The sequence below is a fragment of the Nyctereutes procyonoides genome, unplaced genomic scaffold (assembly GCF_905146905.1).
Source record: "Nyctereutes procyonoides isolate TBG_1078 unplaced genomic scaffold, NYPRO_anot_genome, whole genome shotgun sequence".
Lineage (NCBI taxonomy): Eukaryota > Metazoa > Chordata > Mammalia > Carnivora > Canidae > Nyctereutes > Nyctereutes procyonoides.
The window spans coordinates 13,538,268-13,610,356 of NW_026575136.1; positions in this window are offsets into that span (position 1 = coordinate 13,538,268).

Sequence of the window (72,089 nt, forward strand, 5' to 3'; positions counted from 1 at the left end):
TCCTAATAATTTAGTATGTTCTGACACCTTAATAACTTATTCATTTGATTTGTCTGGTTTTTTTCCTTATGAGCTAAATACCATGAATATTTAGAATGGTATTTCAAATTTGAAAAGGGAAAATGTTTTTTAAGATATTAGCAATAATAATATAATACCCATTTCACATATAACAGTATATTCTGGAAACTCTTAGATCTATCTTAAAGATAAAGGTTCAAGTGTAGCTATCCAATACCCATTTTTTGAAATCATGATTATTCTGCATTCATTACCTTGATATATCCATTCCAACTCATGAAGATGGTCTTATAGTCTATTTCAGCTAGTAATATTTCAGCTAGTGATATTTTGTAATACCGGGTATATATACAAGTTGTGTTTCATAGCTAGTTTTGCAGGCAGTACAGAACAGTGAAGAAGCACCATCGGAGCAGCCAGGCATCTGAAATGTGGTTTCTTCTACCACTTACGTACTTTAGACAACTCGTGTTGTCTCTCTAGGCCCCAAATGTCTCACAAATAAATTGGGGTTAGCATTTTACCCACCTCAAACCAAGTAGCTGCACTACATGATCCAGTGAAAAGCTCAGCATATGAGCTTTGTAGTGTCAATTAGAGGCTATGTAGCCTTGTGCAAGTCACTTAATCTCTGGATTTCTTATCTTCCCTGAGAGGTGAAGGTTACATTCAAAGATGCCTACCTATAAGCAGCCATAGGGTTTCTAGCATTCCGTAATGAGAGCTTGGTATGTGGGTCAAGTACCATGGTTTTGTTCCTTGACATACCCGAAGGACCTAAAAGACCATCTGACACATTGAAGTTGCTTAGTAAATATTGAATTATTTTTAATCCACATAACAGCTGGGGTCACTCTGATCCTTAAAATCTAAGTAAGAGTGACTGAAAATCCCATTTCACGTTCTTTCGAAAGTTCAATGCCTCATTTATGACTTTTACAAATGTATGGAGTCTCACTATTTTCTCTGTCATATCTGGTTTAGATTTCCATCTTATGCTCTTATGCCTTGTTCTGTTCTCAAATATAGGGCTTGGTTCTATTTCTTGATTTCATGGTTACTCTCCTTCGGTCAGCTCCAACATACATAGACCAACAACATTCAACACGAATAAGCAGATTCCACTCTCAGGATGAAGCTGTATCCGACTCAGAGAGAGGATTTAGGAGTAATGGTAAGATGGGCTCAGTCACAGAGTGATATACAAGACCATTTGCACTTGAATGTTAAGCCTCCCTTTAAGGAAGTCCCTGGGTCATAGAACTTTGCTACCAAAAAACAAACACAAAACAAAACAAAACAAAAACTATTCACAGTAATTATGAAAATGCCTATAGCAACTGTTCTTCTGATAAAAAAATTCTGCCTTCAGAATCTTTCTCAGATGTACGACATCTGTTTATTTACAAATGTTTATTTATTTACCATGATTGGGGACAAAAACAAAAACAAAAAAGCTTCAATATTTTCCAACTCTCCTTTAGTTGATCTCAGAAATACGCATTTTTCCATCAGCCAGGGCATATCAGAACCCATCTGACAATGAGTGTTGGAATCTCTCTTATGTGTATTACAACCTGTGCTAGACATCACAGGTTTCATTTTTGAAGCATTCAGCAGTTTGTTTAGGAAAATCCATTCAGAGAACCAAAAGACTGTCTGGATCCAAAATTAGTCTCTTCCTCTCCATATGTATTGCCACCAGGAAGACAGTCTGGAGGAATGTAGCAGAGTATTTTTCAAAGCCTTCTTTCATAATTTAGAAACTGTTAAGTCTTAAAATGGGACTGTAAGGATATGGAAATGAAGTATTATAGTAAATGTTCTTTTCATCAAAATGGATCATTTACTATAGGAGAAATATTCTATTTCGTGTTATTTCCCCTACTCTCGGGAATATTCATGATCCGTCAGGAGTTCTTACTCCATGTGATGAATAAAAACAATAGCCTCACCCAGGGAGACCCATAGAAGTTACTTAAAGGGGGACTCTTTTAGGGCTAGAGTGTAAGGAGAATGAATGTCAGGAGTGTTTCCAGGCTCACAGACGCAGGTTCAGTAGTGGATGTTCCCTTCTTCTGTTTAGAAAGATCCAGAGACCCAGAGCAGCATTGTTGGGGATGGAAAGACCGCAGAGATCTGACCTACCTTCAGAGATGTAAGACCTGGAATATTGTCCTCGAACACATCTGCCCCAATTCCCAAGAAACAGTCTTTGTTCACAAGAGTAGCATCTTATGTTTAAAAACCATCTTTGTGAGTGAAGCGATTCATTCAACGACCCATGTCTACGGTGCCATGCTAGCAGTCCACAAGAGAGGCGGCAGGCTGTGGTTAGGACTCTGGGCTCTGGAGCTAACCTGCCTGGGCTCCCATCTTGGCTCTGTGCCTGTCAGCTCAGCGACCTTGGACACATAGATTTCTCTGTGTTTCAGTTTCCACTTGTGTCAACTAGGAGTAATAACTTACGTCATAAGGTGAAAAACAAAAACAGAAACCGGAGAGGCTAAAGGGACTTACAGTCTAGCAGAGAAACCAGACAAGTATACCGCCAATCAAGTGACATCCAAACCATGATGTCCTAAAGTAAGTGTACAAAGCAAGTACCTACAAATCCCAAGAAGGTGGAAGTTAAGACCCATTTGCAACTAGAGCGTCAGAGTGATGGTAATAAACCATCCTATGATAATATAGCAAAATGATCATCCAAAAGGACACAGGGACGTATCCTGAAGAGAAAAACAAGAATATTTACAAGTCCATGCAGAGACTCTACTCTGCTTCTCCTCTGAGCCATCTCCAGAAATATTAAATATACACTATATAAAATCAACTTATTACATTCAGTTGGATTCTGAACCCCAGGTAAGCTTATTTTCCTAAACTTCATTAGTCAATCAGTCAATCCATACCACCAAAGACAGATCAAACCATTAGAAAATAATCATTATTTGCAAAGTACATATTCTTCCCCAAGTACCATACAAATCACCTTGAAAACAACTCGTATTCAAAGTCCCCCCAAATCTCTGCGAGATACTGAACTCCCCTCCGTAATAATCACATCAAGCTCCATTAACAATACTGTTTTCATCACATTTCCCTCTCTTAGGGACCTAAAAATTCAACTCTGGACTGTGAGACAACCAATAAAAACTACAGCAATAAAAAGCAAAAAGTGCAGACTTTTAAAACAGGTCTGAGAATGTCATTGTTTCCTGAAAGTAGAAATACAATGATATAAAACCCTGGTTAGAAGCAAGGAAACCGTTAGCAGCTGGCATGGAAATTACCCCATTATTTATTACTGTTATTAAGTGAGATTCTTATGCCACATAACTCAATAGAGAATAACATCTATTTGATTGCATGGGATGGGAGTCTGGTCCATTATTATTAATTTGCCTACTCTCTGGCCATTAAGTGACTGCTCCTTTGGACCATAAAAAGCAGTACATGAATAACGGAAAAAGGTTTTTTACCCTTCTCAATAAGATAATGCCAGCCACTGTACCAATAAAAGGTTCAGCCACCTGCTTGGATAGCTTCTGCAACTGGGCTTAAGAGCAAAAGCATTGGTCCAACTGGTGCCCACTGAGAGAATGTTACTCCTTAACCAGGTTGTTTATCAGTTCAGAACTCTGGATTGCAATTTGTGAGTGTATTACATTTGTTCTTGAAGCTTTTCATATATTTAAGGATGATCAGCCTTTGGCTTAATTTTTTTACCCCTCACTCACCTGCCATTATTGACTCAGGGTATTCACTCTTTAAATAACATTTTAGATAATCAAAGAACTCTTGGCACCAAGGTTTTGGTATTTTAAACATCTCTAAAATCAATCTTTCTATAAGGATAAGCATGCCTTTCCCTCTTCGTTTGTTTTTATTTAATTGAATGTGCTGAATTTAAGTTAACATTTTCTTGATGACTATTCTTTAGATTGGTTGTTTTGTGAGGCCAAAGCTGCAAAGGCAAGGCTTCGGTCCTTGTATTAAAGGGTTCTCCGGAGTAACGGAACCAATAAAAGAGTTAGACAAATAGTTATAAGAGGAGATTTATTATCAGAGATTGGCTCATGCAAATATGGAGAATAAGAAGTCTCATGATCTTCCACCTGGGAACTGAAGGCCTAGGGAAGCCAGTGATATAGTTCAACCCCTGAGGCCTGAGAACCAGGGGGTAAATGGTTTAAGTTCCAATCCAGGTCCAAAAGCTCAAGAACCGAGAGCACCAGTGTCCAAAGACAAAACAGGATGGAGGTACTAGCTCAAGTGCAGAACAAATGTGCCCTCCTCCACCTATTTTATACAAGCCTTTTAGCGTTGAATAATGCATTCGGAAGGGGGATTTTCTTTGCTCAGTCTATATATTTCAATGCTAATCTCTTCCAGAAACACTTTAATACACCGAGATTCAATGTTTTATCAGCCATCTGGTGCCCCCTTAGCCCAGTCAAGTTGACATGTAAAATTAGCCTTCACAGGCCTCAGGATCCAATGCCATTCTTGTGCTCATCTCTAAGTTAGGAACCTACTGAGTCTTCTGTCATAGGCAGCTCTTGAAATCCTCTTATGAGCAACCCCAATACCCAGGGGTCTGGGCAACTCGGATTCACCCTCATGTTCTACAAGCTGCTACCTCAGGACACAGTCTGCTCACCCATACGATGTCTCAAAACCTCTTGGTCATGGACTGCTGGGCATTTCCACACGATTCCACATTCTCCCCATAGACATCAGTGGGATTCTTCACTGCCAGTGCCCAGAACTCCTTACAGACTCCTGGCCAAGCCTGTCCTCAAACCTGACCAGCAAGCAGAAGTGAATTGCTTGGCTCTTCCTCTTCCTTCCAGCTGTAGGCGTCCCCACAGCCCCAGATCCATCCTACCCTGACCCATCTGCCTGGGACAGAACCTACACATTAATAGTATTTGGCCCTGGATATATGTCAGGGAAACTCAACATTCAAGCCAAAGATCCAGGCTCAGATGCCATTACTGACCCCCTTTAAGGCCTCCTGAATCTCTTTCAACTAATTAGACCAGGGATTGATATTCCAGTGAAAGCTTTAGGAGCCTACGCTGGACTGAGATTTCAGACCTCCAAGCTCATTGGCACTCTGTTTCTCTCTCTCTCTCTTTCCCTCTGTGTCTCTCCAGTCTCTGCTCTTATCCCTCATCTCTCTCTCTCTCTCTCCCTCTCTCTCTCCCTCTCTCTCTATCACACACACACACACACACACACACACACACACACACACACACGAAGAAAATCAACCAGATCATCATTAGAATAAGCCTTTATTAGAAAATTCATGGAACAAGACAGTCACAAAGGAGCTCATTATAATGCAGGAAGGGAGAACAGAATATTTTATGGATTTTAGCAGGAGGGATATTGGTCAAACTATAGCTAGTTTTGAGGATTTTTTATTTCATGAGCTCTGCATTTTATCAAGAAGAGTGGAAAGAAACAGAGGTAAGAGAAAAGGACATGTGAAACCCACAGTGAAAAAGTCTCATGTCCTTTGGGACATCTATATATTTTTTTCTGTGATAAATCTATATATTTTTATCATGATAATAATATAAATAACACAAAATTTATCAACTTAACCATTTTTGAGTGTACAAACTCAGTGACATTAAATACATTCACACTGATGCGCAACCATCACCATTATCCATCCTCAGGACTTTTTAGTCATCCCAAACTGAAATGCCATACCCATTAAGCAATAATTCCCCATTCCCCCCCTCCCTTGGTACCTGGCAACCATTATTATTCTTTTTATCTCTATGAATTTGGTTATTCTCAGTATCTCACGTAAGTGGAAGCATATAAGATTTGTCTTTTTGTGACCGGCTTATTTCACTTAGCATAACATCGTCAAGGTTCATTCATTTTGTTGCATGTGCCAAAACTTACTTTATTTTTCAAGGTTGAACTAATATTCCATTGTATGCACACACTAGTAGGCATAACATTCATCCGTCAGTAGACATTTATGTTGCTTCCACCTTTTGGCTATTGTGGATAATGCTACAGGGCATCAATATACTTAATTTCACAGAGTACTTATGATGAGACCAACATCAACTGAGAGCTTTCTACAGGCCGACTCCCAAAAATGTCACCAAAATAATATGTTGACAAGACAAAGTTGAGGTTCTCACTCACTGCTGTAAGGGAGAGCACTACCTTAACAAGGTCTTAGTTATATCTCAGAGAGAGAAAGACAATGTTGGGGTATTACTGAAATTTTGATTTAAGGTAGGTCTTCTAACACAGAGGACTTGATTGGATTGGGTACAGATCATGACATCAGAGTTTAGAATTACTGGGCACAGCTAGGAGAGCAAAGAATCTAAGAGTCCTGGGTGTAAACAATCATCGTTGGGATCCCTGGGTGGCTCAGCGGTTTAGCCGCCTTCGGCCCAGGGCGTGATCCTGGAGACCCAGGATCGAGTTCCATGTCGGGCTCCCTGCATGGAGCCTGCTTCTTCCTCTGCCTGGGTCTCTGCCTCCCTCTCTGTCTGTGTGTCTCTCATGAATAAATAAATAAAATCTTTTTTAAAAAAAAACAATCATCTGATGCTTTCTGTTGAAGAGTTATTTGGTCTCTCAGAAAGTTCTTGGAATAAATAATAAAGTTACCTGCAACTTTTATATTCCAACCAACAGTTTGCTGGAATAGTGACGTTAAGGAAAACAGTGGAATCGTAAAATCTGTCTAATGTAGTAAGCAATAAAGTAAGTAAGTAGATGGTTTTGATTTTCACACCAATAACTTCCTCAACAACACTGGATGGAGGGATAGCGCTCCTTATTCCCCAGCAACCTGCCCAAGGTCATCAAGCTAGAAAGTGCGCTGACGTAGGCAGTCTGACGCCAGAGCCCCTGATCTTACCACTACTCTGGTTCTGCCTCCAGAGCCTGCTTCCCACATTTGGCACACGTGATAAGACTAAGTCATTGCCGGGTGACTTGTCTTTGTTCTGATCAACTAATATAGAGAACCCAGGTCCAAACCTGGTTTTGCAGCCCATGACTGAGAGCTCTAACAACATCCTTTCCATCATCCAGGACTTCACGCTCACCCCCGACCCTATTGATTTCCTACCATGACACAGCAAGTCTCCTGCAGAATAGTTCCTCAACTCCTTGTACTGAACTCTATTTCAGCTCCCCTGCTTTGCCTTGGCTACTGCCAAGATTAGATACCTTCATCATCTCTATTTCCAGAATTGCAGCTGATATTTTTGTGACTCCTTTGACAAAATATACCTGCACCAAACAGTCATCTCTGGACCCAGTTTCTAGAAACGTCCTTCCCTTCCCCTCCTGTTGCTATACGCAGTAGCTTTCTGTTGGTATAAGGTCATAATTCCCAAACAATGGCGCATGGACCAAATTTGGCCCGCTGACTGTTTTTCTATGGCCTACAAGGTAACAATGGCTTTTACATTGTTAAATGATCAGGAGAAAAAGTTAAAAGGAGAATAATCTTTCATAACATATAAACAGTATATTAAATTCAAATTTTGGCGTCCATAAATATTTATTGCTGTACAACCACATTGATTTGCATATTTGCATACTTATTTGCACAATTTGCAAAATGCATGTATCTGCTTTTGAGCCACAGTGGTGGTGTTGAATATTGGAACAAAAAGGCTTAAAATATTTACTACTTGGTTCTTTACAGAAAAAGTCTGCTAATCCCTGGTTTAAGGCCTTTGCTGCCAAAGACCAGAATTCAAGATAACATGAACTCCCAGCTTCTCCACCTTTGCCAGAGCAGAACTGGCTGCAACCTAGGAGTTCCAAGATCACGGACAAGGAGGTAGTCTGCTGCCTAGGGTCCTTTGGAATTTCACCATCACCATAGTATTACCTCTGCTGCTATTTTATGTAGTGAGAAGGTTCCCATGGCAACTTATAACAGCCCTGGTCAAGTCACTCCCATTCCATCCCCTGCTCTAATCCTAGGGTTTGTTTTTGTTTGTTTGTTTGTTTGTTTGTTTGTTTTTGCCATGGTACAACTGCTTCAGAGAAAATGCACTTAAAATAAGAATTGTTCTCATGCTTTGCACCTTAGGGGCTGTCACTCATGCAATAACCAATTTACCTGTAGCTTCCTTGGCTGGGAGTTTGGACCAGATCTCCCCAAGTAAGTGAGAGATTTGGGTGAGAGAATACTGGTGTTACTACAGCATTCTACTTTTTCCAGATTTGCAACCCACTAGTTCAGTGTCTGAATTGCCAAGAGCGACTCTTTTGCATTAAAGCATGAAATAACCCAAGACCAAGTAAATGAGAAAGGCAGAAGCTATTATTCAGAGCTTATGATAGCAAAGGAGTCAGCCACCGTCACTTTTGTGTTGGCAGAGACTCACAGGCATGCAGGAGAGTGGAAGAGCTTTTTAGTGCAAAGAAAAGGGAAGCCTGCAACTATTCCCTGACTAGAGGCTATTGGGTTGGGGGAACAATCGGGGACCCACTAGAAGCAGAGCATCCCGTGTGATTGGTTAGGGGTGCATATTTGGCTTTCTCTGGTTGGTCCTAAGTTTGAAGAGGAACAAAATTCAGAGAAGCTGTCAGTTATTAATCAAGTCTTGACTATTTTTCACTAATTGTTACAAAAGTTATTGTTTAGGTTCTTGGATTACTATTAGAGTTTGCAGTCAGGCTTACTGCAGGTCTGATGTACAGCAGGCTAGCTTTCTAGGTTGTTTTGTGTAAATAAGCGAGTTGCTTTCCTGGACAGCTCATCCTTCTATGTTTATATTTTTATATATGACCTGGCCATTGTCCATTTGTATACTCAATTTCTCAAAGTGAGATCTGTATAGGAGCTTGCTTTGTTTTCTTCTCGGAATTCCATGGCATGGTTCCCAACATAGCGTAGATGCTCAAAAAGTTTACAATAATTAATGACTTCGTGGAGGATACTGGGAGTAGGGGAATCAGACTCAGTTTATTGGATAATCCCGATGTCACCTTGCAGGGAAAAAAAAGCCTGATGGACTTTGAGTTAAAAACAGAAGGCTTGGGGCATAAGAGGAGATACGGCAAGATATTCTGTTACTGCTTCTCCAGTAATACCTTCGATGCCTAAGTTTAGGTTCTGGTTCCAGAAAACTCTTCTTGGTAAAAATTTGCCTCAATTTTTCTGGTCTAATGGGTTTGCCCCAGAAAATGTGCAGCAAAATGAAATCTGAATACTCATTTTAAGGTATATATATATATAGACATAGAACTATGAAGAGGTATGAAGCCTGGACTTCTGAGGAGGTGGACAAGACTATATAGAGGGGCCAAAGACTTGGGTGTGTAGATGATAGGAACACAAAGGGATAGGGTGAAAAGGTGCCCCTAGGGACAGTTTTGAGAATGAACGCTACCCTACTCAACAGCTCCTCTATCTACTACCAAACCCCTCCTCCCCCAGAATCTGGTCTCAATCTTTATTCCTTGCCTCATTTCTTTATCTATATATAGAAAACTAACAGGAAGACAAACTGACAACCAAAATATGCCTTACATTTTTTGTGGGTTTTTTTTTACAAATATTTTATTTATTTGAGAGAGAGAGAGAGAGAGCAAGTGGGGGAAGGAATAAAAGGGGAGGAAGAGGGAAAGAATCCCAAACAGACTCTGTGATGAGCACAGAGCCAGATGGTTGGGGGGTGGGAGACTCGATCTCACGACCTTGAGATCATAACTTGAGCCAAAACCAAGAATCAGTGCCTAACTGACTGAGTCACACAGGCACTGCCCATTTTTTTTTTTTTAAATCTCCCTCACTCTTCTTCAAGTCATCAATGTCTTGTTGGCCTTAAGTTCATCTTTTCTTTTCTTTTCTTTTTTTCTTTTCTTTTCTTTTCTTTTTTTCTGTTCTTTCTTCTTTTCTTTTCTTTTCTTTTTTCTTCTTTCCCACATCTGTTTCTATTCTACTATCTCCCTTGACCCAGTCCAAAGCCAACCTCTAAGATGCTTTCTCTGATGCTGAGCTGAAAAATTATACATGTATCTTCAACATTTTGACAACCCGCATTGCCATTGTCATTTTCACTGCTTACATGAAAGCTTAACTCTATAACTAGACTCATGGATCAAAGGAGTGATGGCTTATAGTTCCTTACACTGCTACAGTCCCTACTTGAGAGTCTCACACATGTGAGGCAGAGAAGAAATGCTGAACGTAACGTGGAAATTATTTAGGGTCCTTGGCACTTGATGGGTGAGTTTTAATGTTAAGGCTTAGCTCAAATTATAAACATACCACGTGGCTTCCCCCAAATAAACACATAACTTGTTTATTACATACTAAATAAATAGTTCCTATTAAAGCAGTATTTATTTTCCTTGTTTGTATCATCTATTATTTCAGTGGTTAACAAAAACAATGTTCTTGGAAGTTCCATTGTTCCTCATCAATCTGGACTATCCAATTCATAGTTACTTACAGAAAAAAAGTAACTGAAATGGGTTACTTAAGTGAATGTTTCCTGAATGTTCACTGATTACAGTAAGACCTTTCATACCCATTAAGTTTCCTATGTTTTGTCCAAATATAGTAGTATTAGTTTCATTTTAACAATAAGTACATTTAGGCAACCATCTGCCAGCATATGTTTTCACATAACCTTTCTCTAATAATTCCAGGGAGTTTTGCCAAACTGTTCCCAAAAGTAGTCTGTTACTATAATTCAGTTTTAACTAGATAGTTGTCATAACTTTGATGTCTTTCTCATTATAACTCTTTTACTAATATAAGGAAAAGTATATTAATTGTTTCAAAAATTCTCATTTCTAATATATAATCATCTTTCCTACCCAAAGGCTGAACCCCACTCTCTGCTTCATGGATGTAAAATTTGGCTCATGATGTCACATTTCTGAAAGTGATTTCCGTAAAATTTAGTCCATTTTTATTATTTTTATATGAACCATTCTCTATGTCTATCTACATGTATATATTTATCATTGAAAGTAAACAATTAAATAAATTGATTGATCTAGTCTACCTAAAAATTTTACTTTAATTGTTGTTAGGCATTTCATAATGGTTGGTTTAATTATTAAGTAAATGAACCAATTATTTTGGTACATGGTTTATGTGTATGAACACTCACACATGATGGTGTTTTAAGGGGTAGGATAAAAATCTAAATCTAAAGATTCTAGCAGTTGGACACCACAGCAAATTATTTCATCGTTTTCCAGCTGAGGAATGGGAGCCAGAGAAGGAAGTGCTCACTCAGCCTTAGGCATCATATAGTCTGGCTGGACCACTGTCATGCCTATAATTAGAAATTTTCTTCATCAGTCAACGATTAGAGCAGATGAGAAGATAAAAGCTAATGAGGCCAGTCCTGGCTATTGCTGAACACATTTAGATGAGGTGCAGCATCTGATTGATGCCAGATAATTCTAAGAATTTTAATAATTTATCTTCTACTTTAAAGATAAAAGTGGAAAGAAATCACTCAAAAACTATCACAAGAGATGTAAATAAACACCTGAAGTACAGTTTTATTATAGGGATCTGTACATAAAGGTTTGTTTTTTGCTTCGTTTTAACTTAAACATACAAACCAAAGCTAGTAGAAGCAAGTGAAAATAATGTGACTACATTATGGAACTTGAATAATGGAGCAAAGGATGGATAGCCAGGAAATTTGCATGGAAAACAAATTTCATTGTCTGAATGAAAAATTAGACCAGCATAACAATGAAAACAGATCCTAGTGGGTAAAACCACAGTAGAATTGTTTTGTGTCAGGTACAGCCGCTGAGCTCAGAAAGCCTGCTGAGGACACTAGTTCCTATTAAACACTATTTTGGTGGGGCTGTCAGGAGGACCACATCAGTGAGTTCCCCTTAACACAATTGGTGACTCCCTTTAAAAAAAGAAAAAGTCATTCAATCATATTTAAATTTCAAAAAGGGAATCAGCTTTTTAAGAGAAACCTACCAAATTCGTATAAATCTAGATTATGACGGATGTCGCAATGGATTCGCTTCAGCTGATGCATGCCTGCACTTAGAATATGTCTCCCAAGTAAAAAATAGCATTCTACGAATATAATAAAAACCAGATATCATCTAGATATGGATTTTTTCAATCTCTGAAGTGACATTTGAAATATATGAAAAGCTGATATAAAAGTAACAGTAATAATAATATGGTGTTACAGCCCCTAACGTTTGTGTACCTGCTGTGTTTCAGTCCCTGAGCTGTGCTCTTTAACATCATTATTGAGTGGGCAATTTACAGTTAGTAAATTCAAGAAGCACTTGCTTGATAGGAAGAAGACAAAAGAAGAGATGGGAGCAAACTCGAGGTCAAACAGAAAGACAAAAGTTGTGATTTCCCTCCAGTCTTATTTAAATAACTGGGAAGGGATTTTAAAAAAAAAAAGAGATAGTAAAGCAAAGTGGAACGGAGTCATCTGGGGCCAGGAATGCTTTAGAAGGAATCTTTCGATATAAGTTTTCATGTAACACTGGTTGCTTAAGCTACGCCAGTCAAGAAAAGTAACTGGGCCCGACGGAGCCCTTTCCTGTGATGTTATCCTCCTGTCATGTAAGGGCCGTGCTCAGCCATCGGGTTGTGGGGCCAACCAGCAACTCTGGTGCCTCCGTGGTGCCACAGAACCCTGAAGTCCAAGAAGGAAGACCAGTAAGACCAAAGCCGGCTTTATTTCTGCACTGGAGACGAACAGGGAGAGGTTCTGTTCCCAACAAGGAATCAGAGCCACATCTTTGGGGCTTTCAAAACTCCATTTGGAAAGCCAGAGCTAAACATCCCCTGAACTCACTTGCTTTACTGAGTCCTCAGCTCTCTTCACTAGGAATCAAGTAACACTGATTTTTATGTCTTTCTTGATCATTTTATGTCTTTCTTGATCGTATATGCCACAAACGGTTACCTCCAGGTTAATTTTGCATCAACTCCTTCCTGTAACTTCCTCACAGTGGAATGTTGGAACTGTGTGTAGGGGGCAGGAGTCAAGAGGGTCAACAGTTGTGTGGGTTTAGACCTGAAGTACCCCAAAGCTAACTGCCAAATCTTGTCTCTGATCTCTCCTCCCTAATAGAAATGAAGGTTTTGTCTGCGGTCTTCTTTTTTCCTCAGTTGTGATTTGTTTCAAATAAAAATTTTAGAAAAAGTTTCGTGTAGAGCTATTCCACCAGAGGGAAAGTTTATTATAAGAATGTAAATGTTTGTTTAGGAGTCCTTACGCAAGTGAGTAGCAACTTACTCACTCAACTAATTCATCAGCTGAGAAACAGAAAAGGGTTTTTAAATTAGCGGTATCAAGTAGAATTATTTTACTTAACAAAAAAAAAACAAATTCATGGGGCGCCCGGGTGGCTCAGTCGGTTAGGCGTCTACCTTCAGCTCAGGTTGTGATCCCAGAGCCCTGGGATAGAGCCCCACGCCACTGGGGAGTCGTCTTCTCCCTCTCCCTCTGCCCCTTCCCTGCCCCCACTCATGTGCTCTCTCTCACTCTTGTTCTCCCTCTCTCTCTCTCTCAAATAAATAACTAAAAAATCTTTTTTAAAACCTCCCAACTCAAACTACTTTTAACAATATAAGAATATATCCTCTTGAGTAATCGAAAACTCCTGAACACTTTGGGTTTTAGGTAAGAGTTGATCCAGCAACCCAGCAAATGTCACAAAGGACCCAATGTCTCTCTATGTCCAGGCTCCACCTTGCATGGTGTCCGCCTCACCCTCCATCCTGCTCCTGATCCAGGAGGCTTCAGTTATCCAGGCATTGTTACAGGCTATATACTCCGGGTTTAACTTTCTTTTCTCAAACATGGAACAAAAGTCTTGAACTTCACAGTGAACAAACTAGTTCAGGTCAGACAACTGCCCTAAACCAATCACTGTGGTCAAGGAGAAGGGATGTGGCCAGAGAACTTACTGTACTCCAGGTTCTGTCCTTGTCATCAGTCAAGACTGCATCAGGGCTCAGTGATGTGTAGCAGTAGTTTTGGAGCAACAAACCGAAATATCAGTTTCTAGCCGTAAATGTCTTCCTTAAGAGATCTGGGTAGGCCATTTTCACTAGATGGATTATCTTTCCATCCCACATGCTTTTTTAGTGTCCAGAAGAATTCAAACTCAATAATACATAGTTGTAAAGGGAAAGGAAGTAATATGACAGGGGCTGAAAGATAAAAGAACCTTTAAGGGGCACCTGGGTGGCTCAGTCAGTTAAGCATCTGCCTTTGGCTCAGATCATGATCCCAGGAGCCTGGGATGGAGCCCCACACTGGGTCCCTGGAGTGCAGAGAATCTGCTCCTCCCTCTCCCTCTGCCGGCTGCTCCCCCTGCTTGTTCTCTCTCTCTCTCTCTCAAATAAATAAATGAAATCTCTAAGGAAAAAGAAAAAAGAACCTTTAGACAGATTAAAATGAAAAGATTGAGAAAGCCTGCTGCATTTTTTTTTTTTTTTTTTTACAAAACCAAGGTATATTTACAATCAGTGCCAGAATATGAATTGATCCTAAGTACTGGCTGTCAGTGTTGGAGTTACACTGCCGTTGGAGCAGCCATCCAGGGCAGGCTGGGTGTGACGAAGGGTCAGGGCAACAGCGCTTTCAGGGGCAGCATTTGGTGGCGTGGACAGGAAATGGCAACGTCTGTTCTCACTGGTGTTTGGAAGCAGGACTGAGTCCTGCCTTTGAGAATAAACTGAGTTAGCTCCAAATTCTTCAAATTTATTCAAGATGAGGGGAGAGACAAGGGGACAAATAGTGCTTTCTGGGGGAGACTATGAAGTCCCCATTAACGGGATATGGGGGGGTGGCAAATAATCAATTAAAAAAAAACAGTAAGTTTTGAGGACCTAACGTACAGCATGGTGACCACAGCTAGTACTACTGTATCGTATACTTAGAATTTGCTAACAGAAGAGATCTTAAATGCTCTCAACACACACAAAAAAGGTAAATGCTCTCAACGATGATGGATGTTTTAATTACCTTGATTGTGGTAATCACTTCACAACGTATACATATATCAAACCATCGCGTTGTATGGCTGTAAATGTATATAATTTTGTCCAATACACCCCAATAAAAATGGGGAAGTGGGGAATCTGAGAAAGACAAAAAATACAGTTATGTTAGCAATAATAAATTAAAACAGATTTCAGGTGTAACAAAGAGAGAGAGAAAAAGAAAAAGAAGCAAAGAAGCAAAGACGCAGCCATAATTATAAGCTGGTTTCCTGAAGCAGGTCGTAGAGGCTGGAAGGCCGACCGCTTACATGTAGCACCAGCCCAGGACCGTGTCCCCTATGCTACATGCAGCGGCCACGGTGCCTAAATACTGTTATTGGAGCAGATGAGGCCTGAATTAGGATGAGAGAGGAAAATGCTGAATTGGAGAAATGCTCAGCTAGACCAAGTGTACGGGGAGAGGAAGGAGGCCTGAAGCTCTTGAAGCCAAGAGCCTGCGGCGGGAGAGAAAAGGACAGGGCATGCGACGGGGAAAGGTTGGGGGCAGCCCAGAGCCCCCCCACCCCTGCTGCTGTCCATCAGGTTAGCTGTGCGGCCCTACTGGCGGCCTCGGCCACCCTGCCCCTGCCATATTGGAGCAGGGGCTCACCCTACTTCAGTACAACTTCTTAACTATACCTACAACAACCCTATTTCCAAATAAGATCATACTCCAACTACTGGGGGTTGGGATTTCAATGGATCTTACTTGGGGGAGAGGGGACACAACTCAACTCATAACAGATGCTAACTAGGATGAGGAAAATTTAGCAAAGCAAAAAAAAAATGCCCATGATACAAAATCAAAAATATATATTTGTTCTCTAAATCTGCAAAGATAAAAAAAATTTGTGTCTGTATCATTTGAAGCTGGATCGTTCAGACAGGTTCAGTCTATCTTAGCTCGATCAATCGCTCTATAGAGAATCCCAAAGGCAATTGTCTCTTGAGAATACAAAGCATAAAGATAAACAAATTTCGCTGCCAGATGTATGAGCCATGTTCAGTTAGTCAAAGAAATGAAAGAATAGCAATAGCAAAATCCAATAGAAAATCACCAGTCATATAGTCTTTCAAGTTTATTAACTATACTATGAAAAAATCAAAATCAAAAGAACAATATTTACTGTTTAAACAGCACAGTTAGCTTTCTAAGGAAAGGAAAGAAATGTGAAAGGAAAACATGCCTAAAAGTCCAGACCAAAATAAATTTTGTGTTTTTGCCTTTATACGTATTTGTATATTTTCTAAACAAAGTTTGTCATCTTCTTCAAAAAAAGCTATATAGTATTATAAATAAATTTATTTAAATCATCTTGGGATGCCTGGGGGGCTCAGCAGTTGAGAGTCTGCCTTTGGCTCAGAGCTTGACCCCGGGGTCCCGGGATCGAGTTCCGCATCGGGCTCCCCGCAGGGATCTGCTTATCCCTCTGCCTGTGTCTCTGCCTCTCTCTTTCTGTGTCTCTCACGAATAAATAAATAAAATCTTTAAAAAATATATTATTTAAATCATCTTATTTAAATAATGAGCAAAGTCTTACATAATGTGTAGACTCATCTTAAGTTTTATTTTCAAAATTAAAATTTTTTAAATATTTATTTATTTATTTATTTATTTATTTATTTATTTATTATGATAGTCACACACACACACAGAGAGAGAGAGAGAGAGGCAGAGACACAGGCAGAGGGAGAAGCAGGCTCCATGCACCGGGAGCCCGACGTGGGATTCGATCCCGGGTCTCCAGGATCGCGCCCTGAGCCAACGGCAGGCGCCAAACCGCTGCGCCACCCAGGGATCCCTCAAAATTAAAATTAATGAGATTTAAAGTTTGCGTGTGTGTGTGCGCATAAATTTTTCAAGAAACGTAAAGAAAGACATTGTGTTCATGAGATTAAACAGAGACAAAAATGTGACAGTAAGAGAGAAGGACCATTAAATTTAGCCTTATTCAAAAGTCCTGCCTAGTTTTCAAAAAAAAAAAAGTCTTTATGAGGATATATAAGATAGTTGATGGTCATATATAACCTATACAAATACCAAAGTATCAGTCACACCGTGTCCTGGCTTTATGCTCTGCTTCCTACAATTCATTAAACTCTGTTTATATCAACGCTGATGTAGACTTGCGCCTAACCTAGATTCTGAAGCTGGTTCCCCTGGTCATCAGCACGTCAGCAATCTGGCCTTGGAAAGGCATAATGGCCTTAATGAGTAGGAGATCAGTTAGGAATTTTGACACACGGCGGCGATAGGCTTAAGCAATTAGGCCTGTCCTTAGCTAGCAAGACAACGAAATGGCCTGTGTCGCTTCAACCTTCCAATGGCTTGGGGCAACACCACGCGTTGCCCATCACCGATCTGAATCTTCCTTTCTAGGGAAAGCACGTGGCTGCCGGCCCACCTGAGTCTGTGCTCCGGATCAGCTGCAATGATATGGGTGTGATTTATTGGTTTTCTATCTGCCGCTTTCTGTTTACACTGGAAATAACGCAATTTGTTTTCCTTCTGAAACTCCCACAGTGAATCGTTCTAAAGTGATGTGTGCTTAACTTGTATGGACGGCTCAAACTGTCAGGGATCAAAAGTCATTTAAATGGGGATCCCTGGGTGGCGCAGCGGTTTGGCGCCTGCCGTTGGCTCAGGGCGCGATCCTGGAGACCCGGGATCGAATCCCACGTCGGGCTCCCGGTGCATGGAGCCTGCTTCTCCCTCTGCCTGTGTCTCTGCCTCTCTCTCTCTCTCTGTGTGTGTGACTATCATAAATAAATAAAAAATTAAAAATTAAAAAAAAGTCACTTAAATGCGTAATGCAAGGCTGACCCTCCCCTCCCTGCCAATTATTGGGTCTAGACTATTATTAACACTGTGCTTCTTCATCTCTGCCCCCACCATCTGATGCCTGAGGAAGAGGCTTAGACATATTATCGGCAAGAGGTAGAGAAAATTGGACTTCAAGTTATTACTGAATAAGTAACCAAGAATGATGTACTGTGGTCAAAGTGGTCAGAATTCTGTGGACATCTTTAGTTTTTAAAATTCCCAAGAAAAACAGTAATGTGGAAAATGGCTTGCCCTCCCTCGAGGTGGAAGCGCTGGCAGCCGACACATGTGATCGGCTCCACCACATATTCCCTATTAACTTGAGTCACAAACATCCACCGAGCACCTGCGCTACGCACCAGCACTGCACTGGGGAGTACCGCACAACACAGAATCCCGTTTCAGGAAGCAAACGATCTACAAGGAATTCTTTAGTTCCTGCCTGCACATCCACCCCCCCCTTCCCTTTTCCCACCCATTGTGTTCTCATTCCATTTTCTAATTTGCCAATCTCCCCCCCTCCCCCCCGCCCCCAGTGTGATTTGCCAGGAAGGTCAATATACATTTTTGGCTTGGAAAGGCTGCTTTGTAGATAAAATTATACCTGTCTCACTCTATCAACATAAAACTATACCATTGAAAAAAATAATAATTTGGAGGAGGTTAAAAAGCAATAGCTAAATTTGGAGGAAAACAGGAAAATACAGAGAACAACAAAAAATAAGATAAAAATACCTGTGATCCCAACTCTGAGAAAATCATAGTTAACCTTTCGGTGTATTTGTTTTTAAATTTTTACTTTGCCACATGTGCTTTTTAAAATTTTTTCTTCTACTTAATGTAGAAGGATTATTTTCTACGTCAAAACTATTTTTAAAAAGTTATCGTAAGGATACCTGGGTGGCTCAGTCAGTTAAGCAGCCAGCTCTTGATTTCAGTTCAGGTTATGATCTCAGGGTCAAGTCCCTTGAGGGATCAAGTCCCATGTTGGGCTCTGCACTCAGTAGGGAGTCTGTTTGAGATTCTTTCTCTCTTTCCCTTTCCCTCTCTTCTAAAATATATAAATGTTTTTTAAAAAGTCATCTTACTGATTGATAATTTCCATTTATAATTTATTTAATCATTCTCCAAAAATTACTCAAATGCAAAATGGTTAACTTTTGCACAGGTCACAGAACTTTTGCACTTTTGAAAAGGTCACAGAAAATGGCTATACTTTTGTGCAATGGTCCTTTGAATGCAAGGACGAAAAATGGAGTAACTCCGTTCTTTTTACAGTGTTTTTAAGCTATCATATAAATCAAGATACAATCTTTTTTTTGCTGTTTTTTTTGTTTTTTTTTTTTTTTTTTTTTTGCTTCTTTTACCTTGGCATCTGTATAATATCTGTGGAGGCCCACCTCTGACATTTATGATTGCAGATATAACACAGATGGCAGGAAAAAGACATGGGGCAGAGAGCTAGGTTCATATCTGCCCTGGGGAGCTAATTTTCTGCCTTCATGAAGGTAGTCCAAAATTGTGCAGGAAACATTTTTTTAAGGTTTAAGGCGTGAACTATGGAAAATGGTAAAATAAATACTAATTACTAGAAAGCGAAAGAAAAGAAAGAAAGAAAGAAAGAAGAAAGAAAGAAAGAAAGAAAGAAAGAAAGAGAAAGAAAGAAAAAAGAAAGAAAGAAAGAAAGAAAGAAAGAAAGAAAGAAAGAAAGAAAGAAAAAAGAAAGAAAGAAAGAAAGAAAGAAAGAAAGAAAGAAAGAAAGAAAGAAAGAAACAGATGGAATTCAGGACACACGACCCCCAAATACGGCACCTTGGCCATATCAAATGTTTTAGGCTGAGAGAATTGGAGAAAACAGCAGAAGCAGGTGGGTCACTCTGACCTCCTTCCCCTCCCTCACCCTTCTTCCCTGAAAACAGTTATAAAACCCTCCCATGAGAGATGCTCTCCCTATACCTCAAGGGAAAAAGCATCCTTACCTCCAAAAACAAAGGGATTCCTAGAAGAATCCCAACAAACAGACCTGCTAAATTTCCCCCAGTTCACTACACTTGCCCCGCACTCCTTAGCCAATCACACCCCTCCACAACTGTCCATTTTTCATCAAACCTAGCATCAAAGACTCAAGTCTAACGGTGTCCTTGGTGTCTTTGGGTCTTCATGTCATTATGAAGTCTCCCTTGTCCCATAAAATTTACATTAAGTAAGTTTGTAGGCTAGGTTCCTGGTAATCTGTCTTTGTCAGTTTAATTTCCAGACCCAGGCAGGGACCCTAATAAGGTACAGGAAAAGTTTTTCCTCCCCTACAGATGAAAGTGAGAGAAAAAGAGAAAGTGGGAATATAAAGGAATGAAGGAAAAGTGGAAGAGGGGAGTCAGGAGATGGGGAGGAGCACAAGGACTCCAGAACTCCCTGCTGTGTGTCCTTCAGTAGGAATTACTCTCAATGATTCTCCACATTCCCCCCACAACCTGCAGTCTCCTCTATAAATTGGATGCAATAAAAAATGAAATTTAAAAAAATGTATGCAATAATAGTTCCTATTGAATAGGGTTATTTTGAGGGTTAAATGAGTAAATTCGAATGCCTGATGCACAATAAAAACAAGATAGATGCTAGTTATTATTGCCACTATGGAAATGTTTATTTTAAAAGGAAACTATGTGAGTAGAATTGGCATTTCCTCTCCAAGATGAACGTATCTGTGCAGTTTATGGATACGTGACCAGATGGCTTTGACCAAACAATTAAGTAAAATCTTTGAATGAACACCTTTCAGTTTCATCCATGGTCCTCTTCAAATACTCACTTAGGTATACGTATGATGAATGATATTTCCTAGGATCTTTCATCTATATTTCCTGGTGCAGAACTGGGAGAAAGACCAGGATGATCCAGAATCACCATTTTTAGACCTATTTCTAGGTGATAGTTATACAAGCTAAAATTAGGGAATTTCTGAGACACCTTTACCTAGAGAAAGTTTAAGCAAAAGTCTTTTGGTGACTATTGCATGAGTTGCTACAGCAGGTTCAGAAGGAGTAGTCAGTGGACAAGGTGCATTCCAAATAGGCCCGGCTACTTATTTACAGAACAGCATAGACTCAAGAGTTTTTATATAAATCTCTATGTTCCAAAAAACTTTCTAAAATTACCAGGGAAGAGTTTCACCAATCATAAAGGAACCACCTACCTCCACAACCACCACCATCCACTACATACACACACATACACACAATCAAGATCAGTTGCCTAAAAAAATACCAATTCATCCATTTTGGTGGAAAAAAAATAATCTGATGATACTGGTTTTAAGGATATAATGAGTTAAAATGTATTAAATGTTTCGACCATTGCTGAAAAACACTATGTACTTAGAGGATGCTTATTATTATCACTTTTCCTATCTAACCTAAAAAAAAAATCTCATTTTATAGCTGAGAACACAAAGGATCAGAGACATGGAACAATTTACTCAGGTCCTACAGAAGAAAGCCCAACATCCTTCCCTAATTCCTTGCTGAATTGTCAGAAGATAGTTCTGTTTTTATTGATTCTTCCTAAACCTCACCCTGTACCCTGAAACCCATAAGCTACCAACCAGTGAAAAGTAATGACGTCGTTTCCCCACTGTATGTTCCAAAATTGTCATCATAGTGACATGAACAAGATGATGATTTCCTCAATAATTTAATCGAGAAAGGAGTTTTCCACTTCTCATATTTATAGCTATGAAAGTACATATCAATATTATTGAAACGTGGAATCTAAGAAATCAATTGTGGAAAATAAATAGTGGTGTTGCCTCACTATTGTCTGCTAGTCCTGTATGCTAGTTGCTTGATCACCTATTGTAGCGTGGCCCTAATTTTATTCATAGTTTTTTTTTTCTTCCTCTGGGAAATGGATCGGTGGTTCTGACATGCATCTTCTTCCCTTTTGAAATCCCCTAGACCAGTAATCCATTTAATTATTTTTGATAATGACTTTGGTGAATGCATTAGGCGTTCTGCTGCTTTACAGCTCACTCCAGATCTGGATGTTTTGCAGGCGCTAAGTTAGGACGCAGTAGCCGGTGGTCTCTTCTGGTTGTACCCGAAAGACACACTAGGGTTGGCTGACAGGCATTTCCCTTCCCTTTCCCTATTGCAAACACTTTGTATGGCTTCTTCTGTTTCAGCCTGGAGGTTACATACAACCTTGGAGAGAACGAGAGGTTGACCTCCCGGAACAAGGTCGTGCAAACAGAACCGGGTTTTAGGCACCTTTCCTCATCCTAATTCTCTCCTCCTCCTCCGTTTTGCTTCCTCCTAGTTCAGTCATCCACACCCCCCACCCCCCGGCCTTTAATCTCAGCAGATAACTATAACTTCTTTATTTCCTAATGCCCACGATAAATTTTTTCCCATCTCTGTAAATTATTCTCTTACAGTTAAAATAGGTAGTAAAGCTAATTGAATAACACTATTATACAGCATTTAGAATAGTCCCTAACACAGAGTAAATGACAAGTAATATTTATTAAATAAAAATAAACCAATTAAGCTAATTTATCTTATACAGACCTTTCTTTAAGAGTATGTTTGTAATAAAACAAAGAGGGTTTTTTTTTCTTTTTTCAAATTTCAGCTTACAAGATGTTTTAATGGCATAGCCTAAAGCATAGGAATTTTTATACTGAGACCATAAACTGGATATTCCAGTAATCCTACAAACACATTTTATAGCAGCTACTTTCTCCACTTATTTTAGTCCCGGGTTACCCCCTCTGAATGTGGGCAGAAAGAATGCACAACCTCATAGAAATCTATTTCTCAATCTGGGCACTCTGCATTTCCACTATCAGAGACTCCACATTCCTCTAGTTTTAATGGAGCCTGATTACTAAATCCTTATGAAGCTTGCCCTCACCCCTCCCCTTGCTCTCTCAAGGACAATAAGGATGAATTCAAATAATTCCAGTTACATTACGATGCTTATCTGTATGTGCACTGGGGCAAACAGTGATGGAATCTTTGCCGTCTAAGAGGGTCATAACTTTTCCATGACGGGATCTACGATCTCAAGGATAGTCATTAAAACGCGTTCTCAAGTGCAGTTTCCTTTTCTTTTTACCTTTTTAAACATTTATTTGCCTATTTGAGGCAGGGGAAGGGCAGAGGGAGAAGGAGAGAGAATCCCAAGCCTTCTCCGGGCTGAGCACAGAGCCCAACCCCGGACTCAATCCCATGACCCTGAGATCACAACCGCAGGCTGAAGCCAAGAGTCAGATGGTTAATCAGCTGCGCCACCTAGGCCCCCCATCCCACCTCCCACCTGTACGGTTTTCTTTCGAGGTTTTAGATGGATTGTCTTATCCCTTCTTCTTTCCCCCATCCCAGTAGCAGAAGTAGAAAGAGTAGCATCACCCATAGCCCTTCTACATGGGAGCTCTGGGAATCTGGGCACCGAAGAGGCTCAGCAGTGAAGATGCCACATCCCCAAGGCTCTTCTTTTAAGGCAAAGCAAGAAAGGAGGAGAAACTATTGCCATAACCTCGTGGAACTTCTCCAACCTCTTCTCTGCCAGTCCGCTTATCTCCCCTCTTCCCTCCAAGCAGGTTGACTTCCCCATCTCTGTGAACCCTTTGATGAAGAGCCTCCCCCCAGCGAGCGCTTCTCTGCTGGCATCAGCGGCTCCGCGAGCTGCCTCCAAGGAGTAGGAGGCCCACAGCAAGGAGGCTGCGGGCTGCCCCTCGCCAGCTGCTCACCGAAGAACACGCAGCCCTTCAGCAACCCCGTGGTTGTTAGTCCTCAACTAAAGGAAGACAAATTTAGTCCCAGGAGTTGTTTGCAGGAAACAGTCAGATGTCAACGCAAGATATCAACGTAGTATTCCTCGACTGCATTGGAATTCAGTTCATTTCTAGTAGGGTCAGTGTGGAATTAAGTCACTGACCATCAGAACTGGCAGGAACCTAAAAGACATCTGGAGAAATGACACCTTCATTTTACGGGTGAGAAATATGAAGCCTAAAAGATAAAATAAACGTCCTTGCATTCCAACACGAGCTAGCGGCCAAAGTGCTTTGGCCAATCTAGAAGGAAGGTGTTAGTCTTGGTGTGTAAGTACACGTGAAGGTGAGAAAAAGGCAGTTTCTCCCTTAAAGAAGCTTTAGGTCTGGAGATATGGGTCTGTCAAGAGTTTAGCTAAGCTACTCCATGGTAGTGTGGCCTTGGCCTTCATGTTACCTGGTCAAGTGGCCCCCATGGACCTTAAACCAACAACAGCTCCTCAGGCAAGCACATGCCCTAGGCAAAACCCCAGAGAGTTGCAAGCAATTGTAAGTCCCCGGTACGACTTTCCCAGCAGCCCTTGTGATCCAGTCTCCCCCACTCCCAGCACCTTCTCCTCCAGCACCCCTTAGGTAAGATCCCTGTGGGGCTCACCAAGCCCTGCTTTTAATATTGAACTGAGCATTGCAAGCCTAGCCCAGGAATCCCAAAGCATCCTATGCCCTGACCCTAACAGAGGCACGTGTCCCGGGTCCTATCAAGCTGTCTGTCTGCACCCCACCTTGACCTCTCTGTGTGGCCCCTCAGGGTGTGCTGGGCCCACGAGGCCCCAGAACCTCCTCCAGGACCTGTGAGTAACAAACTCCTCTATTTCATTCTCTCTGTGGCCTGTCATTGAGCCACAGCGCATCATCTGGTGCCCTGTGCTCCACATCACGGGGCTTAAGGTGACAGATTCATAACGAGGTCTTTGCTGGAATTTCCACTATCATTCAGTCCAAGGAACCCTGATGGATGTTGACCAACCTTCACTTCTTCACCTGTGAGCTCGGGATGCAAACATGATCACGACCACTCCCTTCTCTTAGTCCGTACGTATATTAAGGAAGGAAGGAGAGAACAACCCACAGTATGTTAAGGGTCTACATGTGCGTCTAAGGGCTACTGCAAAGGCATATACGAAATATTGTAGAAAACAGTATTAAGGGAAGAATTATTTCCACTTATGTGGATTCAAGGTAGGGCTTAAACAGGTGATATTTGATTGAACCTTGAAAGAGACGTCAGACCCTGTCAAGGCCAGGGTGGGGATCTTCTAGCTAGAGGACATTTCCAGGCTATACGGTAGAGTTCAGAAAGGACTTAGGGTAAGCAGGGGAATGGCTGCTCCAAAAATGTCTACATCCTAATCCCCAAGAACCCGCAACTACGTTCTGTTACATGGCAAACGGGAATTAAGGTTGTCAATGGAATGAACGTCGCCAACCAAGAGCTCTTTGGATGGGGAGATTACCCCCGGTCACCCTGGTGGGCCCAGCGGAATTACAGGGGTCCTTAAAAATAGAAGAGGGAGGCGGGAGAGGCCGGACCAACGCGATGTGGGATGGACTCGGCGTGTCAGCACCGACCGTGAAGGCGCAAGGAAGCACCCAAACTAAAAGAAGCAGGTATTAGCCCCGAGACGCTGGAAAAGGCGAGAAAACAGTTCTCCCCCAGAGCTTTCAGAAAGGCACGTGGCTCTGCCAAAACCTTCATTTCAGCCAAGCGAGACCTAGGCCAGACCTCTGATCTAGAGAACTCTAAGATAATACACTCACGTTGTTTTTACTCCACCAAGTTCGCAGTGATCTGCTGCAGCCCGGACGGGGAAGGGGCTCAGGACCCGCAGTTGTCTGCTAACCCGGGGAAGAGCCGCATGCCCCCTGCAGTGCCACCAGGGCAGGCTTGTACCTGTGCAGAGAAAACCAGAAGAAAAGCAAAGGTGCTCGCTCACTCACTTTCAAGTGTCCTGTCTTTCGCCCCCAGCATTTATCCCACTCAGGTCGGAAGGCCACGAGCAAACACTGCATTTCCCGTTTCTTTGGCAACAGGAGGCCCGGGCCAGGTGGGTGGACTCCGTAACGCCGCCGTGGAGGTCCAGCCACGGGCTTTGCTCCCACCCAGGCGGCCCTGCGAGGTCTGCAGTGCAGAGGCGGAGAGGACCCTAAGGACCACCCTAGACGTCTCTAGTCCTCGGTCCTTCAGGCTTTGGCCAGCGGCTGCTGGGCCGGCTTCTGTCTCCCGCCACTTCCCAACGTCGGGAGCCCACGATTGCCGGCCTCTCACCCCCGGGTTTTCAGTCATTGCTTTAGCTTGACTTCTGGAAGGAAGTGTCTCGGCCGAGGTTCCCCAGCTTGGGTCGGGAGCGTGAGTGGAGGCCGTGTCCCCGGGATGGGAAGCCCGGGATGTGGGAACGTGGGTGTAAGGGCACAGCGCCAGGCCCGGCTGGTGGCCACTGCGGGAGGCCAGGCCCTGGTCCCCATCCCCAAGGGGATTAAAGACAGAAGCAGGGCCCGGGCCATAGGCCTCCAAGCACTCGCAAGCTTGGGAAGGCTGCCTGGGCCCCGCGGAGGCCCCACAAGGCCCCAGATGCCTGAACAGGACAGGAGCTGACCAGTGACCCTGCAGAGGCCAGGCCCCGGGCACCACGGCCACAGCAAGGCTGGAACCAAGAGGAAGGCGGGATGACAGTGGGTGCGTGTGTGGGTGCGGGTACGGGTGTGGAGGCCCCCCACTGCTGAGCACCCGCCCGGGGGGCCTGCACCCCACTTGTCACCTTGCCTCATGCCCCAGGCAGGCCGCGGCCCAGTCCTAGCACCAAGGCCCTCCGGCCTCCAGCCTCCTGGGTGCCCTCTCCAATGGGGCTCCTCACAACCAGGCCCCCCAAATGCAAGGAGACATGACAACGGGCTTCTGGCCCTCGAGAACCACGGACGCCATCGGCCGGGTCCCCAGGGCAGGGAGGACTCTGAGAGCTATCTGGCCCGCCTCCAGCCGTGCATTTCCCCACACAGCAAATGGGGAGCAGGGCTGGCCACCCGCAGCACACGTGAGCCTGGCCGCAGGCCCCCCGGTTCTCGGGTGATCTCAAGGAGACCGGGCGCCAGGAGATGCAGAGGCTGGGCATGCTTGCTCGGGCCCCGACATGACCCAACAGGCCCAGCCTGAGGGCTCAACTGTACGCCTGCATCCCAGGACAGTCTTTATCGCTGCCCATCACTCCCGGGTGGGAGCTGAGGCCGCGGCGGCCCTGAGAGGTGTGCGGCCTCGGTGACCCAGCGATCTCCACCTGAGGGGCGCCTGTGACCTGGATTCTAGGACCCTCTCTGACTTGAGAAGTGGGCAGCTTGGTTCCCGGAGTCTCCTCGAGGCCCTCTCTGCACGCACCCTGGGCAGAAGCTGCTGCCCGCCCAGGACAGGCAGGCCGCGGGGCTCCCGGGGCAGGGCCACCACCTGCCACCTGCCCAGGACACACAGGCCGAGGGCCTCTCTCCGTCCTGACTCCTCCCCAGGCAGCAGCCCCCTCACCTGTTTCGACCTTTCTCCCTTCTTCTGCCCCTTCCTTTCGGGCCTGCCCCTCCTCCCGGGCCCCTCGGCCGCCCCCTCATCCTCCTCGCCCCCCTCTGGCACCTCGCCCACACGTACCCAAACCGCTCTCTCCCACTTCCTTGCTCACACACCCGTGAAATCCTTCCCAGTGACTCGGAGAAGCCCGTGTAAAGAGCAGACGTCGCGTTCATCTTACACACTTAAATGTCACTTTTAGAAGTCATCGGGCATTAAACCGGGTTTCGTTTTTAAACACATGTTTTAGAGAGAAGAAAGGATTATTGCTTATCAATTAATTAGCTGCCTGGTGTGTTCGCGGAGAGTGGTGGGACATTCATGTGTAAATCCGTAAAGGAAAAAGCCTTGGAGAAGCTCATGTGCTATGTAATTAGAGTTAATTAACACATTTGCTAATTGACTATTATTTAGCACTCCAGCTGCTGAGGAAAAATCCATAGGCCCATTAAATATTAATTAGCAAAAGTCTATTGTCTGATCCCGTCAGTCCCATATTGATGAGCTTTCCTACAAGCCCAGCTCCGGCCGGGGTGGTACCAAGCCAGGGCTCTGGGTGGGGGAGCTTGGAGAGGCCAGCTCTGCCCCAGATACTAAAAGTAAAGGCTTCTCCGGGTTCCCATAGGTTTGGGCAGCTCCGGGCCTCGGCCAGCGGCCTCGGGGACAAAGCCCTTGGAAAACGGCAGGAGGGGACGCCCGGGGCTCAGCGGTGCAGCGGCTGCCTGCGACCCAGGGCGTGACCCAGGGCCCGGGATCGAGTCCTGCTCGGGCCCCTGCAGGAGCCTGCGTCTCCCTCGGCCTGCATCTCCACCTCCCTGTGTCTCTTAGGAGTAAATACATAAAATCTTAAAAAAAAAAAAAAAAAAACAAAGAAAAAGAAAAGAAAACTGCAGGAAGACGAAGGCTACGTGCAGCAGCCACGTGCTGTCTCTGGCTTTTCTTAAGCAGCGTGACTGGGCCTCTGCGCTTTCCCGTGATTAGAGGTCTCTAATGTTCGGGAGCTCCTCAGGCCGCCCGCCCTGCCCCTGCACCTGCCCCAGGGTGCTCCTGCCCCCGCGGCCCCCACCGGGCTCCGTCCCATGCCCCTGGCTCAGGGCACCTGCTGCACACAGGCCCCCCCCGCCCCCCTGCAGCCCAGCAGCCCCGGGCACCCTCCCCAGGGGTCCCCCCCACAGCCCCAGCAGCCCCGGACACCCTCCCCAGGGGTCCTCCTCCCTGCAGCCCAGAAGCCCCCAGGGCACCCTCCCCAGGGGTCCCACCAAGCTTCCCCGAGGGAAGACTGCTCTGTCTGCCCTTAGCCATCCTGTGAACACCAAGAACAGGGCGCAGGGCAGCTGACTCTTTCCATAGGATCCCAGTAACACGTTTCTCTTGTAAGAACACCGCATACCTTCCTGCGGCATCAGCTCGTAGCCCTAAGGTGAGCCCAACTCCGCGACTACAGCTGAGCCGTGAACAGTGGTGGGACTTTCCCGACACCCCTGCATGCCGCACACCCATGATAGCCCACGACACCCTCAAAACATAAGGACAGAGAGCCTGCTCTGGGCCAGAAACCTTTCTGATAACATGAAGGCCAAGTAATAAACATTCTCTGTGTTATGTGTATTTTTATAATAAACTATGCGAGACAAAACAAAGTTTCATTCAGGAGATTGTAAAGAAGAGAAAATACATTTACGATACTGTATTGATCGAAAAGAATAATCCACCTTATGTAAGTGGCCCCATGCTGTGTTCTCAGATCAACTGTCGTAGTTATTTTTTAAATCATGAAAAATTTCTGCCAAGGGCTCAGCGAAGTGCTTCTCGGTCATCCCTCTTGGCCCAAAACAGCTCTAGAGGTCAGGGATTAAGGCACAGCTGCTGACGTCGGTGCCACATGGACCTGGTCTGATCTCTGGTTCCCCAGGAGAAATAAAGCCATCGCCCTACAAAGGTTTCCCAGGTGACTTGGTGTCACCCAGGAATTACAGGCAGAGCATGCGGAGGCGCCGAGGCCCTGCTCCCGCAGCAGTCAAGGGAGGCGGTGGGCAACCACCGGGCCGCGCGATGCCAGCGGGATCCCCGGGGCACCACGAGTCACCTCGCGTGGGAGAACAAACACGTGGGTCTAGCCCAGATACTCTGAGCCTTAGGCCATCTGTTCAGAGCAGCGCCAGGTCATGCCAGCTGCACTGGCCTGGGCCCCGGGGGTCCTGGCCCGCTGGGGATCGAGTCTGTGGGCCACTCCCCATCCCGGGGGAAGCAGCGCCTGGTCCAGCCAGCTGCTGGGAAACCGACCAGCACAAAGGGCTCCCGGGTAAGCCCTCAGACACCCTGTCTGTCGCCACAGCCCGGGGACCCCGAGTCACACCTCGGTCGGCCCAGCTTCACACGGACGTAGTCGTCATTCGCTACAAGCGTTCTTGTCCAATAAAGTCACGTAGTCACGCGCTTAGGCGTGCGCTGGGTGTGCTCTGAAGAGGAGATATGTGCTGGTCGCTGTATAATTCCCACCTGACTGGCGAGGACGGGAGGCTCTGGGCACGTGAGCTCGGTGACCTGGGCACACAACCAGTCAGCAGGGCCAACCCACGGCCGGCCAACGCTGGCTCTTCTCTCTACGCTTGGATCTCTTATCGCTCACCCTTCCCACCAAGCTGCCGGGTCCCATGTGGCCCCATTCATGACCCCAACGCATGAGGACTCCTCCCCTGGTCACCCTCGGGGCTCTGGGTGGGCTTCCCCACAGCGACCCTTCCCAGACGATGCCCTTGTGCTCCTGAACCAGACCAGTAGACCAGTTGGTGACTCCTCGACACCCCGGCAGCCCCCATCTAGACCATACCCTGTTTTATTTTTATCCAGGGCTTCGGACATCATGCTCTTTACATTTTATTACAGTCTGTCCCACAGGCCATGAACCCCTGAGACCTCCACCCTACGTTGGGTGCCTAGAACCGGGCACACGGTGAGCACAGAACAAATCCCTGTCTAACGGATACATAAATTCTATGTCCCCCATACTGAGGAGTTGAAATTGTGAAATTATTTACCCTGTCATTATGGAAATGTTTTCTAAATCGAATGCTGGTTTTCCCTTAATTTTGTCGGCCAAGATCTGATGGTGATAGCAGGAAGGGAGACAACGATAAATTTATTCTGCATTCTGGCTACTTAGCCGTCCTCCGTCAGTTCTGTTGGTGGGTAAGGTAAACTGAGGCAGGTGAGTTCCATGTGGCAAGTTAGGGGTGAGTTCCAATTAGAAAGGGCTTAAGACCCCTAGTAAAATTTCTGCAGGGCAATTTAAAAGGGTACCTGGGTGACTCAGGTAGTTAAGCATCTGATTTCAGCCCAGGTAATGACCTCAGGATCCTGGGGTCGGGGCCGCTTCGGGCTCCCGTGCAGCACGGACTCTTGTACCTCTGGCAGTCCGCCGCCCTGAGCATGCTCTCTCTCTCCGTCTTTCTCAAATAAATAAATAAGAGATTAAAAAAAAAAAAAGAACAGAGCTGGGCATCTCTGTTTGGGGCCCAATGGTGTAAGCTCATCGTTGACTCAAAAGTGCGTGATACACGCATAATAAGGAAAATAATATTGAGAACCCAGAGCTTCATATCCCATAGGTCACTTGATTGACTATTAAATGGGAACTCTAGGGGACAGATGTGGCAAAAAATTTTTTTTGAAAATTGGTTATGAAACTGGCTAGTGCGTAGGCTTGCAAAAAAAGAATAATGAGAAAAAGAAAAAGAAAAAAAAGCCAAAGACAGCGTTGGTTCTACCCTTCGGGAAAGAGTAAGACTGATCAGAAGTATAGGCGAAGTGAAAATGTTCATCTAAGATGAATTTTGGAAAATCAGAAGGGACCGCTGGCTCATCGGGCTCATTGGGACCCCTCTAGTCCCACTGGTTTATGCGCCAGCTTCTACTGCAGGAAGCGTCATTATAATCCCTAGGTAACCGTGCATATGATGGTTAATCAGCAAGACATCAAGAAGAACGTCCGAAATCTCAGATTCCACTTGAGTTGGGGACACGGAGGCCCGGTACGCGGGTGGAACACGGCGCAGAGTTGTTCTGGGGATGAGGCTCACGCACAAGACCCCTCTCTCCCCTTAGCTACCCATCAGGTGCTTCAGTGGCTTCATACCCGGTTCAGAGCCGCTGCGGAAAGAAGAAACGTGAGCACACGCCTCTGGGTCGGAGCACCGTATCCCTTTATTCATCAAAATCACCTATGATGAAACTATAAATCCCCACCAAACTGATCTAGAATAGGCAAAAAAGCAAAATCAGCTAAAAATGCGAGACGGGAAGTAGAAGGCTTGTGCCCAGAGGAACAATACCTTCCACACTAAGATGTAAGCCTCAAATTAGGATGCGACACAGCAGAGAAGGTGAGTGAGGCACCTCCAGGGCGCCGACTCGGCCCGGACATGTCAGCCTGGGCCAGGGCCTGACGCCGGGACCCCACGGCCGGCTTCTGCTGCCATGTCTCATCGCGGGTGAGAAACGCCCACGGAAGCTGCCCAGGCGGGGACAGCGACCCACACCACTCTCCATGCCGCAAGGTCCCGCCGGGGTGGCTCGGCCCTGCTGGCCCTCCCAGCCTGCATTCGCTGGGGTGCCGCGTGCTACGCAGAGGGCCCTCGTGTGCGAGTCCGAGGACCTAGAATGGGAGGAAGCCGTCCCAGCCGCCCCTCCTGCCCTCGCCCTGCCCTCCCTGGAGTCTGGGGCCCACGGAAGAGGAGGCCACCGTCCAGCGCCCATGGGAGCAGCTACATGCCGCTGTTTCTATTTGCTTTGCACTTCATCTCGGAGAAACGTGGATAAAAATGACCCCAGACAAAAGGAAGTCAAGAAAACGTGCCAACGGCTTGAGTCGGATTCTTTCCATACTCCGTGCCACACTGCTTACACAACGGCCTCGGGCCGCCACAAACAAGACAGACCCGTGTCCTCACGCATTTGTCCAAACCCGAAGGACGACAGCACCAAGCGTGAACCCTGATGTACACTGCAGACTTTGGGTGACAATCATGCATCACTACAGGCCCCTCGATTATAGCAAACGAACCACTGTCGTGAGACATGTTGAAAATCGGGGAGGCATTGGGGGGTATACGGAAAACCTCTGGTCTACCCACTCAATTTGACTGTGAACCTAAAACCGCTATGAAAAAATAAAGTCGAGGGGGATCCCTGGGGGGCTCAGTGGTTGAGCACCTTCCTTCAGCCCAGGGCATGACCCCAGGGTCTCGCGATCGAGTCCCGCGACGGGCTCCCTGCAGGGAGCCTGCTTCTCCCTCTGCCTGGGTCTCTGCTCTCTCTCTCTCTCTCTCTCTCTCGTCTGTGTGTGTCTCAGAAATAAATAAATAAATAAAATCTTTAAAAAAAAATAAAGTCAATTAAAAACTAAAATAAAATAAAAATGAAAACTTCAAATATGTACATCCGTTTGGACACACGGAAGCTCTGGGAGGCAAACATCATCATCCTGCTTCTGTGCACTGAGTAATGTAAGAAGCGATGGTTACAGACCCGGGCTTAGCGAGGACACTACCTCCCGGCCAGTAGACTAAGGCCACGGTCGCCCCTCCATGTGTCGGCTGCCAGACACGGAAGCCAGCGGGCCATGGGCAGGTTCCTGCACAGTTCACGTTGGGGCCTGTACAGGAGCCTCGGAAAGCACTGTAAAGGGGAAGTCGAAGGAGGGAAGCCACGGGGACCCCGAGGGAGGGCTCACCAGAAAGAGAGTGACACCACGGAGTGAATAAAATGCAACAACCAGCTGGTCGGGGGTGATGGGAGCTGCAGACCGAGGCTGCACAGAAGCCGTCCACTTCCCCCCAGGCGTCCACAGCTCGGCAGACGGGGAGTGTGTCCACTGGGAGGACCGTCTCACAAGCCCCGGGATGATTCTGAGCAAAGCTGCCCCTGCTGCGGCCTTTCCTTGCCCTCACTCTCCACTGAGAGGGGGCCCCGGGACGGTCCTTGTCACCGCGCTGGATTTCTGAGGCTGGGTGCTCATGACCCATTCCAACATCCAGACGGCGGTTAGGGCAGCGGAAACAGGTGCGTGTGGCCTTCGCGGAATGAGGGAGGGCATGGCCTGGCCCGGGGACCTGCGCTGGCTCTGGGGTTCACTCCGGGGGCTCCTGGGGGGGGGTCCTCTGCAAGAACTCCTCCACCTCAGCCAGCCGGTGGAAGTCAGAGGCCGGCCGTGGTTGGCTTTTATGCCCCCCGAGCCCTACCAGGGACGCAGGGCCCACCACACACTCTGGGATGGAAGGAAGCAGGTCCGGAGACGACTGCCTTCATGAGTCCACAGCATCGGCAGGGACTCAGCATGACGGCAGGCCTGTACTTAGAATTACTCGAAGGTGGGCAGCCCGGGGGGCTCAGCGAGTGAGCACTTGCCTTCAGCCCAGAGCGTGACCCCGGGGTCCTGGGATCGAGTCCTGCACCGGGCTCCCTCCAGGGAGCCTGCTTCTCCCTCTGCCTAGGTCTCTGCCTCTCTCTCTCTCTGGTCTCTCATGAATAAATAAAATCTTAAAAAAAAAAAAAGAAATACTCAAAGGTGAGGGGAAGAAAGCACTTTGAACTTACTCCTGTCAACCATCACCCCAAGGCCGCGGCCGCTTCGGTTCAGCCTGCGCCCAGTGCGCGGGCGGTGCATAGGCTTGGCCGGGCTGCCCCAGCAGAGCACGAGCCGCGGTGGCCAGCTACTGCCCAAGGCCTCGGTGGCAGTTTGCTCGTCGGACTTCCTTTGTCCCCTTGAAGTCTGGGCACACGCACGGAGAGCTCCCGGTGCTGCAGTCATCTTTTATTCAAATAACCGGATGAATACTTCCATGATGCCGGGTGATGAAGGAAGCACTTCATTACCTTCAGGCCGAAGATTCTCAGAGGGACAAAGGAACCGGGAAGAACACACATGGTGAAGGGAGCTGCTGGGGAAAATCCACCCCCACCCCACCCCCGGGCGGGCCACTCCGCTGCCCAGAGGAAGGGCCTTCTTAGGGAAGGGCCAGTGGGGCTCACTCCCCGCTGGAAGGGAGCCAGGCGTTAGGCTGCGGGCCACCAGATGGGCGGCATCCTCTCTCCTGGTATTTATGGGACTTCGGGGCTCAGGTGACGCGTCCATCCCACTGGTCCAGTTCTCCCCACAGCTGAATCCTTAAAGGCAGCGGAGCAGGTTGCCTTTCCCATCTGCCTCTTCCTCTGATCTCCAGGCTTGGCAAATTAGTTTTCAGACAAACAAAAAATATTTTGATAGTAAGTCCTTGTTTATAATATCCCCCTGGGGACGGAGTAATCAGCCTTGAGATATCAGGCAGGCCATCAGTTTAACCAACAATTTGAGCCCTGCAATCTGGGGACACATAATTTCCTCTCTCTTTGTTGCTGAATATTTTCTTCTTCTTTTTTTTTTCCTGCCCTTTGTTGTTTTAAAAATCCTGTTGTCCAAATAATAGTATTTTGGAGGATTAGTCATCATAAGGTAACCATGACCACTGGAAAGAATCCTGTTTTTGTTTTTTTTCTCACTTATATCAGAAAATGAGTTTGAATTCATGAACCCACAGTGTTATCTCTGCAGCCCTGTTAAAACACTCAGTTTATATATGTGGGTGACCATACCTTTGTGGCTGATGCAAGACATCACTAACACAAAACCAAACTACTTCACTCTTATTAGGAAGAACAACTAGCAAACGTCTAAGAATTATTTTTTTTAAGATTTTATTTATTTATTCATGAGAGACACAGAGAGAGAGGCAGAGACACAGGTAGAGGGAAAAGCGGGGTCCACGCAGGAGCCCAACGTGGGACTCGATCCCGGGACCCCAGGGTCACGCCCTGGACCAAAGGCAGGCACTAAACCACTGAGCCATCTAGGGATCTCCCATCTAAGAATTATTTAAAACCATCCTAAACCAACTTAAGTATCTTTTTTAAAAAATAAAATAATAAAATAAAATAAAATAAAATAAATAATAAAAAATAAAAAAAGGGATTGCAGTAATGTTGACTGACCTCTCACTATAATGAACCAACAAACTGTTCCCAGTATACTAGCAGGTCTTCTACATTTTGGAGGACTTTGCTTTTGGAATTCTGGAAGGTAGATAAAGGCACTGGAAGAAGAACTACTTGCCCAGAGACCCATGAAGGACAGGAATTTATGCATTTGGGAGCAAAGATAGAGGCAGTAAAAAAGAAAAAAAAAAGAAGATGGTAATGAATCAAGCAATGAAAAGAAAGTAAGTGTGTACACTCCCCGCCCCATTCCCCATTCATACTTTTCTCTTCAAAGCAAACCTAGAGGGGTGAGCTGCAGACTCTAAAAGAAATCCAGGGATCCGTGTGAGCAGTGGAGAGCCCAGTGTGCGTGGTGGAGTCACTGAGAAGAGCTGGTGACGATGCCAACAGCTGAAACCAGGAAAGGTGACTCAGGGAAGGTGATCCCTGTAAGAGGGGTATGCAGAGATCAGACTGGGTGGACTTGGAAATCCTGGTTTCCTGTAGAGATACTAACCTATAAAGATCTACTAATCTAAAATGTTGACTTGATTAAATATTCCAATAGCTTGTGACTGAGAAGGAAGCAAAGGAAACAAACAAAAACCCCCACAAAATCTTACCCATGTTTTAAATGTACTATTGTATTTTATGTATGTATTTTTTTAAAGATTTATTTATTTATTTATGATAGACAGAGAGAGGCAGAAACACAGGAGGAGGGAGAAGCAGGCTCCACGGAAGCAGGGAACCCGACGCGGGACTCCATCCCAGGTCTCCAGGATCGCGCCCTGGGCCAAAGGCAGGCGCCAAACTGCTGACCCACCCAGGGATCCCCTTATGTATGTATTTTAAATTAAATTAAAACCATGTTTTAAATGTACTATTGGGAGGAGGGTTGGGCAGGGGGGAGAATAAATAATCAAAAGCCAAATCCCATTAATCACCCACAAAATTATTGAGAAAGCAACAGCAGCAACCAAAAAGAACCGCTGTAGATACTATACAACCGTGGGCTATTTTATTTTTTTTATTATTATTTTTTTTTTTCATGGGCTATTTTAAAGTGGTATCTCAGCAACAGAATGCACTCAGGTTGGACTTAAAAAAGAGATGCAGAGCAACCACGTGCGGAGGATGTAGTGGCTCTTAGGGGAATCACTCTTTCTTCTATCGTTTTTTTTTTTTTTTTTGGAGGGGGGGAGTAGCATTTCTGCAGAGGTCCTGGGTTGCCCTATGGATATATATATAACACGTGGCCCCTTCTTTCCAAATATCTAGGTGGCTTGTATTCACTTACAAATGAAAGCCACTTGCCTTGGCTAAATGAGCTGGAGAGCGAAAAGCTAAATTAGCGACCTTAGGTAGCAAAAAATGACCCGAGTGAGCCCTCAGATTGAGGAGCTTGCCAAAACTGAGGGTGACTCGATTTTTAGGACTTGGCTTTATTTTCATTCTCTGAAAATAAGCAATGAGCATGTATGAAGCAACATATGTAAAGGTTATTTATCCAAAGCACTGTGTGCACGAGCAGAAACTGAAAGTAATCCAGCTTTCCATCATGAGGGAGCTGGTTAGAGGGATTATTGCGCGTGCACGGCACGGGAAAGGACTATGAAAACGTTAGGAAAAAAGGCAAAGCCCTTGAACTAGTGGTAAGGAAAGATCTCCAAGAGGTTTCCAAGGGCGAAAACAGTAAAATACAGAACAGTCTAGATAGTGTGCTACATTTTATGGAAGAAAGAGGGGAAATAACAATACGTATCTGCATAAACAAATTCTAGAAGAATGCTAAGTAATTAATAATATGGTGACCTGCTGGTGACAGAGAAAAATGGGGCTGATGAGGGTAGAGGTGCGAGCTAAACTTTTTACCGTATACCACTTTGTATTGTGTATCAATCATGTAAAAGTATTCCCTATTCAACTGTTTTAAGTACATAAGAAATGAAACAAAAATGAAAAATGAAATACAAACTTCAGTGCACAGAGACTATTCAGGGGTATTATTTTCTCTTAAAGATTTTATTTATTTATTTGACAGAGACAGAGAGAGCAAGCACGAGCGGGAAGGGGGGTGGAGAAGCAGGCTCCCCACCGAGCAGGGGCTCGATCCCAGGACCCTGGGATCATGACCTGAGTCCAGGGCAGAAGCTTAACTGGCTGAGCCACCCAGGGGCCCCCCAAAATGATTAATCAGGGAAAAGAATCCAGTATTTGAGGCCCTTCATTGTGATGTGGGAGGGACCTTTCGCGACATCACTCCACAGCCCCTTGTGCCTCCCCAGCCTTTCTCTTTAGAAATCTTTGCTTAAACGTTTGCAAATAGGCGTAGTTTTGAAAAGTGTAGATTCTTCACTTACCCTTGAAGAAATCATTTGAACTTTATTACTAGGCTAGGAAGCTTACATAGCTCTTATTTGGCACCCACCTACTTTTATACTGAACTTGCCTACTGAGTGGCTCTCTTCCTCTGTCAGTATTGATCTAGCTAGTGATTTTTAGGGCCCTATTATTTAAATTATTTGGGCTGGCTTCAAGGCTATTTCAGATGTCTGGGGCAGGAAAATGAAGTGGAATTTGTGCTACCATACATAAAGAATCGGATTGCTTTGGTCACAAGTAACAGAAAACTGAACTAAAATGACCTTAAGCAAATATATTGATTGACTTAGGAGTACTTGGGTGGCTCAGGTCCTGATCCCAGGGTCCTGGGTCAAGCCCTGCATGGGGCTTCCTGCTTAGTGGGGAGTTTGCTTCTCCTTCTCCTCCTCACCCTTCCCCTCTCCTCATGCTCTCTCACACAAATAAATAATTTTTTTAAAGTTATTGATTCACTTAAATAAAAAATTCAGTTGTAGGGATGATTACAGCCATGAGCCAAGGGTTTGTGACGTCATTAGAATTCCTTCCGTCTTTCTCTATGATTTCCCTACCTCTGCTTCCTTCTTATGCTAGCTTTGTCATTAGACTGACTTCACGAGGCAAAAATGGCTTCAGCTCTTCCAAGGCTCACCTACAGTTTACACTAAGTTATACGGCAGAGAAAACAAAAACTCCCACATTTCAATGGCTCACATCAACAAAAAATTATTTTTCTTTCTTTCTTTCTTTTTTTTTTTACAGATTTATTTATTTACTTGGGGGGGTGGGCAGTATGCGTGCATGCATAGTGGGAGAGGTGGAGGGAGAGAAAATCCTCACACATAATCCCAACTGAGCCAGAAGCCCAAAGTGGGGCTTGATCCCAGGACCCCAAGATCATGACCTGAGCCAAACCAAGAGTCGGATACTTAATGGATTGAGCCATCCAGGCGCCATTCAATATACATTTCTCCTGTAGGTCAACTGTGGTTCTGTTTCACATAGTCCTTATTCCTGGACCCAGGCTGATGGAGCAGCCCCTGGGGAACATTGCCAGAGTTGTGGAGAGGGTGGGGGGAACACAGTGCAAACCACCGTGCGGGTTCTTACAGCTCCAACTCCCACGTGGTGCACGCTACTTCTTAGGTCATTGACCAAAGTCAGTTGTATGCCCTAGTCTGAAGTCAGTGGGGTGGGGAAATTAACTGAACAGCATTCCAAAGTAAGTCTTGAGACTCATACTAATTAGATAAACTAAAGTACCAGGCTGAGTTGTTGAACTAATCATTGGACCAGGGGAAAAGAGAGCTGATTGGCTCAGCCTCGCTCATACGATGCATCGTTTAAACTACAGCTTCCCTGGACCCAAAAGGACCCCCCAAAGAAAACTAGAGGTCTTTGTGGCAAGACAGGGGAAACGGCTGCAGGAGTTGAAACCTGGCATCCAGATTATATTTAACCATGTTTACATCAAATTCCGTGTAGGCAATTTAATGATTGCTGAAAATTAAAACAAAAGAGAATTATGGCATACCATCACTCCACATTTGAAGTCATCTTGGTGGAGTCTGTCTCCCCGAGTTGATGAAAAGAACAAGGGGTTTGGGATTAGAAAGACCCATGTCTCTGTTAGAAAGACCACTATGTCTTTTCTACTGGCTTGCTGATTGTGGATGTGAAAATCCTCTCGTTAGCCTCATCTGTAGAAGAAATTAATAATACTTAATAGTGGGGCACCTGGGTGGCGCAGCAGTTGGGCGGCTGTGCCCAGGTCGTGACCCCGGGGTCCAGGATCAAGTCCCCATTCGGGCTCCTGCAAAGAGCCTGCTTCTCCCTCTGCCTCTGTCTCTGCCTTTCTCTCTCTCTGTCTCTCATGAATAGATAAGTAAATCTTTAAAAATAATAATAGTAATACTTAACAGTGAGCTCAATAAACAACATAATAATATGTAATCGTGTTATATTAAAAAAGACAATATACACAAAGTGAGAGAAAAACCTAACAGGTGCTCCAAAAAATTGTTGCCTTCGCACCGAAGGCCTGATAGAAGCTGCTAACAAACTGCAAATAGTGGTCAAGGGAGCCTTCTTTTAATAAAGGAAAATTAGCTAACTTTCATAAACAGTGCTTCAGCTGCCCCTTATTAGCCAAAACAAAACAAATGAAAAACCACAGAGTATTTTGCTGTTGATAATACCATTCCGTCAAAAAAGAAGGGACAAAACACATTCTCTTCAAAACGGAGATTGGAGACAAGACAGCAGTAGGAATTTAGAGACTTGTTTATCACTGATAATATATATTTATGAAAAGAAATGGAAATAAACTGTAAACCCACTGTTACTGCATTCTTACACACCTGTCACTACAGTTTCACCTAGAGAAGGTCATACATCAATTATATTATGTATAGGATTTCGTTTTAAGTGAAGCCTACTCAACTGCAATTAATATTTTATACATAGCGCTTAAAGATCATTAAATAAATTGTGGAACTTCAAGGCTTCAGAATGATTCTCCAGTTAATTATGCATGGATATCTACTTAAACTTCACCAAGAACATGCTGTTGTGATTTCATCTTAATTGCTATTTTAGAATTGGCGCATATAATGTGTATGGATATGAATCAAGGGTTCTCATATTCTCTTTGTGGTGGATGCAGCAAGGCAGCGAGCTCCCTAATGTCTGTTCAAGCCATGGGACGCATGGTCACAGGGTCCAGGGAAAAATCATAATCATAATCACAGATTCATTCACTCTATGATCTGTCATCCTGATTGTATAAAACTTTGTCCAGCCCCCACCTAACATCGTTCCCAAAGAAAAGTCCTATTTAGGACTGGGTACCATAGATTTAAATGTGGATATTAAAGCAAATGAATTGCAATGCAATGTCAGTTATATAATGAAGCCACTGTCACCTTGAAAGCTTCTCTTCCCACATGAACACAAAGCAGAGAAATCAGCAGCTTTGGTAGCTGTGGCAACCACCCCGCCAAGCCTGGAGAGCAACCGTTTCCTACGCGGGTTTTGTGCCCCTCTGGCGCTTTGTAGATTCTGCTAATGTTAAGGCCTCTCAGATTCTCAACTTGGTGAATTCATCCAGCTGGGAAAATTAGAGTTGTGATCAGGAGACAAAAGGAGACCTGCTTTGTGTCTGACAAAGGTAGGAAAACACCCTCCAGCTGAAGGTCCTAATGACCCTCCGCAACAGCATCACTAACAGCAAATATTTATCATGCATATTCTTTGTTTAAATTCTGAGAAGAATGCAAAGCCAGTTTACTTGGCTGAGACAACCTCGGCATTAATTGCCCCCCAAACCTGGCAAATTTAAGATGAATGTCAAAAGAATCTCATGTGACGTAGTCCCAGAACTGTGTGCCACGCTGAAGAGTATTTACTAGACATTCGTGGAATATGATAACCCAATAGTCTAGTATTAAAATCCAGATACACCTCCATGATTGTCTTCTTCAACAGAACAAAGCAGTGTTCATAAATAAACAAGTTTCACATCTATTTTTGTCTTCTACATCGGTTTTAATTTTTTTTATCTCTGTGTACATATTTCTCTAAGAATATGAGACAAAGTAGAAAGCCTTCCTGACCAAATCTTGATTTGTGAAACATAGTTGACCTATGTGGCCACTGCTTGGGAAAGCAAAGCAGACATCTACTGTGTCCCTGGAACTACAGGGAAGGGGGAGCCTTACATGGATGCGTGTGTCATGTGGACTGGGAGGAGCCCATGGTAACCATCTTGCCTTACTCCCTACTAACAGAATCCCTAGATTTGGCGGAGCAGTGATAGGAATGTCTCAAAGGTTACATTTCCCTTGCAGAAGATGGTGGCCTTTCAATGGACAGCACTTCCAGAAAAGCTCTTCAAAATAGGCTAGTCACGTAGTCCACTTCTTTCTTCTTGTCAAAGTAAGGCAGCATTGCCTTAGTTGTGGACCAGACCTGAGGGGACCAAAGAACAGAGAGCCACAAGGAGCCACTGTGGCAACTATGAGCTCCTTACCTCCTGACATCTCGTTACGTGAGAAACAAGTATCTGTCATATTCAGGCCACTGTATTCAAGTCTCTTCTAAGTGACCAAGTGTCCTTCCTAACAGATACAAAACAAAATAACCAGAAGAAGATAAAAACATTAAATTACGTGTTAGATTTTCAATGCTCTTAGAACTGAGAAGGGAAAGGCTATGGAATGAAGATTTAACTCTCAAAGAAGACTTCACAGAGGAGCTATAGAGTAGGCTAAAACTTGAGTGGAGTGGGACTTACAATTGTCAAATGTAAGATGGCTTAAAGATCCAGGGGTCCAGGGAGAGGCTGGGGTGCACTACATAGCCCAGACTGCCCGGAACACAAAAGTCAGGGCGAGCTTGATGCACAAGAACTTATTTTTTACTTGAAGAGTTACCAAGAACAATCTGGGTCCTTGGAAAGTAACAGAAGGAAAAAAATATTTTAGGAAAAATAATTTGTCAAGGAGATGCAGATAAGAAGAAAGCAAAGAGAAAAGAGGAGAGCGCTCCAAAGGCAGTGGCAACAGTTCTGGAAGGAGGAGCTGAGATCTGGCCTATGGTGGTAGGGCTGGAGGGCAGTATTGCTCAGGGGCCAGGTACACACCCAGAGGAAGTGACGTTGTAAGTAGAGTGGGAGAAGCCAAGGGCTTCAGAGGAATGTGAGCAGGAACTTCACTTAGAATTATGGAAGATTGAGGGAACTGCACCAAGAGATGTTTTCCAAAAGTGAAGTGAACCAACTTTTGTTGGAGTTTGCCCAAAGAGAAGAAAGTCAAAACAGAGACAGCATTGTTCCAGTCCTACTCCCAGAGCTCCCAGCACTGGGATTTCCACAGAGGCTCATAAAAGTAAATAATCCGCATACAAATAAAGCAGATGGTAATTAAAGGTAGAATATCAATCGGCCTAGTGATCTGCAGCTTGGAGAAAAGACAGGGAGAGTTGGGAGGGTTCAGTTAGGCAGGTCGAGAGGTTCTGACCACTGGAAATAATTCTAGCGATGTCTCAAAGTGCTGCCATGAGCCTCCATACTTGAGAGGTTGTCTGGGTCCCACTAATACACGAGGTATCCCGCAACAATGGACAGTCAGTTGAGTAGGAAACCCTACAGCACACGTTCCCACCACCGTGCATGCCTCCAGATAGCCACCTGGGCTGGGAAGAGGCCGGCACAGCACACCCAGGCTGCCCTCTAGAAAGTGGACTGCTCTTCTGTTTCCTGGGAGGAGAGGCCTCACCCAGGAGGCCTTCCTCACCCATGGCTCTAAGAAAGTGTTTAGTACAGGGAGACAAGCAAAGAAACAAAAACTCATGTGGAAAACAGATAGTAACATATCAAAAATTACGTCAAACATTTAGTAGATTTACCACTAAATGGATACTCCATAAATGTAATGGTAGCAATCTGAGACCAGCTCTTGCCCTATGGGATAGATTTTAAATTATCCGCAGTATCCATTAGCAATAGAATAGCTAGATATTGGTTAAATGAAGTAGAAAGAGAAATGATTTCTATAAATATGTACTGGCCAGAGATTGCAGCTTAAAACTTGCAGACTCTTAGTTGGGCAAATATGACAAAAAGAATTTCAGGAGTCATCCCCACTTACTGATAGGTATAGAAAGGATGCTCATCACTGAAGTCAAGAATATTTAAATTATTATATTAACTATTTCTTAAATTTTTACAGAAATTTCTGCTCTTTTTGGCATTATTAACATCCTTTTTTTTTCTCCCTTAAAATTCTTCTACAAATCACATTTTCTAGCTCAATTTTACTAGAGTGAAAAAGTAACTTTTGGTTTGACAAGTGATATTTTCTATGAAGAGCCACAATACGGATCATCTGCTTACCTAAAACTAATATTTACCATATGAAAGGTAGTAGATAGAGCATTATATTATAGCATTATCTTCTATAATTCATATAGAAGAATTATACAATTATATAATAATTATGTAAATTCTTATTCTCAAATAAAAAGTTTATTAAATACAAAACATTATAAAATGGAATATTATGAGCTACACTCAGAATCCAAAGGTGATTCTGAAACTAGGAAATCCACTATTATTCATAATGGCCAAATCCACTGCAAATAGGTAACGATTCTCCAGTCTACATCAATCCATGTGAGAGATTCAAAAGAAAGCAATCTTGGCTCTCAATCTTTTCTCACATTTCAGTCACTGAGTGACTGACTAGTGAGACTCCTCTCCCAGATGGCCCATGTGGGCTGGGTCAAACTTCTTGTAGTCAAATACCAATTCCCTTGAGGCAATATGCAAATGAAACAGCATATATGCAAGCCAAAGCCATAGGGGAGAATTCCAGCAACATTCTGTCTCAACCATGCCAGGCAAACTACCAGAAAAATATTCCACTCCTTTAAAATTAGTTATTAGTGGATGAAACACCAGAAATCTAAACAATGACTTTCGAAAACATAGATTTAACTTTCTACTTTCAAACACAATGTAGTAACATACATTGAGACACACCCACCACCACACACACAGCATTAAAGGAATAATTCTAAAGTAATCAAGGAGAAATTTAAAATAAAAATAAACATTGGGGGGAAACAAACAAACAAAAAAGCAACACCAGAAGTTTGTGTAGTTTTTAGTTTATGATTAGTTTGAATTTTTTAAAGATTTTATTTATTTATTCATGAAAGACACAGAGAGACAGAGAAATAGGCAGAGGAAGAAGCAGGCTCCCTGCAGGGAGCCTGATGTGGGACTCAATCCCAGGACCCCAAGATCATGACCTGAGCCAAAGACAGATGCTCAACCACTGAGCCACTCAGGTGCCCCTAGTTTAATATTTTTAGTTTAACTTTTGAATTTGTCACACATTCACATAGTCCAACATAGATATAGATATAGATAGATATAGATATAGATATAGATATAGATATAGATAGATATAGATATATAGATATAGATTTTTTTATTTAAATGTCTATACTGAAACATCTCGCTTCTCCTCACTCCTGTCTTTTTCTCTCTTCTCAGGATCTCTGGGTGACTTCCGTTTCTCCTCTAGTTCTAGGGAAACCCTGTGAGATTAATGAGTAAAATGGAAAGTACAGAAACAGAAGTACATGTGTAAACTCATACATACACACATGTAGGAATGACATAGAGGACTTTTCAAATCAGGGGCAAGGATGGACTATTCAGTAAAAAATCATTGAGCCAAGCTAAACATTTGGGGAAAAGGTTATTCTTATTTCACAGCATAGAAATGTGAACAAATAAATATATTCCAGGTGAATTAGAAATATAAACTCTAAAACTATAACATTAGTAGCACTAAATATAATAATATAGTATAACTTCTATCACCACCCTGGGGTTAGCAAGAATATTGAGAGCAAGCCAAGAAACATAGTAGGAAAGACCATCAAATATTATTTAAAAGTTTAAAACTTCTTTTCAAGAAAAGACTCTGCAACAAAAGTTAAATAGCAGAAAGAATATATATATATATATATATATTGCATATAAAGTATATAAACATAGTAGGAAAGACCATCAAATATTATTTAAAAGTTTAAAACTTCTTTTCAAGAAAAGACTCTGCAACAAAAGTTAAATAGCAGAAAGAATATATATATATGTTGCATATATATATTGCATATATATATATGCAATAGGTACAATAGTCAAAGTTCTAATTATCAAAATCTATAAGGAGTTCCTATTTCAATATTTATGTGTGAAAAGAAAACAACCCAATGGAAATATGAGCACACGTTATAAAGCAGTAGTTCACAGAAAAAAAAATACGAATGCACAGTGAATATTTTTAAAGAGATGATCAGCCTTACCAGGTATCAAAAAATGTACACTAAACCAACAAGGTACAAACTGTTTACCTTTAGATTGATAAAAATTAATAAGATGGCGATCAACTATCAGTAATAGAAGAACTCTTCGGTCTCATACCTTGGAAGTAGAGATAAATAAATAATATATATACATATTTGTTTAGATAGAGAAAATTTGTGTGCCGGAATTCCAAAGAGGTTAAGAAGGCAAGCCAACCTGGCAGGAACCATGCAGCCCCTCCGCACCCCCAAGAGAAGTGGTCACCTAGAGACTGCACAGCATGTTTAAAGAGACTTCCAGACCAGCAGGAAGGTCAAGCAGAAGGCAGCTGGTCTTTGGCAAGCGCTGAAGCAGACGGGGAGCCAGTGAGAGGGGAGAAGACCGAGGAACAAATGGTGGTGATGATATCATTTATTATGACTTCTCTTTTCTTCAAGGAGGTTTCAAAGCTCAGGAATTTGGAGTATGATTGGCTTTTTGGAGGAAAACACTGAAAGGGGAATAAACTTAAAATACAATTAAAGCATTGTAAAAGAAGTAAAGGGCTAATTCACAGGGCAGCTTTGAATGGCCACAAACTCTGGGATTGCAGTTTGGTCCAAGTTGAACCAGTCCCTTACAGGCAGGAAATCTCTAGTATTAAAGTTAAAAATAACAAATAAGAAAAAATAAGAAAGATACCATACATGTGTTTGCGTATATCTGAGTGGAAACATACCTACTTAATTTAGCATGACTTATTATTAGTGTTTTATTATAGCACTTTCAACTTTGGAAATCATTTTATGTATATATATATATACACACACACACACACACACACACACAATTCAGTATTGTTAACTACAGTCACGATGCCGTACATTAGATCTCCAGAACTTGTTCATTTTATAACTGGAAGTTTATATCCTTTGGCCAAGATGTACTCATTTTCCCCACCCCCAAGCCCTTTGCAACCAACAATCTACTCTCTGTTTCTGAATTCAACTTTTTTACATTCCACATATAAGAGAGATCAAACAGTATTTGTCTTTCTCTGTCTGACTTATTTCACTTTGCATAATGCCTTCAGGCTTCATCCATATCACTGCAAATGGCAGGATTTTCTTCTTTTTTTATGGCTAAATAATATTCTATTTTTTTGTATATAGACAACAGGTTTTCTTTTTCCACGTCTTGGCTATTGTGAATAATGCTGCAATGGATATGGGAGTGCAGACACCTCTTTGAGATCCTGTTTTCCTTTCCTCTGGATATCTACCTAGAATTACTGGATCACATGACAGCTCTGTTTTAAACTTTCTGAGGGAACATCCATACTGTTTTCCATAGTGGCTCCACCAATTTACATTCCACCAATACTAAAACATGGTTCTCTTTTCTCCATTTCTTCACCAGCAGTAGTTGTTTGTCTTTTTGAATAGCCATTCTGAAAAGTGTGATATGGCATCTCATTGTGGTTATGATTTTTTTTAGTTCAACTTGCCAACATATAGCATAATACCCAGTGCTCATCCCATCAAGTGCCCCCCTCAGTGCCCATCCCCCAGTCACCCCCACCCCCTGCCCACCTCCCCTTCCACCACCCCTTGTTCGTTTTCCAGAATTAGGTGTCTCTCATGTTCTGTCTTCCTTTCTGATATTTCCCACTCATTTTTTTCTCCTTTACCCTTTATTCCCTTTCACTATCTTTTATATTCCCCAAATGAATGAGACCATATAATGTTTGTCCTTCTCCGATTGACTTATTTCACTCAGCATAATACCCTCCAGTTCCATCCATGTCGAAGCAAATGGTGGGTATCTGTCGCTTCTAATGGCTGAGAATACATAGACCACGGCTTCTCTATCCATCATTCTGTTGGAGGACACCACGGTTCCTTCCACAGTTTGGTGATTGTGGACATTGCTGCTGTGAACATCGGGGTGCAGGTGTCATGGCATTTCACTGCTTCTGTATCTTTGGGGTAAATCCCCAGCAGTGCAATTGCTGGGTCGTAGGGCAGGTCTATTTTTAACTCTTTGAGGAGCCTCCACACACTTTTCCAGAGTGGCTGCACCAGTTCACATTCTCATTGTGGTTATGATTTACATTTCTCTGATAATTAGTGACCTTGAGCATCTTTTTGTGTACCTATTAATGATTTGAATATCTTCTTTGGAAAAATGCCTATTCAGGTCAATCACCCATTTTTGTGTATATTTTTGCTTTTGAGTGATACACATTCCTTATATATTTTGGATATTATAGTCACACTTGTAAATTTTTTCTTTTCTTGCTTGCACTTTTGGTGTCATATTCAAAAAGTAATTTGCTAGACCAATGTCAAGGAGCTTTTTCCTTATCTTTTCTTTTAAGAGTTTTATGGCTTCATATATTATGTTGTTTAACCCACTTCAAGTTAATTTTTGATAGGTGTCTAATTTCATTCTTTCATATGTGGAAATTCTGAAGATATTCCCCTATTTTACTTTCCAGAAGATTAATTGTTTTGTCTTTCATATATTAAAATACAATTTTATAATTGATTGTTATGTATGGTGATTTGTAGATGTCTAGTTTCATTTTCCAATATGGATATCCAACTGTCCCAGGACCTTTTGTTGAGACAGCTATCCTTTCTACTTAGCTTTTCAGCACCATCCTTTTTTTTTTTAAAGAAAAAAGCTCATATATCATTGGTCCTATTTTTAGGTCCAGTAATTTGTTTTATTATACTGTTTAGGATACTTCTACCAATATCATACTCACTTAATGATTACATATTTGTAAGTTTTGATATTTAACAGGATAGGTTTCCTATTATTTGTATCCTTTAAGTTGTCTTAGTTATTCTTGACCCCTTACATTGTTAGCCCATCAGAAAAATAAATTTAAAAAAATAATAAAATAAAACGAAAATTCAGATTTTGATTAGGTTTGAGTCTATACTTCTGTTTCAGTCTATATTTCTGTTTGAAAAACGTGATATCTTTAAAGATTGGCATTCTAGATATTAATATGTTCATCAGTACACAGCAACATAAACTCTCTAAAATGAAACACAAAGAATAAAACCACTAACATAGCCTAACATATCTCTAAAGCATTGGGAAGGAAACATGCAGATATTGAAGAAATACTTGCTGAAAAATTTCTAAATTTGATGAAAACTATAAATCCACAGACCCAAGAAGCTCATCAATAAAATCCATGTATCAGAAAGATAAAGAAAACTATTCCAAGACTCATCCTAATCAGTTCCTTAAACTCAACGATAAAAAAGGAAATTTTAAAATTAGTCAGAGGAAAAAGACACATTATCAACAATAGAATAAAAATCAAGATGGCAACAGATTTCTTTGTGGAAACAATGCAAACTGGAAGATAGTGATAGATCATTTAACATCATTAAATTATTGAAGGAAAAATTGGCAACCTGGAGTTCTTTATTTAGAAAAAAAATAATTTTCAGCAAAGAAAACAAAATAAAGATTTTTTTCAGGCTTACAAAAAATTTTTAAAATTCAGTAACATTAAACTTACATTATAAGATATATGAAAGGAAGTCCTTTAAGCATACAAAAAATAGTGCCAGGAAAATACCTAGAGCTACACAAAGAAACGAGGAGTACTACGAATTATAAGTATAAAGGCAAGTATAAAGACTATTTTTATACACTTATTTTATTTTATTTATATGAATTTCTAAAATATAATCAGTTATTTAAAGTTAATAATCAAAGAGTATGAGAAACAGAAGCATAATTTTATAAGCTTATGCTGTATATGAAGCAATATAATATCACTTAAAAGTAGACTGTAGTAAGCTGAAGATGTACGCTATAAGGCTTAACATACTACTAAAATAAGCCAAAAATTTGTCTCTGTTAAACTGACAAAGGAGATATAATCATTTTTTTAAGCTCAAAAGAAGACAGGAAAAGAGGAAAACAAAAATAAAGAACAGCTAGAATAAATAAAAATCAAATAGTAATCTAGTAGAGTTAAACCCAACAAAGGAATAACCACATAAAATTTAATTATCCTAAGCCCAAAATCTAAAGTACCCAAACACCTCCATTTTAAAGTAGAGATTGTCACATTGGTTAAGAATGTAAGACCCAACTGTATGCCACCCACAAGAAATTCACTTTAAGTATAAAACAAGAATGGGTTAAATGTATAAAGACAGGGAAAGATACACCATGATAACACTAATTGAAATAAAGCTGAATTTAGCATATTAATTTCAAAATCAATTTCAAAACAAAGAGTACTATCAGAGAAAAATGATGATAAAAAGATCATTTTATCAAGAAGACATAATCCTAAATGTGTGTGTACCTAATAATAGAACTTCCAAATATGTGAAACAAAATTAAGAGAACCTCAGTGAGAAACAGAAAACTCTCTAATTATAATAAATGATTCAATACCCCTCCCTACCAAGTTGATATACCAAGTATATGGAAAATCACTAAAGATGTAGAATACTTGAACAACACGATCAGTCATTTGCCCTAATTCACACATATAGAACACTCCACCCAACAACAGCAGGATAGACATTATATTCATGTGCACATGACACATTATCAAAACAGACTATATTCTGGTCCCAAAATAAGTTTCAATAAATTTAAAAAGCTGTACTCTCTGATCACAATGGACTAAAACAGAAGTCAATAACAGAAATATATCTAGAAAATTCCCCAATACATATAATTTAAGTAACACATGTCTACATAATCTATGTATCACAGAATTCAAAACAGAATTTTTTTTTAAAGATTTTATTTGAGAACAGGCAAGATGGTGGAGGAGTAGGGTCCTCACCTCACCTGCCCCCACAACTTACCTAGATTATTTTCAACTCATCCTGAAAACCTACAAATTGACCTGAGGTTTAAAGAGAGAACAGATGGAATGCTACAGAGAGAAGGGTTTTCACTTCTAACAAGGTTGGAAGGTGGAAAAATAAAAATAAAAAAAGAATCCAGTGGGGGTGGCAGGAGCCTCAGGGACAGGGAAACCCAGCCCCGGAGAACCAGGAACTTTAAAAGTCTGCACCGGATTCTTCCTGGAGGGAAAGTCACTTAGCAAGGAACTCGGGCAGGACCACAGGAGGGGCAGTGGAGCCTCCAGTCTCCCCGGGTCACTAGCAAAGGAAGTGTGCCTGGGGGAGAGCACACACACACTGCGGCCGAGCTCAGTAAATGGCTGGAGCATGCACCTGCAGGACCTTGGGGAGAATCTGGTGGATCAGGCAAGGGCTCTGGGTGGAGAGGGCTGCACCCTGATGCCTTCGGGAGCTGCGGCCCTGGCAGCACGATGCAGCAGCACAGGCCCCAGATCCCAGGGCACTGAGGGACACAGCTCAGGATCCTGCCTCCCCTGGGACAGGTGGAGGCGGGGAGGGCCCAGGACAGCGAGGACTCTCCTGCCGCAGGATGCCCCCAAGCTGTACAGGTCAGTGCCCCCCACCCCCAGAGCATCCAGGCCAGTGTGGACTGGGAGACTGTGGTAGTTACTGTGGGAGTTGACCCCAGAACTGGAGAGCTGGCCGCCGCCAGTGGTGTTGTTCCTCCTTGTGTCACCGCGTGCCTGGGAGGGATGGGACCGCCAGGAGACAGAGGCCTCATGGGGTAAACAGGCACACTGAGCCCAGCACCTGGAAGGGGGCGGGGCATCTCCCCCAGGTGCACACACCTGAGAGTCAGTACAGCAGCCCCTCCCCCAGAAGACCCGCTGGAAGGACAAGGGAAGAGCAAGTCCTTGACCAAGCAGTGCTGGAAAGCTCCAGGACCAAGGGAAAATCGAGGGAATATAGTATATAGAACTAGAGGGTTCCTCCCCCTTTAAAATTTTTTTTTCCTTTTTCCATTACAACTCTTTACATTAGACTAAAAAATTCCAATATCTTTTCTCCTTTCCCAGTTTAACAACAATATTTTACCACCCCTTCATTTTTAGGATTCTTCCTTTTTGACTTTCATATTTCTACAATTACAGGTCCTAGATATACTTTCCACTTCTAGATTCCCTTCAACATACTCAACTTAATTTTGAGAGATATACAAGATATATTTTTGTTTTGTTTTGTGTTTTTTGTTTTCTCTGCCTCATTTTGTTCTACAATGGCAGAAGTTAATACCTTCTAAGACATGACCAGTATGCACCCAGAACCAAGTGGTATACCATGCTGGTTCATTCTGTGAGACTCCTCATTCCCATTCTTTTATCTCATTTATGTTTTGGTGGTAAATACTGGGGCCCTCTACAAGTATTTCTGGTTTATATAAATTTGGGACTGAGCATCTTCTGACATACAGAACTTAATATACTCAGAACCAAGAGGAGGATCACCCCCTAGAACCCCTCAGGTAGACTACATTCTCCCTCCACTGCAACTTTGTCATCACCACCATCTCCCAGTCCCCCCTTCTTTTCTTCTTCTTTCTTTTTTTTTTTTCCTTTTCTTCTTTAGGATTCTTGGCCTTTTATTCTTTACTACTTTCTTTTAAAATTTCTTTTTCACTTTAGGGGTCCTTTTGTTTTATTTCATTCTGAAATTTGTTTTCAATTTCTGGTCTCTGACCTCAGCAGAATCATCTAGGGTGAGATTTACTTAGGTTGTGGTTGATATTCTTGATGCAGCCCATTCATACAGCCACTCTGCACTGAGCAAAATGACTAGAAAAAAGAACTCATCACAAAAGAAAGAATCAGAAACAGTACTCTCTCCACAGAGTTACAGAATTTGGATTACAATTTGATGTCAAAATGCCAATTCAGAAGCACAACTATAAAGCCACTGGTGACTCTGGAAAAAAGCATAAAGGGATCAAGAGACTTCATGACTAGAGAATTTAGATCTAATCAGGCCGAAATTAAAAAATCAATTAAATGAGACACAATCCAAATTGGAGGTCCTAACGACCAGGGTTAAGGAGGTAGAATGAAGAGTGAGCAGCATAGAAGACAAGTTGATGGCAAGGAAGGAAGCTGAGGAAAAAAAGGAAAAACAATTAAAAGACCATGAGGAAAGGTTAAGGGAAATAAATGACAGCCTCAGAAGAAAAAAATCTACATATAATTGGGGTTCCAGAGGGCTCTGAGAGGGACAGAGTCCAGAAAGTGTTTGAACAAACCATAGCTGAGAACTTCCCTAATTTGAGGAGGGAAACAGGCATTCAGATCTAGGAGATAAAGAGGTCCCCCCTAAAATCAATAAAAGCCGTTCAACACCTCGACATTTAATATGAAACTTGCAAATTCCAAAGATAAAGAGAAAATCCTTAAAGCAGCAAGAGACAAGAGATCCCTAACTTATATGGGGAGAAGTATTAGATTAACAGCAGACCTGTCCACAGAGACCTGGCAGGTCAGAAAGGGTTGGCAGGATATATTCAGGGTCATAAATGAGAACATGCAGCCAAGAATACTCTATCCAGCAAGGGTCTCATTCAGAATAGGAGAGATAAAGAGCTGCCAAGATAGGCAGAAACTGAAAGAATATGTGACCACCAAACCAGCTCTGCAAGAAATATTAAGGAGGACCCTGTAAAAGAAAGAGGAAGCATAAAGAAATAATCCACAAAAACAGGGACTGAATAGGTATTATGATGACAATAAATTCATACCTTTAATAGTAACTCTGAACGTGAATGGGCTTAATGATCCCATCAAAAGACGCAGGGTTTCAGACTAGATAAAAAAAGCAAGACCCATTTGCTGTCTACAAGAGACTCATTTTAGGCCTAAGGACACCTCCAGCCTGAAAATAAAAGGTTGGAGAACCATTTACCATTCAAATGGTCCTCAAAAGAAAGCAGGGGTAACCATCCTCATATCAGATAAATTAGAGTTTATCCCAAAGACTGTAGTAAGAGATGAAGAGGGACACTAGATCATACTTAAAGGGTCTATCCAACAAGAGGACCTGACAATAATGAATATTTATGCCCCAATGGGGGAGCTGCCAAGTATATGACCAAATGTAAAGACATACTTAGATAATGACCAAAGTAAAGACATACTTAGATAATAATACACTAATACTGGGAGACTTCAACATGGCGTTTTCTGCAAATGACAGATATTCAAGCACATTATCTCCAAAAAACAAGAGCTTTAAATGATACACTGGACCAGATGGATTTCACAGATATTTACAGAACTTTACATCCAGACGCAACTGAATAGACATTCTTCTCAAGTGCACATGGAACTTTCTCCAGAATAAACCACATATCAGGTCTTAACAGATACCAAAATATTTAGATTGTCCCCTGCATATTTTCAGACCATGATGCTTTGAAACTTGAACTCAGTCACAAGAAGAAATTTGGAAGAAACTCAAACATGTGGAGGTTAAAGAGCATCCTGCTAAAAGATAAAAGGGTCAACCAGGAATTAGAGAATTAAAAAGATTCATAGAAACTAATGAAAATGAAAATACAACTGTTCAAAATCTTTGGGATACAGCAAAAGCAGTCCTAAGAGGGAAATACATCACAATACAAGCATCCCTCAAAGAATTGGAAAATACACAAGCTAGCTAACCTCGCACCTAAAGGGACTGGAGAAAGAACAGCCGATAAAACCTGCACCAACCAGAGATGAGAGTTAATAAAGATTCAAGCAGAACTCCATGAAATAGAGACCAGAAGAACTGTAGTAGAACAGATCAACAAAACCAGGAGCTGGTTCTTTGAAAGAATTAATAAGATAGAAAACCATTAGCCAGCCATATTAAAAACAAAAGAGAAAAGACTCAAATTAATAAAATCAAGAATGAAAAAGGAGAGATCACAACCAACACCAAGGAAATACAATTTTAAAAATATATTATGAGCAGCTACAGGCCAATAAATTAGGCAATCTAGAAGAAACGGATGCATTTCTAGAAAACCACAAACTACCAAATGTGGAGCAGGAAGAAATAGAAAACCTGAACAGGTCAATAACCAGGGGGAAATTGAAGCAGTCATCAAAAACCTCCCAAGACACAAAAGTCCAGGGCCAGATGGCTTCCCAGGGGAATTCTATCAAACATTTAAAGAAGAAACAATATCTATTCTACTAAAGCTGTTCTTGAAAGATAGAAAGGGATAAAATACTTCCAAACTAGTTCTATGAGGCCAGCATCACCTTAATTACAAAACCATAAGACCCAACCAAAAAAGGAGAATTATAGACCATTATCCCTGATGAACACAGATGCAAAACTTCTCAACAAGATACTAGCCAATAGGATCCAACAATGCATTAAGAAGATTACTCACCGTGACCAAGTGGGATTTATCTCTGGGATGCAAGGCTGGTTCAACACTCATAAAGCAATCAATGTGATAGATCATATCAAAACAGAAAAAAACAAGAACCATAGGATCCTCTCAATAGATGCAGAGAAAGCATTTGACAAAATACAGCATCCATTCCTGATCAAAACTCTTCAGAGTGTAGGGATAGAGGGAACATTCCTCAGCATCTTAAAAGCCATCTATGAAAAGCCCACAGCAAGTATCATTATCAATGGGGAAGCACTGGGAGCCTTTCCCCTACGATCAGGAACACGACAGGGATGTCCACTCTCACCACTGCTATTCAACATAGTACTAGAAGTCCCAGCCTCAGCAATCAGGCAACAAAAAGAAATAAAAGGTATTCACATTGACAAAGAAGAAGCCAAACTCTCCTGCTTTGCAGATGACATTATATTGTACACAGAAAACCCAAAAGACTCCACCCCAAGATTGCTAAAACTCATACAGCAATTTGGCAGTGTGGCAGGATACAAGATCAATGCCCAGAAGTCAGTGGCATTTCTATACACTAACAATGAGACTGAAGAAAGAGAAATTAAGGAATCAATCCCATTTACAATTGCACCCAAAGGAAAAGATACCTAGGAATAAACCTAACCAAAGAGGTAAAGGATCTATACCCTAAAAACTACAGAAACCTTCTGAAAGAAATTGAGGAAGACACAAAGAGATGGAAAAATATTCCATGCTCACGGATTGGCAGAATTAATATTGTGAAAATGTCAATGCTACCCAAGGCAGTTTACACACTTAATGCAATCCCTATCAAAATACCATGGACTTTTTTCAGAGAGTTGGAATGAACCATCTTAAGATTTGTGTGGAATCAGAAAAGACCCCGAATATCCAGGGAATATTGAAAAAGAAAACCAGAGCCGAGGGCATTGGCCAGATTTCAGTTGTACTACAAAACTGTGGTCATCAAGACAGTGTGGTACTGGCACAAAAACAGACACATAGATCAATGGAACAGAATAGAGAAGGAGCCTCGGTGCCCATTGAAAGATGAATGGATAAAGAAGATGTGGTTTATGTATACAATGGAATATTCCTCAGCCATTAGAAACGACAAATACCTACCATTTGCTTCAATGTGGATGGAACTGGAGGGTATTATGCTGAGTGAAGTAAGTCAATCGGAGAAGGACAAACAGTGTATGTTCTCATTCATTTGGGGAATATGAATAATAGTGAAAGGGAATATAAGGGAAGGGAGAAGAAATGTGTGGGAAATATCAGAAAGGGAGACAGAGCATAAAGACTTCTAACTCTGGGAAATGAACTAGGGGTGGTGGAGGGGGAGGAGGGCGGGGGGTGGGGGTGAATGGGTGACGGGCACTGAGGGGGACACTTGACGGGATGAGCACTGGGTGTTATTCTGTATGTTGGTAAACTGAACACCAATAAAAAATTAATTTATTAAAAAAAAGGAATTCAAATCCAAGGGAAAAAAAAAAAAAGGAACAGAACCCAGAAGTGGACCCTCAGCTCTATGGCCAACTAATATTCGACAAAGCAGAAAAGACTATCCACTGGGCAAAAGGACAGTCTCTTCAATAAATAGTGCTGGGAAAATTGGACAGCCATGTGCTGAAGAATGAAACTAGGCCACTCTCTTACACCAGACACAAAGATAAACTCAAAATGGATGAAAGATCTAAATGTGAGACAAGATTCCATCAAAATCCTAGAGGAGAACCCAGGCAACACCCTTTTTGAACTTGGCCACAGCAACTTCTTGTAAGATACATCCATGAAGGCAAGGGAAACCAAAGCAAAAAATGAACTATTGGGACTTCATCAGGATAAAAAGCTTCTGCACAGCAAAGGATACAGTCAACAAAACTAAAAGACAACCTACAGAATGGGAGGAGATAATTGCAAATGATAGATAAAGGGCTAGTATCCAAGATCTATAACGAACTTATTAAACTCAACAGCAAAGAAACAAACAATCCAATCATGAAATGGGCAAAAGACATGGACAGAAATCTCACAGAGGAAGACACACACATGGCCAACAAGCACATGAGAAAATGCTCCGCATCACTGGCCATCAGGGAAATAAAAATTCAAAACCACAATGAGATCCCACCTCACACCAGTGAGAATGGGGAAAATTAACAAGACAGGAAACAACAGATGTTGGAGAGGATGTGGAGAAAGGGGGACCCTCTTGCACTGTTGGTGGGAATGTGAACTGGTGCAGCCACTCTGGAAAACTGTGTGGAGGTTCCTCAAAGAGTTAAAAATAGATCTCTCCTATGACACAGCAATTGCACTGCTGGGAATTTACCCCAAAGATACAGATGCAGTGAAACGCCAGGACCCCGCACCCCGATGTTTCTAGCAGCCATGTCCACAATAGCCAAACTGTGGAAGGAGTCTCGATGTCCATCGACAGATGATGGATAGAGAAGATGCGGTCTATGTGTATAGTGGGATATTCCTCAGCCATTAGAAACGACAAATACCCACCATTTGCTTCGACGTGGCTGGAACTGGAGGGTATTGTGCTGAGTGAAGTAAGTCAATCGGAGGAGGACAATCATCATATGGTTCCACTCATACAGGGAATATAAGAAATAGTGAGAGAGATTATAAAGGAAAGGAGGGGAACTGAGTGGGAAAAATTAGAGAGGGAGACAAACCATGAGAGACTTTTGATTCTGGGAAACGAACAAGGGGAAGTGGAAGGAGAGGAGGGCAGGGGGACGGGGTGACTGGGTGATGGGCACTGAGGGGGGCACTTGATGAGATGAGCACTGGGTTTTTTACTATATGTTGGCAAATCGAACCCCAATAAAAATATACTTTAAAAAATGCAATAAAGAATTCCACTTCACTTAATTCATTTAAAAATATATTTTATTGATTTATCCATGAGAGACACAGAGAAAGAGAAGCAGAGACACAGGCAGAAGGAGAAGCAGGCTCCATGCAGAGTGCCTGATGTGGGACTAGACTCCAGGACCCCAGGATCATGCCCTGGGCCAAAGGCAGATGCTCAACCACTGAGCCACCCAGGTGCCCCAAAACAGAATTTAATAAGTACCTTGAAATGAGTCAAAATTAAAGAAACATATACCAAAATTTGTGGGATGCTGCTCAAGGAGAAATTGCAGGAAAATTTCAGCACTAAATGTGTACATTTGAAAAGGAGAAAGGTCTCAAATCAGTTTCCACCTTAATAAACCAGAAGAAAAAGGGCAAAAGAAACCCACAGTAAGCAGAAGAAAGGAAATAACAAAGGTCAGATAGAAATCTATGAAATAGAAATTTGGAAAACAGTAGAATGATCAATGCACAGCAGAGGAAACAAAACTAAAAGGCAGCCTACAAAATGGGAGAAGGTATTTGGAAATGATGTATCTGATAAAGGGTTAGTATAAAAAATTTATAAAGAATTTATCATGCTCAACCCCCCGCCCCAAAAAAATAATAATCCTGTTAAGAAATGAGCAGAGGTCATGAAGAGATATTTTTCCAAAAAAGACATACAGATGGGCAACAGACACATTAAAAGATGCTCAATATCAGTCATCAGGAAAATATAAATCAAAATCAGGATGAGATACCACCTCACACCAGTCACAATGGCTAAAACTAACAACACAGGAAATAACAGATGTTGGCGAAGATGTGGAGAAAGGGGAACCCTCTTAAGCTGTTGGTGGGAATGCAAACTGGTGCAGCCACTTTGGAGAACAGTGTAGAGTTTCCTCAAAAAGTTAAAAATAGACCTACCCAATGAACCAGCCATTGCACTACTAGGTGTTACCCAAAGGATACAAAAATACAGATCTAAAGGGGCAAATGAGCCCCAGTGTTCATAGCAGCATTACCAACAACAGACAAACCACGGAAAGAGCCATATGTCCATCAACTGATGAATGGATAGAGAAGAGGTGGTATATATACACAAAGGAATATTTATTTCTCAGCCATCAAATGAATGAAATCTTGTCATTTGCGATGACGTGAACGGAGCTACAGTGTATTATGCTACATGAAATAAGTCAGGGAAAAAAATGCCATGTGATGTCACTCATATGTGGAATTTAAGAAACAGAACTGATGAACACAGGGGAAGGGGAAATAAAAGAGAGAGGAGCAAACCATAAGAGACTCTTATAGAGAACAAGCTGAGGGCTCATCGAGGGAGGTGGGGGGTGGCAACTGAGTGATGAGTTTTAAGGAGGGCACTTGCTGGGTTGAGCACTGGGTGTTACATGTAAGTGATGAATCACTAAATTCTACCGTGAAACCAATATTACACTGTATGTTATCTAACTAGCATTTAAATAAAAAATTTTAAAGACCAAAATCTGGTCCTTTGAAATCAATAAAATTTATTAGCCTCTTGTCACGTAGATCAGGAAAAAAGTAGAGTCACAAATTACCAGTATCAGGAATGAAAAAGGTGATTTCACTATAGCCTACAAATATCTAATGGAAAATAGGAGAACCGTTATGAATAATATGCCAGTAAATTCAACAACTTGTATAAAACACATATAGTTTTTGTTTTGTTTTCTCTTAAGGAATCCTTCTGAAAACCTAAATCTTCCTATTCCAGTTTTGTCTGGTTGCTTCATAGGACTGCTTCTATATAGCTGTTGTCTTGGGAATTCTTTTAAACGCCATCCTAATAATTACTTCTTCCTTTCTCTTATGTTCAATTCCCTGTTCCCTGGAGCCCATTCTCTCTCTCTCTCTCTCTCTCTCTCTCTCTCTTATTTTGGGGAAAGACATCCCAATAGGAATTGATAGAAATTCTTGGTTATTATGAAGGTTATCATAAACATTACTTCAACCCAGGAGGACTAACCAACAGCTGAATGAATGGGACCTGGAAAAAATTATGGCCGGAGTTAAATTATGACCTTATGGGATCTGAAGAGAGAGAATTAACTGCCAATGTGTGAGAGCTGAAATTCACCTCCGTTAAAACTATTCAATAATACCAATATACATAGTATTAATTCAGCTTCTGGTACTATTTTCATAAACATCTTACCCCATATTTGATGTGATATATACTTTTAGCTGATGGGGAAAATATTGCTTTGGGTACTTGCCACTGAATCATTATTAGTGATTCCTCACAGAAGGAGTAAAGAAAGGGGACTTAAGTTTTTAATATTTGGGTTTTTAAAAATTAAATAATGAGTCTGTATTATGTTTGTGTTGAAAAAGAAAAAAATGCGGAAAGAATTATCCTCTTTGTATAGAGGGTAAGACGAGCTGTTAATAAGTCTAAATAAAAAATGATCCCATGGAATTATCATAAATTTTATGATGAAATATGAAATGTTTTCTATTACATGATAGTGTATCAACTGAAATTTTTTCACTAATACTCATATCCACGTCCATGGGAATTCTCAATGATACAACAAGCAAGAAGCTAATGTATGTGTATTATGGAGACGTGAACGAGACATAAAATATATTCCCTTCTTTCACTGCAAGAACAATTAAAATACACTTAAAATATTGCTGCTGATAGGTATTTTCTGTTTTGCCCTCCCAGTAACCTTACTACCATCATCCAGTTATAGACCTTTTCTTATGTGTGGAGAGCACGTGCTCTGTGGTTGCAGTGAATTGACCTTTCCCTCCTCCAACTCCAGCTCTCAGCCAAAGGGATGGATTCATAATCCAGATCCAGTCCACAGAGAGACCGTCACCCTACTGCTACAGCCATGAGCATGTGCCATTTGGCAGACCAATTAGTGTCCTCCCCACTAGCTTTCTGCTAGAATGGTGCTTTCCTTTTGCTGGGGTTTCAAGCTACTGGGTTGCCTATTAGCCTGCCACCCATCTAGGACATGAGGGAAAACAGCGCTGGCAACATGATACCCCCTGGATGATGACAGCAATGATGATGATAATGATGATGATGATGATGACGCTAGCAACCATGAAAATTGTAGCAATGAATATTATAATGGCAATACTGATGATGATTAATACTATAAGCCAGGTACTCCGCTAAGTACTTTACAAGCTCAAACTCATTTAATCTTCACAACAAACCAATGAGGCAGATCTTATTATCCTGATTTTACAGATGAGGAAACAAGTACAGGATGGCTTAAGTAATTCACCCAGTTATCTGGTTAGCAAGTGGAAAGTCTGAGAGACTGAGATTGCCTTTCCATGAGTAAACTTTTCATTTTCCAGAAATTCAATTTCCTTTTTAATTAAAGGGGTTTGAATTCTATTTCAATTACTTATATTTTTTTAAAGTCCAGATTAATACAGTCTTGATGGGAACCTCATTGGGCACCTCTCATCTGCCATTCTGAATCTTCTCCTGCCCACTCCTTACACTAGCTACCGTTGCAGCAACTCATCCTACTTCCCTCCAAAGGGCTTCATGAAGATGTCATCCAATCACATCTCACTTGAACCTGCCCCAAGTATCTCTCACACCTGCTCCTGGGACTCCCTGGTTCCAGCATGGAACATCCATGAAAATCTACTTGGTGCCTGTGTATGTGCAATTTGGAACTACAGGGCAATTATCATCCTTGAGGTTACTGTTGACTAACTAGAGATCGGAACCAAAGCATAAATGCTTCTTCCTCTGTCTCCTGAGTGGATGGCTCTGATGCTCATTTCATGAGGCCCATCAGAAGATCTGTGGAATCAAGCAGCAGTCACCCACAGTGAGGTCAATCCAAGAGCACAGCCATGTTTTGGCTGTTTCCAATTCCCTGATTAACTCCTCTCACTCTTCACCCCAGCACCCTGAAATCACTTTCCAAATAAACTTCTTTCATACCAACCCTTTGCTCAGGCTCTGCTTTGGGAGAAATCCAAGTTAACCACCATTACTTTTATTTATTTTCTCAATTTAATAAGTTTTAAAAGACCCATGTTGATAGAGCATGTGAAAACTCTCTATTAGCTATAACAGCAAAATAGGAATAAGAGTTTTCGTTTTCCCTGAAATTTCTGAAAATCCATTTTTTTTAATCTCCAATTTCTTCATTAATAAGACTAGTCCAGGAGGTGGTGAGCAAATGACAAGTAGCACTGTTCTGGAAATGCTGTTTTTTTGTCTATTCTTCAGATATTTGACATGGGCTTATAATTTCGTAACTGACTCACTTTTTCAGCTATATCAGTGACATCTCCTTAAGGATTTGTGCTATTAATACATCTTAATTTTATTATTAATACGAGCAACTTAATACTGAATATCAAGAAATCATAATGTTTATTACTTAGTATTACTTATGTTATTATTTATTATATGAATAAAGGGTCAGGTAAAAAAAATAAATCAATAATTAATATCAAAAGGCATCATAAGTTCTTCATTTACTATTTACTCACTCAAACTGCATTGAACTTTTAAAGACCTGGTGTGGTTAGTTCTGTGAATTGCACACTGACACATTAGCTAGTAATGGTTATGGTTGGAAGAATTTAATATTTTTCCTATAAACTCTTAATCATTTTATTTCAAAGATATAATCCAGTGTTATACTCATTAAAATAGCCATGTTTTTTTAAAGATCCTAAAATTAAGTAGAATTTTGTTTCCCAATTACCCAAAATGAATAGTAGCAGGCAAAACACACATGCACATGGCCAAATTCAACCAAACTGCCTTTGATGCCTCGAGGCCAAGATAAATTCACTGAACTCCTTGAAGCTATGCCAGAACCACTTCCTTACCAAAATGAAGCTTTCTTTAAGCTACCAAGACCAGTTCAGAATCACTGCTGAGTTTGCTGAGACCCAAACTAATGACAAATCCTGTGTTGTGTAGAGCTAACTGTAGAATACGCCACTGTAGAATGATTCACCATTATAAATAGAAATAAAATAACTAGTTGGATCTTTTTAAATTGATGGGTTGTGATAAAGATGACACCAAGAATTGTGGCCTGTTTCCCAAGTAATAGCTATAATCATACAACTTACATAATTTCACAACTGGTATACAATAAGTATAATCTTACAAATGCTTAACTATAAAAACGTATCTCTAGGAAGTGTTCTTTCAAAGTAGGCTTAAAAGCCTGATATTTTGAAATGGTGTGAATTTATCACTGAAAATGGCAGGGGGGGTTCTTTTCGGTAAACTTTTGTATTCAAATAGTATATACATACATCAAAGATCACTGCGTATACAGTAAAGAGCACAGCTCAAAAAATTCTTAGGAATTCAACACACCCCGTTACCTTGTAGACAAAGATCAAAACTATTACCAGCACCCCAGAAAACTCCTCCTTTCCTCTCGCAATGATCCTCAATCATTATTCCTTCAAAGGTAACCAATTCTGACTTCCATTATCATAGATTAATTTTGCTTGTTGTTGAACTTTATATAAATGGAATCCTACATTATCTTATATATATATATATATATATATATATATATATATATATATATATATACTTTTTTGAGTCCAGCATTTTCACTCAACATTTTATCTGCGAGATTCATCCAAATTTTTACTTGTGGCCATAGTTTGATCTTTCTTCAGTGCTGTAAAAGAGTCTATTGTAAAATGTATCACAACATATTGATGGTTATTTCTAGTTTGGAACTCTTGCAAATAATGCTAATATAAACATTTTGTACATGTTTTTGGTGAACATATATATGCATTTCTTTTAGGTGTATATCTAAGATGGGAATTTCTGTGACGTAAGGTTTATGTGTATTTAACTTTAGTAGATATTGCAAGTTGTTTTCTATAATAGTAGCACCAATTTACACTACCTAGTAGTGTGGAAGTTGGTTGTTCTACATTCTTACTAACAATTGGTGTTATCTGTTCTTTGTTTCTTTCATTGCAGTTACTCTGATGGGTGGGTAGTCCTATACCATTGTGAATATAACATACATAATTCTGTAATTAATGTTGTTGAATGTCCTTTCACGTGAAAAATTTGCACATGTAAGTGCCAATGCAAGACATTTGCCCAATTTATTTGGATTGTCTTTTTATTTCTTTATTTCAATTTCTTAATAGTAACCTTTGGTAGATATATGCGATTCAAACATCTTTTCCCCTCTATGGCTTGAGCTTCAACTCTCTTCATGGTATCTTTTGATTAACAAGATTTCTTAAATTTTTTAATAAGACCAAATGTATCAGGGCATTTGGGTGGCTCACTTGGTTAAGCATCTGCCTTTGGCTCAAGTCATGATCCCTGGGTCCTGGGGTGAAGCCCCGCATCAGGCTCCTGCCCCCAATAGATAGCCTTTTTCTCCCTCTCCCTTTACCACTCCCTACCCCGCCCTCCACTCCACTGATGCTCTCTCTCACTATTTCAAATAAATAAAAATATTAAAAACAAAAACAAAAAGACCAAATGTATCAAGTTTTTCCTGTATCTGTTTTGCATCCTTTTTCAAAATCTTTCTTCAACCCATGGTCATGGAAATCTTGTTGTATGATGATCTTTAAAAAAACTTATTGTTTTACTTTTAACATTTAAGCATTCTATATTTAACTAAGTATAGACATTAAATCAATCTGGAATTTTTGTGTATGGTATGAAGAAGGAACCAAACTTTATATTTTTTCCATACGGATAATCCAGTTCAAGTTATTTTTTTAAATCCTTTCCTCAAAATGCATTAAAATTACATCTTTGTTGAAAGTCAAGTAACTGTATATATATATATATATATATATATATATATATATGTATATATATATATACATATATATATATATATTTCTGGACTCACTATTCTGCTCAATGGCCTATTTATCTACCTTTGTGTCAGTACGATAATGCTTTCATTATAGACTTTGATGATAAGTATTCACATTTGCTGGCATAAGTCTCACATTTTGTTTTTCACATTGTCTTGACTATTCTAGATCCTTTGCTTTCCCATAAAAATTTTAGAATTAGCTTATCGATTTTCATTTTAAGAAGTGCTAGTGGAATTTTGACTGGGGTTGCATTAAATCTAAAAATCAGTTTAGGGAGAACAGACATCTTTGCATTGCGTTTTTTAATCCTTGGAAATAATATATGCCTTCTTTTACTTAGTTCTTCTTTCATTTACCTCAATGCTATTTTGTAGTTTGACTGATTTATTTCTAGGTATTTAATGTTTTTATAGCATTGTAAAGAATATCAATTTACAAATGAATTTACCTGCATTCTTATTGCTACTATATAAAAAATAGTTTTTGTATAGTTACCTTATATTTAGTTATCTTGCTAATTCATTTATCAAGCCTAATTATTTTTTTTGTAGATTGTTTTGGATTTTCTTTTTTTTTTATAAATTTTTATTTTATTTTTTTATGATAGTCACAGAGAGAGAGAGAGGCAGAGGCACAGGCAGAGGGAGAAGCAGGTTCCATGCACCGGGAGCCCGATGTGGGATTCGATCGCGGGTCTCCAGGATTGTGCCCCGGGCCAAAGGCAGGCGCCAAACCGCTGCGCCACCCAGGGATCCCTGTTTTGAATTTTCTATAAACACAATCACATCATCTCCAAATAATGAAATTTTTACATTTTCTAATTCTTATGACTTTTATTTTTTTTTTGTCAGCTGCACTAAGCTTTCCTGTACAATACTGAATGAAAGTGGTGATACTAAACATCCTTGTGTTATTCCTGACTTTAGGAAAGAAGGCATTTATTATCTGCCTATGAAGTGGTTGGCTATAAGTTTTTCAGAGATATCCGCTAACAGTTAAGAACACTTCTTTCTAGATTCTAAGAAATTTTAGCATGAATAGGTGTTGAATTTTATCAAATACTTTTTCTGCATCTACTGAGATGATCATGTGGTTTTTCTTGAATTCTTACTGTGGTCTGTTAATGATGATTGAATTTTTAATATTAAATCAACCATGCATTTCTAGAATAAACTCAGCTTGGTCACGATGTGTTTGATTTGCTAATATTTTATTTAAGATTTTTAAATCTATATTTATATAAGAAATTGTTTGTAAGATTTTCCTTTTTGTAATATCCTTACTGGGTCTTAATTTCAAGGTTCTGCTTCTCTATAGGATCTTAGCACCTCAAATCCTAGCTCTCTAGGTTATACTCTAATGACTCCATGATGACTTTTGGTTTTGTTTATTTACCTTGAATTTTACCCAACTTTTATAGTGCATATCAAAGAGAAGAGTCTGGTAAGAGGTACTCCATTCCAGCTAGAAGCAGCAGCCCCTAAACAGAGCTCTAAAATCAGTGACCTTCAGCATCATGTCTCACTCCATCATTGCACATCTGGGAACAAAGAACTCTTCTGCTGAGTCCAGGAGTTTGGGCCTCAGTCAGGGGCAGGATGAAAGATTGCCTCACTCTCCAGAGCCCTGTCATTGTTCAATAACTGGGAGTCATCTTCATAGTACATTTGCATTGCCTCCAGACACCAGATTTTTATAGTAATATTTACAAGGCGATTGTGGAGCATAATTTTACCCAAACTGGATTTTTAAATTATGCCCAGTTGATACTAAAACAGGAGATATCACATGATTTTCAAGTTTGTTTTTTTCTTTTTCTGTTCAAACAGCTACTATTTTTCCTACATAGAGAAAGGATAAAATATTAACTCATAAATCCAAAATATGAATCCACCACCAGCTTATATATCTACTTTGATTCATTACCCACAACTTTAACAGTCACAGTATTTCAAGAAATGTTGATAGCATGGGTTTCTTCCACAGGGGCCCAACCCATGTCCTATTAACACTGACAATATATAGTCAGAAATTTACAATAGAGTCAAGAGGACTTCTCTGGTTAAATTGTAAAAGGAATAAATACCTACTGACTGAAATACTATTCCGGCACTGTATCCAAGAGCTGCACAGAGACAAGGTTTCCTAATCTATAGTAAAAGTATTTTTTTATTTTAAAAATTAATTTTGAGCCTCTGATTTCCTAAATTCCACAACAGAAAAACTTTAACTTGGTGGTAATGACACCGAAAAGTTTATCGGCATTCATTTCTGAACAGTCATGAAAAGGGATAAAAATGAAGGGTAGGAGGACTTTAGGGGTAATGTAATCATTTTCAAGAAGATACTTGATCCCTGGTTCTAAGCTGTTTCCATCTTGTTTCTAAGCCTGCCTATCTCTTCAGCGTCTCTCTCCAACTTTTTGTTATCCTAGGAAGACTTACTGTCTGCTGACGCGTCTGAAACACTAAAGACTATGGACTTCACTGCTTTGCCATGGCATTTTACTCGCTGATCCAGTCTTCAATGGCTCTGGCTATTTTTGACTTAGCCCTGACAAACAGAGTTCTTGTTTCAGCTCTACCAACAGTGAATAATACAGCATGGGACACCACCCTCGTATGCAGCTCTTTATTGAAGACATGACTAAAACATCAGCAGCCTTTAGAGTAGGTGACAGGTGGGATATGTCGCACTTCTGCTTTGGAACAAGAGATGAATTAATAACTATCCAATGCTAATTTCCTTCGTATGAGTCTCTGATCAGATAATGCCATATCATCCATTTGTGGTTAAAAAAAAATGGGTATGTCACCTTTTGAAGGACTACGTCACAGCATGGGAAAACCCAGATGCTTTCTTAGAATAATTCTGAGACATTGGACAATAGGAGAAAACAATTCACAAAGAAGAGAAAGTAATTTTACCAAGATCGTAAATATCAATAAACAAATGTGTACTGAAAGCTCTAGAGGACACAAGACTTACCGAACACTACTCCTGCCCCTAACTCATGGACTAATTAGGAAACAATTAAAATGGCATCTGTGGAACAATGATAACATGTTTACATGTGTCCACAGGACCCTGGGAATTCCTCCCAAGTCTTACTGCACTCACTGGGGATACAAAACTATTTTTAATTTGAATTTTTCTACTCAAATACATTGTGAGTTTCTTGAGGACAGAATCTGCCTTCCTCATAAAGCCTAGAACAATACTCCATAAATATTTGTTGATTGAAAAGGTTTTTGATGCAGCCAGGGCAGCTCTGTGCTAATTTCCTTTCAGAGAAAAATATTTCTGTAAAAAAGAAGATTTTAATTTATTTATTTGAGAGAGAGAGAGAGAGGGAGAGAGCACAAGCTGGGTGAAGGGAGAGGGAGAAGCAGACTCCCCACTGAGAAGGGAGCCCAATGCAGGGCTTGATCCTGAAACTCCGGGATCATGACCCGAGCCGAAGGCAGATGCTTAACCGACTGAGCCACCCAGGCGCCCTGCAAACTGTCTGTAAAGCGCATGCACAACGTGAGAAAGGTGGCTCTGTTCTGATTCTCCAGGGTGCAGCAGGATCTGATGTTATTTCTGTGGGAGTCCTATGAACATCAGGAAGGATCAAACTGCCATTCATGCTACATATTTCTTCCAAAAAGATTCTTCTGCGAATGATTCAGAAATTAACTGTGAAAGAGTCACAAAAAGTTCTTATAGTTAACGTGGGGTTAGTGAGGGCTGCCAAGCATTCTCCTTGAGCATTTGCATTTTCCCCTTCCGTTGACAACCCTCCTCAACCTTCCCAGCCTGACCTGTATAATGCGGGCAGGTGTTCTGCGACCACAGCAAAGGTTAACTCCCACATCCAGAAAATACAAATAAAGTTCACATATGTAGAAGGAGCTAATAGTTTCTCATTAAATGAGACGTACTTAACCGTGTGTAAGGAAAATACCCTTTACATTTTTTGACGCAATTCTCTCTTGGGAAAATCCCTTCTTGTGTTACCATGACTAACTTAAAGCTCTTGGGGGCCAGGTAAACAGCCTCCTTCACTGTGGACTGTGTGAGGCGCTGGCTTTTGCAGCAATCAGCTCTGCTACCGAAGAATATCTAGGTGTCTCGAAACTATACATTATGGTGACTAAGAGGATACTTGGCATAGAAGACTGGCTCTGTGGATGTCAATTAGGATTAACTACTTCTGCCATTATCAATAATTAAAATCTATTCATAAAAGCAGAATGACAGAGTTACTAGAAAAAAAATAACCAAAAATCTATTATTAAGAAAATAGTAATAACAAAAATAATGAATACAGGGAAGGTTCATGATTCTCAGAAGTTTGGTTTTCCAGAATATTTATCAGATACATCTTAGTTGCTCTGTGGGACTGAAACTCTGATTAAAAGCCAAGGTGCTCTGTCAGTAGGAAAAACATTTTAATGTAAAAAACGCTTAGTAATTACCTGAATTAGCATCAAAGGCAGTAACCTTTATCTGTTGCAAACATGGGTTTCACACATGCATATACTAGCAAACCTGTGTTCATAAGCATCTGTGGGTTTTTTGTTTGTTTGTTTGTTTTTTAAACTTTATTCGATCTCAAAGGAGCTGAGATTTTGTGACTGGGAAAGACCATGACTACTTTCAGGCTCTACGTGTAAAATAAGAAAGGAAGAATGTTGTTTAAAGAAATAATGCCAGAGAAAGCTCGGAAAAATAGAGCTTATTTTAAAACACTTATATTTCGAAATAAAATGTATTACCTTCTCTTTATTGTAATGGGAAAGGCCCTGGTTTGTTGTCTCTAGGGAAATTCCAGTTACAGTAAGTAACCATTAGACTCAATTGCTCAAAACCGAGGTAATACAGGGCATACTACGTGGAAAAGTCAGGGGTCTTCTCACCTGTTTTACTGCCCTTTGTTCCTGCTTATAAACTGCCAATATGTGTGGGCTTCAGGCCATGGTCTTCTCATGAGACCAGGAACTACTCAAAGGAAACACTTAACTCACAAAATTGCACCATCTCTAGGTTGGAAGCCTCACAAATATCAGCTCCAGTGGTTTTTCCCAAGCAGAAATCTCTTGAATGACAGGCCTTTATTTGATTAGTACCAGTGACAAGAAGTTCACTACTTAGCAGAGTGCACACTTGCACTATTATTATAACCCAGCTGAAGGCAGAATTTCATATCTCTAAACATTGTTTTTAATTTCTTCCTTTGAAAACACAGACGATAAATTGAATCATGTGACCAAACCAAGTCCTTCAAATATTACAAGAAAGCCTCCTACCCCCATTGTGCCATTCGCCACACTTTATTGTAATTGTTGGTGTATCTCCAACACTAGCATCTCCCCACATGGTGCTCCGACCATAGTAAGTGTTCACGATATTTGTTAGGTGAATAAATGAGTTATTCAGGCTCTTTGAGCTAAACGTTGTGGCAAGAAGGCAGGATTCACGCTAATTTCTCCTTTCCATTCTTTCCACCATCCTTTAGTCTCCTTTCCCCAACGCATAAAAACAAATTTACAGATGTCCTGGTCAGTGGGGCTGGCTGGAGAGCTCTGAATTAACTTGAGTATTCCAAAGTCCTAAGCCAGTAAGTCAGGCTGGACTTTGGATTCCCAATCAGTTTCCGATTCACAGCACGTGTGGAGATGCATTAAAATCACCAGAAGAAAATAATGTGAAACCAAAAAAGGGTGTCTAATGGGTATTTGTTTATCCTCGTGGTCAAAGTGCCTCGTGGTCCTGCTTTTTCAAAAACTGGGCTTTTGTGTTTCAGCTGACCTTTTTGAAAGAAGCTGCCAAGTTGGTGGACCTGCAATGTTAGAATTTTGACAATTCCTCCAGTGCATGGGACCTCAGGGAAAATGTCAGCCTAATATGGGCCCTTCAAAGTGAGCAATGACACATCTTAGTTTTTCTGGAACACAGGATGCTATTTTGGTTGAAAGCAACCTTTGTAAACAAAAACCAGAAGGTGTAAACTCTCACTTCAGGTTCTAGTAGCAAATGAGCCTGAAAGACTCCCTCAGAACGGAGCTCAGTGATTGGCCAAAAAAACGTGCAAAGGGTGAGAAGGTTATGTATGAAGCCATCTGGGCTTTAGGTCCATGAGCACAAACGAAAACTAGTCATTGGGTCATTTACTTGCAGATGCAAAAACAACAAGGACTAACATAAGAATTGACATCAAGAAGGAAAAAGAAAACACAAGCTCTTTGGACTTTTACAAACCAAAGTTATAAATTGTCTCTCCAGATCACAAGTGCTTCCTCCTTTTTCCTCAACTGATTTACTGTCTTTGCTAATTAAATTAGAGCACCGTCCCAAGTGCACAGCATTAGCTAGGATGGAGAGGAAATGTGTGTTCTCTGTATTTCTTTGGGGGAAGGCCCGCGTTGCTCTTCTAATGTCATTGATCACAACAGACTATGTTGCTTATATTTACATTTCAATGCTGCTGCTACCTAAGTCCTGGGGTCACTAACAGAAAAGGAAGTTGACTGTAGACGTGCCCATGGGGGTGAGAGACGATTTGTACAGCCTCGGTCCCCATCTTCATTTACCTGCTAGGTGACTTGGGAGAAGTTATTTCACTGAACTGCATCTGGGTGTCCCCTTCCGTGAAATGAGGAAATAATAGCACCTAAATCAAAATATTTGGGTTGCGGGGCGCCTGGGTGGCTCAGTGAGTTAAGCATCAACTCTTGATTCCGGCTCAGGTCATGCACTCAGGGTTATAAGATCCAGGTCCAGGTCAGTTTTTGTGCTCAGTGCAGAGTCCCCTTAAGACTCCCCTTCTGCCCCCTCCCATCCCACCCCCGCATGCTCTCTCTCACTTCTGCTGTCTCTCTAAAATAATAAACAGGAGCACCTGGGTGGTTCAGTGGTTGAGCATCCGCCTTTGGCTCAGGTCGAGGTCCCAGGTCTAGGGAGCCTGCTTCTCCCTCTGCCTGTGTTTCTGCCTCTCTCTTTGTGTCTCTCATGAATAAATAAATAAATAAATAAATAAATAAATAAATAAATAAATAATCTTAAAAAAATAAATAACAAAAAATAAAATAATAAACGAATCTTTAAAAAACATTTTTTAAAATAAAACAAAATATTTGGGTCCGAGTTTCAAAGAGGTGATGTGTGTGAAATTCTCGGTAAGTACACCAAAATATCGTTATTTCTGTAGTAACAACACTTATTGTTATATGTTATTTAATGCAATTATCATATATACTATGTGTATTTATAGATTTATAAATATTAAGTATGTAATACTTATAATAACTAATGTAATTTTTATTACTATCACCGTTCTTACTATAGCAAGTATTACTGAATCTAAAACACCCAGATATTTTCTGGCCTCAAGGCAGCATCTGGGAACGAAGCCAGATGCCTAGGGCTGAGGAAAGCTAGTCTTTGTTACTAATAGAGAGACAGCCGGGCTGGAACACAGAAGCCTCCAGAAACCAGTTCCCTCAGGGGCAATCATCTCCCCTCTCTCACACCCCTGGCCACATGCACAGCATTCTTCTAATCTCCAAAGGCTGGTGCAGGGCCCAG